A 57,168-nucleotide genomic window follows, 5' to 3' on the forward strand; every position below is an offset into this window, starting at 1 on the left:
AAAGAGTTTTCAAGGTGAAGGTTAATGGCCTTTTCTCTCTTAGCATAAAAAAGCAATCAGGACACCACCATGTATATTTTGCCTCTAGCTGCCAATGCAGGGGCAGCCATTTAATATGCATAATCTCTGGAAGGTACAAATCTGACTAAATTCATAACATACTAAGAACAACAGGAAACAAAGCTTACATGCACATGCATCTATTTGACTGATAAAGTTCCCTCGGACGTATAAAGGGAAATGGGGAGTGTGTGGTATCGATGGCTCCATCAGGGAGTGTAACACCCTGAGATACAGTTTACTTGGGGTGAACTTTTGAAACCTTGAATTTAGTTTGTGCACATCGTCTCTGGGAAATAAATTCACGCTGTAAGGTGACAAAAAGTGTAGAATGAGTGAAGACTCATACAAGGCCTGGCCTAGATGCAGAGATTGTGAGAGAGAACAGAAGACAGTGGACAGAGAAATTGACTCAAGAAAACAAATATATTAAGTAGAGAGGTGCACTAAAATGGAAATGTGACACAGCCGCTTGAGGTGAGATTTTAACAAATTAATGGTGAAAAACAAAGCAGCTTCTGTTTCAACTTAAAAATGTTTTTAAAAAATTCTATATAACAGCATCAGCTGATCAGGTTGTTCAATTTTTATTCTACCTTTTTGTAAAAACAGTAAGCAAGTCCACCCCAATAACCAGCCATTATGACTCAATTAAATTCTGTTCTCTACACACACAACATGGCATAAAAAACAAAAAGAACAAAAAAATGATCTCTCCATCTGTTGATGCTATTAAGTGTAATTTCCTCTTGTACCTAATGATCCATTGTGCTGCCTGTGTGTGCGCGCATGTGCATGGGGAAGGGGGGTGGTTTGTGAGCAATGAATCTTGGTGCCAAGATCTTCACCTGTTTAACTCTGCACACTCTGAGCAGAGAGGAGGAGTGGGTGGGTTAATGGAGACTTTAATGTGAGGCACACCGGGCTGTAGAGGAACTGCTCTCTGCTTTCATTTCCCAGCGCCAAATGCAGCCTGCTATTCTTCTGTAAGGAGTGTGAGGCTCCATTCACACTCAGCCCTCCAGAGCTGCCAGTCATTACACAATGTACACACACAGTCCAGTAAAAATCTCACCTGATTGTTGATCATTTCAATGCCTATTGCTTAAATAGTCATATTCAAAAAGGTATATATACATGTGTAGGCTTGTATGTATTTATATAGAAAGTGATATACGTAACAACAACATAAATAATAATAGGGTACATTTAAGTATATATATTAACTTCTACTAAAATTACTGACGCAGTTAGTTTACAAACACCTAATAGCATATATAATACATATATTTCAGCCATAAAGGAAAAGAAGAAAAGTTTGCTATAAGTGCTTCTGTAGACGTGAACTACGTAAATACATAAGGAGAACCAGATTGCAGAAAGCAATCTGACTGACACGAGAGAGAAATCGTTGGGTTACACAAATGAAGTGAGAGGGGTATGAAAAGGGACAACAGTCAGGAAGGTGCAGGTCCCATACGGCCTCGCAACCCCGAGGGCAGGAGCATACGTTCGGGCAGCGCTGCCGTCCTCTCCTTGTAATCTCTCTTCTCCCCAAGGCCACAGATGGAGACAGCGCTGTTTGATGCCTCCCGCATCCAGACTGCGAACCGTTTAACCCAGTAATTAACACCACCAATGCTACAATTACTGCCTTGGCCCGAGACCTCAGGGTGCTGGGTGGCCAAGTGCGCGTTGGTGTAAATAAAATGCGAAAACGTAGTGCACAACGATTCCCTCGTAATTAGTTTACGCACAGATATCTATTGGATAAAAACTCTGTAATTAACGCGTGATAGATAATCAAAGGCTACTTTGTAAGCGTTTGAAAAAGTAATACCGCCCGCCTGGGGTTGTGGTTATAACCATGTGAACTCGTCGCGTGTACACAAGGTTTTTTGTGGGGGGTGGTAAATGTACTGCTGGAAGGTCGTCTTTTAGTTTTTCAAAATAACATTCAGTATTTGGAGTAAATGAGCATAATAAATCTGAATGTGACGCTCAACGTATGACTGCCCAAAGCTGACATCGCGCCTATCGACGTGCACATACTGCTATTCCAAAGCGCTAAAGGCTTTAATTACGTGGACTCTCCCATTATTTACATGCGCTGTGCAAGTAAATCCGCACCAATTAACATAGCATTGTTACAAGCATTACAGGTATCGGCCCCTGATATGAACTCAGACGGATACTGTCTGTTTTTATTTATTTATTTGACAAGTGAGATTTACCAATGGCAAAATTCAATATAACGCAGTTCACAAGTAAAACAAGAAGGAAGGCACTGGCACACAGTACCAAGTCACCAATGATTGATGAAGTGTCAGACTGAGAGAGGGTGCTGAGATATAAATATACAACTGCAACCCTTTTGGTATGTATGTTTGTATGTATGTATGTATGTCTTAAAATGATCATAAAGACATTGCCTTAAACTTTACTCAGTGTGGACAATCAGAAGCTAAGGACAGGATACTCCTTGTTTCTGAAGTTCTTCCCCGGTGTGTGTGTGTGTGTGTGTGTGTGTATATCTGGGTTGGGTGGTGGCATGATCAGGTGACCCCATTCCACTCGTCAGTTCACCTGCCTGGGATACCTCCGGTGCAAGAGGGAATATACGGTAAGCTGACTTCGCCTGGGTCAGATTGTTACCGCTGCCAGGTGTGTGAGAGATGCATTATTCGTATGGAGGAGTAGAGGACATGTGTTGGACATGGGACAGGGACATGGCTAACAGCAGCCCGGGGAGGTAACCTGTGCTGCTCTGGACTCGCAGGTAGCCGACTGGAGCCTCCACATATTTAGCGTGTTGACATAGGGCCCTCTGGGAATAAAACGAATTACTTCACATCTGTATTTATTTGATCCAGTTGGAGCTCTCCTTCTGTCAGTCCTGGGGGACGCCGCCAGCTTGGGCCCATGGCGATCCGTCTCTGAGACATTTCTGGCGTAGTTTAGCATCAAAGCGGCTGGAAAATCGATGGGGGAAATGAAGACAGAGGGCTCATACCTGCGCTGTCAGCTCTGTGTAAAACACAGGGCCGTAAACAGAACTCTTTCTCTCTCCTCACCTCTCCCCTCTCTCTCTCTGCCTCGCTCTTTTTCTCTCTTCGTCTCAGTTTTTCTCTCTCCGGTTTGCTGTCTCAGCCAGGACTGGCCCCATGGTAAAGCCCATGCGCTAATACATCAGTGACATTGAGGACATGCCTTTACAACCTCCAGCCTGGTCCCTGGGGGTCTCATTTTTGCAAAGAAAGGCATACAGTGTCAACCTTATAGTATTCCCATATTGAATTAGGCATTAACTAGAATTAAATGTATTTCAAGTTATTGGTTGGTGACCATTAGCAAAGACAATCCACAAGGATTATGCCCAGAGTGACATTTGAAATGAATGTGTTATTAATTTAGAGTTACAACTCAAAAAGTAATTTTTGCTCCCAGTACAGAAAATGGGCAAAAAAAAACACCTACACTGAAATCCCCATGAGGAGGAAAATGTAATGTCACAACCTCAGCACAGGCTGAATGTTGGTGTCGGCTACAGTAAAATCAAGCTCCTCCGATGCCCCCTACAGAACATTGGGTGAACTACAGAGGTGCATGAAATGCTACTGATGAATGACAGTCTGTTATCCTCCAGGGGCATAAAAAATATCAAACCACATTGTGCAATTATTATCTCCAATAATTACGTAGTATAACAATCAATATGTCAATGGCAGCCATGTAGTTGTGAAAAATACATTTACTCACATCCTTGTCATTAGTATTTTGTAAAACCTCTTCTGACATGACTTTGAAATGTATGCCACAAATATATGTATTATGTATATGTATTAACATGATAATAAATGAACCAAATTAAAGAGACTATTCAGTACTGTTTGTGATTTTTTGTGACTACAAGGAATGGGTCTCTCTACAAAATTATGAAATTATGAAATTATGAAAGTGCTTTGCTTTGCTGTCCCCTGTCTGTCATAAATACAGAGTGGTTTGAGGCATGGACACACACACATGACCAAAGGACTGGCGTTATGAGCAGCTCATCCTGCCCCCATATGGCAATATATCACAAAGTTACGTTTCTGTAAACCAATGCGGTCTCCCAATGTACAAATTATTCAGTTCCATAGCTCTATATCACGATCAATAGCCAGTCCATTTTCAGTCAGAGAACTGCCAATTACAGGGGCTGTCCTTCCTTGAAAGTTACATACAGTACAATTATCACTGTTCAGGGCGACTGCACCCCTGATTAAAACGGTCAACGGTCTACTACCACAGACGACATACGATGGTATTTTTTAATCATTTATACATATATTGAATCATGTTTCATTAAGCACACAGCGTGTCAAAACTACTCCACGAGAACAGATTTGAAAAGTAATGTTTGCAGATGAAAAAAAAAAGATTTGTCGTACAATAAGAAGCGAGCGGAGCACGACAGGATGCGTCTGTGCATGTTCTCACGTGAACAGACAGGCGGCTGGCGGAGCGCCCACCTCGCACCCGGCCCATCCGGCCATCTGTGCGCTCTGCCGCAGATCCAGGCCCCGAAGGCTGGGGTGCCGAGGCTGGAGGTATCCTACTGTCACACAACGTTGGGTGAGCCCAGGCAGACCCTCACACCACGCCAAATCCACCGCACACGTAAACTTCATACATGGTGGCGTGCGGCGTCGTCTGCTTGTGCGCGCATGTAAATATACAGTACAAGTTACAGTGTATTTTGTAATGCCTTACGCCTTGCTTATTTATATTGTGATTGTATACTGGAAAATTGTGACAGATATCTTGTGATAATGTATTTTGGCCGCAATACGTGTTTACATATCTCAATCCGTCTCTGCATGGGTAACCTGCCTTAACAGTGCTTGCCCCATGCAGGCTTCTCTTTCCGAAGCGTTCCCATCGACGACCACAAGGCCAGACCCGTTGCACTTGGGCTGTAACGGGCTGTTCTGTATCAAATGGAATTTAAATCTACCCACAAAGCTTCACATTTTTGTCTTTGACGCAGCCAAAATGATCAACATGCACAGGGGTGATGAGTGATTGTCGGTCTAAATGAGTTAGCCCGCGAGAACAGCCCAGGGTGACCGAAAAATCGCTGCGAGTTAACGCGCGCCAAGGGCATTGACGCGTGGCGTAGTAACACGAGCAAAGACGGGAAAAAGAATAATGAACCTGATTCGATTCTGACTCTCTGACCTTAGAAAAGACACGCTGCTTGAAATGCCATATATACATATTAAAATAATTAAAGTATCACTCATTAGCATTAAAGTGTTGATTATTTAAACTCAAAAATAGGCCGATTAAACTTCTTAATTATTCTTGTTCACACAGCATTTCCTTTTTGCTCAGTCGCCCTAAATGCAAATAAAGCAGCCCATCTGCTCGTAATTAGGACTAAATAATTTCAGACAGGGCATCATTGTGACTGCACATTTCATTAAATTGCCGGGGCTTTGAGACTTTTTTCGTAGAAGATTCGAGGTTACTGAATCCACGAAAAGGGCCAAAAAGAAAATATATGAGCAGAAAGTTGACAGAAAATACAAAACATTGGTAAAATAGAAATGGGAAACAGAAAAAGCGGGTGTCTGGAGTCCCAGTCTTTCATTGCTCATTTTCAGAAAATGAAATGGAATTACACAAGATCACCTCTGCCAGCAACCGAGACGGCCCACCCACCTATAATAGCTGTTTATTTGCCTAAGATCCAAATTAAATGACGTTTGAAGCGAAAGGCTCTTTCAGGCGGTATTATTACTCTCATCATCTCGAGATCATTCTCCTGGCGCGACCAATCTCAACAAGACAAGAGAAGCGTTTCCAACCTCAATACAGGAGTTTACGCGTCGGGTAATTGTACCATCTGAAGCAGAAAGAGATGGGGAAATATGCAAAGTGAGAGAGCGGGGGAGGTGCAGAGACCTAATGATGGAGATATTGGTGCAGTCTTCGTGTTTCCAGTTGGATGCCAGATGCAGGAAATCAAGACACACGTTGATCGGTAGCAGGATCGCGCGCATTATCTTCAGCATGACCTGAACCAAGCTTGTTATTCTCTTGCCTGTTACAGGAACGAACCAAGCATGAATTACATTAATTAAATCAATTACATATTAAGAAGCATCCTCCCCCATGTATTCAAATACTCAGCTACACGATGCTACTGGCAATGGAATATTAGGGGGCTTCACGAAACATGGAAACACGCGAGCTGATCGAGCTTGAAAGCAAACGTTAATGAGGTAAACCTACTAGTACTGAAAGACCGTGTCCTTAAAAACTTACCCAAGAGATGTAATCTCTGATAAGGGCCTTTCTGTAATTTTCAAACCAATGAATGCTGACTCGGAAAGAGCAATTTTCCTGAATGCATTATTGTAATATGGCTATGATGCGCACATTTATGGGGGGGGGGGGGGGTGCTTTGGGGTGACAGCTGGCTAGCAGCAATGCTCATCTTGGTCCTGCTTCAGAAGCTCTCCAGATGTCTGAAACACAATGCCTAAAGGGTCCTCCAGCTGTGAGCCATCTGAGTGTGCATGAGCCAGGAGGTGCTGGTGGTCTGGAATACCGACCAACAACAACACCCAACACCTTTACTAGAAACCCACTGGTTCGAAGTCCAGTCCCACGACCAGCACACCACTGTTCATACATACGTGTCTCCACGTGTGTATTCATGTGGGATTGTGTGTATGTGTGTGTGTGTGTGTGGTTACCAGCAGGATTATTTTTGCATTTTTATGAACTTGGGAGGTACAACTTGGCTGCTTACAAATAACATTGTAAACTGGCCAATGCGATTCTTCCCTGCAGATATCAATCAAAAGTTGGCTCTGTTCTGATCAGTTAAGCCTGTGGGGGACCCCTCATTTTTTGTTTGATTTATTTTTTCAATGGGCTTCTCCAGGTGGAGTCCTGGAATATTTCAAGTATGAAAGAATATCATTCATTGTTCACTTAAACATGTTCACTTATAACTGAAGTAACTGGCCATCACTCTCTCATTGTTTTGATGCAGACAAAATGTACTTGGAATCTATAAGGCCCCCTGTGTTTGTATACATCTTGAAGAACCCAGATCAACTCTGCAGGACACTTTATTAACAGCAGTTAATAACAGTTGATTTTGAAGTTATAAAAAATATCTCAGAGGTTTGACAACAAAATATAGACATTCTTACCAAGACATGTGCTGTGCTTCCTGTCAGACACATTTATTCTTTTCTGATAAGGTTTGGAGAAGACGACTTCAAGGATTAAAATCAACACCCTATCAGGGATGTTGCAGATCAAGAGTAAACACAACGCATTACTCAGGGAGCCTACTAACAAACCACTGTATGATACAAACATATTCAAGATCACTTAGAACCATGAGAGGACGAAGAATGCATTATTTGGCAGTTTCACCCCTGGAACCCAAAAAATAACCCAGAACAAACTTCTCTAATAAAGATTCCCTTAGTGTGCGGTGTAGAAGTCATTACATTGAGTGAGACACAAATGTGGTTCCCGTTTCAGCCATGTGAAGGTTTGCACCAGCGTCTCCAGGGATTTATGAGTACAGTGGGCGTACGTCATTCATACCCCTGATACAATTCTGCGTCTACATATTCCTCTGTCTTTTTTGCTCGCTCATTTATTTTCGGACTATTGAAGCTCTCCGGCGGAACAAAATCGTTGGTCCGGTGCTTGGAATCCTTTTCTGAAAGACGCACATCTGTTTGAGGAGGATGCTGGGGAAAAAAAAACCATGACAGATCTTGGATGTTACTTTCCGCGAGACGCGCCGGTTGGCACCAAGGAAGCGGTGGGCAGAGGGCCAGTAGATGCCAGCTGGGAAAGTGTGCACCCATGTTATGGGAATGAGGTGCCAGGCTGCCACTGCTGGCCTGGGACAGCTGTAAACCAGCAGCCCGTGGCACAGCAATCAGGAGCGCGTTTCCCTCCGAAGAGCTGAGGCGCGCTAGTCGCCTAGTGGCACGGAAGGGCAGACTCGGCAGACTTCTTTTACGACAAGTACAGGGTCCGGAGGAAAAGAAGCGAGATCACGGGCGACAGCGGGAAAAGGAGGGCCTGAATGAATGGCGACATTTGTACGGATTCATTTACCAACAAATGTTCTGGCTGTCATCGCATGACGGGGGTAACCTTCAGGTATCCATTTTTAGAATTGCGAAGAAGCTGCTTGTCACGGCCTGCAGTAATATTTCTCTCCTGAATATGACAGCGAGTCCTGGATTAATTTTCAGGGGTTCAGGCGATAAATGGAGATGGAAATCTTTCTCTCCGTCGTCTTAGAGCAACATCAAGTTAGTCTCAGTTCAGTGTAATAATGTATAATAATTCCCAGTCATATTTGCACAGGAGGAAGAACAAACCTGTATCGATGTGCTGCGCTCAGCGAAATGAAAGGTGCAGGAAGTCGATATCCTGCGATTGAAAAATTAATAAAAGCCGTAAATTTACGCGGTGGAAATGTCGTTCCAGTAACTTGACCACGGGCTTCCAAACCCAGTAATCCATCATGTGTGGCATATAACCATCACATTTAGTACACAGATCATTTCACTTCGTAGTGCTTTATCTTCTCTGTCCCGGCCCATTGAAATAAATGGTTTATAACATATAGTTTAACAATTAGGATAGACAGCGAGCAAGGTGCCCTTGCTGTAAACGTATTTTGAATATTTGTTTAATTTATTGTTTGATTAATATCCCGGATACTGTTTTACGATTAGTGGTGGGACTTAGAAAGTCTGTTCAATGGCTTCAAAAGTTCGTTCGCACATTTTGACAAATAATTTTCCATAACGCAACCAAATTTAGAAGCGCAAGAGTTCGCGCAGAAGGCGACACTGAATGAAACTCCAATTTGACATCGGAACGTAAGCTTATATTTTTGAACGCAAACTGATTGTGTGCGCGCCAATATTTTTGAATATATCGATGTAAGACGTGACTAATGGGACTTATAAAATAAAGACTAGACATAGTCAACCAAATAAGTGCCCTGCTCCTAAGACCACATTTTAGGCCTCCAGGCGGGGACTACTACAGTCTACTGCGCATACAAACGCACCCGTACCGAAAATTTGCAATATTGCAATATATACATATATAGACATGTTGACCCACAGGAAGTCGCTTTCTGTGATAAGCAAAAAAAAATAGCCTGATATGCATTGTATGTGTCTTGTCAAAGAGCTCCCAGAATGAAACAGAAAATAAGATGAATGCTCTCAGCCCAATTTATGAGCTATGCTGAGTCAAATGTCCAGCAGATGGCAGTGTTTGACAGAAGTTCCTTTGCACTGGGAATGGAATGATTTAGTACCCTGAGCACCAGCATTTTTCACATTTAAAAGAGCCCATAATTTTGGCGTGCTGGTACCGATCAAAGCTAGATTAAAAGTGAGATAGATCGGGGTTTTGTAATAAATTTCGCTATTGCCATCTTTGGTAGTTTGCTAGTCTTTTCAGTATCCTTAAGATCTTTACACTCAAAAAGGTTCTATCTATAATTTCGTCTTTACCTTAAATAACCAAAAATCCATTGCGTTCGTAGTTCCAGCTTCAAAATGAAGAAATCACACAGAATTTGTGAAGATTCGGTATAATTTTTCTTCCCACTTTTGTCTACAAAGGTCGTAAATTAATGGCTCCCTGTAGCTGCCCGCATCATGTTCAAGGCCTCGATGCTCGCGTACAGAGTGACCAACAAAACTGCACCTAAGTACTCGAACTCACACCTGCAACCCTATGTTCCCTCCCGACTGCCACGCTGTGCCACCGGACGGCGCCTGGTGGTCCCGTCGCATCGTTAAATCCAGGACTTTCTCCGCCGTTGTCCCCCGTTGGTGGAATGAACGTCCACACCTCATCCGTTCTGCTGAGTCCCTCTCTGTCTTCGAGAGACATCTGAAGACACAGCTCTTCTGCTCTCACCTGAGCACCTGAAACACCTCCCCCCATCTCCTATTAAACTATATTTTTAAAAATGTGTAATGGTTTGGATGTAACAGTCTAACGTATTGATTTGGTGTAATGGTTTGGCTGTAATGGTTTAAACGCAAAGGTTTGGTTGTATTGTGTTGGTTGCAATGGCTTAACGCACTCGCTAGCTTTACCTGCTATTTGGTACCTCGTCTGGCCAACCTTTGGAACTTTTTTCTCATGCAGTACTAATAATGTTGTTGACTCTGTATGGGTTTTCGCTTGTGTTGTATTGCACCTAACTTGTAAGTCGCTTTGGATAAAAGCGTCTACCAAATGAATGTAAATGTAATGTAGAGGACAATGTGGTGAATTTCAGCACAGGCCAGGAATAGGAGAGCCGCAGAACAATTCGGTGGATTCAGAGTTAAACAACAACACAGCCAGTGACGTCAAGGCAGTGTGGCTATGTTTGCGCAGATGTTTATAGTAGGCCGTGGTTTGGGTTTGCGTAAAATATCAAACCGTTGAATAAAAAATAACATCTTGAAAGAAAAAATAACAGCTACTTGACCAAAAAATAGAAAAAAATGACTCAGACGTCTCTTTTTAACTGTACAGGGTCAAAAGCGGAGGAGAGGGGAATTTTTTTTATGGTCAGAGGGGCCAAGTTTACGGTTACAATAACGCTCTCCTTTCCTCGAGCTGAGAGCAGGCACAGTAAACTGTCAGTCAACCACTGAGCAACCACACCCTGACTCCCCAACATGTCAAATTGAGATGAGTTTTCGCTAAACTGTGTGAAGTGTGATTCATTTTGGAGGAACTTATTCCAAATTTTTGGATCGAAAATTCAGCTTCATTAATTCTATAATAATTGATTTATCCTGTCCTGTCAGTGACAGCCCTCCCGCCCGCCTTTAGAGGGCGCACATACAGACCTTACAGTAGTAGTAAGGCTACTGTTTCTAATAATATATTGTAAACGTAGCTGTTAATAATACGCAACCGAGTTTATTATCTAGCTATTAATAGCAATACCCAACTGGTGCCATTAAGAATGTATAAAAGCATGAATATAGCATGCGAGGACAAGATGCGTTTCCGTAGTGTAGTGGTTATCACGTTCGCCTCACACGCGAAAGGTCCCCGGTTCGAAACCGGGCGGGAACATCTGCTTTTTTTTCCTTCCCAGATGTCTGCGACCGGGTATCCTACAGCGGTCAGGACAGTGGAATATCAGGCAATCATCCATTCCATTCCATTACACTCTTCTCCACAGCGATTTACAATGTTTTACAATACGTGCATTTTTTAAAGCATGAGTTTTAAACTTGGTGTGTAAGGCTGGGTATTGGCACAGGTGTCCCGATTCGATTCGATTCCGATTCACAAGCTAACACTTCGATTCCGATTTGATAGGAATGAGCTATGAAATACTATATAGCAGCTTTCCATATTTGGAGACATGTTTAAAAAGCTCTAAAGGGAACACAAACTTACAAATGCAGAGTCACTGGAATTGTGAAAACCACTAAAGGCCAGTACAAGGCCAAAATCTTGTATACCAAAATCTTTTTATTTGAGGAACACATGGGTATAGTTCCTTAAAAACAAAACCAACCTGCATCATTGCCTTAGTAATGACACGAAGCAGCAATGCGTTTGCATTAATTAGCTCAGGGAAAGCTGGTTTGTAAGGTAGCCACAATGACTGACAAAACGTAGCTGACTGCCAGTAGCAACTTTGCAATTGTGAACAAAGTTTTCTTGCTAGCCCAATATAAACTAGCTAGCTAGTACCTAGCCTATAGCAAACGAGCATGAACAACTACGTTTCTCTTGAATTGCGCTAAATTACATTGCATTCTTGAGCAAGTGTTGCTGTTCAGTTTAGCCAGCTAGCTAGCTAGTTAGGTAGCGGTTGTGCACTGTATTAAAGTTAAAGCTAAAAAGCTCCCAGCTAACACGCAACGTCGCCATTAAGTGCTCATTGATTGTAATTGTGCTTGTATTGTTGTATTGTGCTTACCTTGTTCGCTAAGGATGTCCAGCTGTTTTCTTAGACTAAAATTAACGTAGCCTTAGCGTAGTTTGATTGGCATAACTAAAATCTACAAGTAATGTCAACTACAAAGATTTTTGTGCTAAATTCCATTAGAATTTCCTTTTTCTGTGAAGTAGCACTGAGTTCATGTTGATGGACAGGCTATGGGGTCATAACCTCCGAGTTGTGTGCAGAGACAGTACTCCAGAACAGGCCACTTAACCCAGATAGATCCCGCAGAGACACGCTACACAAACGGGCCTGGAATTATTTAACGTCCTCTTAAAAGAGTGTGCCGACCAAGGGAATGAATTATTCAGCAGCGCAGACCTGCTTACAGTACAGAAAGACTGCAGAGGAGAAGAAGGAGGTCACGCATTTCCACTTTACCCCTCCTTCCTCCTCACTGATTAAAAACATCATCTAAACTCACGCAGGGGGAAAACTCCAGTTGAACAGAGAGCAGAGAAACACTCTTCTGTCTTTTGCAGGGAAAGCTCAGGCAGAGACTCAAATAGCTGCAAACCTGTCCCAGGCAAAGGCCTTACTACGAGTTCAGTCTGAATCAGAGCACCGCAGCTCTGCTGTCAGGCAGCATTACAACTAAAAACAGGATTGTTAATGAATTAGTAAGTGTTTGGGTGGGGAAGGAGGGCTTGATTACATGGCTGGGGGGTGTGGAGTGGGGCATGCAGGTCGAATGGCTGTTGTCTAGTAAAGTGAAAAATTTGTTTTTGGAGAGGGTTTGTATTCCTAGTATTTCCTCCAGGAGTTTCGTCATTACAGTGTTGCTTATTTTCAGATCTTCCACCCGGCACAGAACAGGATACATCTGACAAAAAAGAGGCACTGCACTTATTTATTTCAATACATATTTTTATTAAAAGACTGACAATAACAAAAATAATACAATGCAATATTTTTTTAACAAACATTTCATACACCAGGGAAAAACAAGATATATTTATACAAAAAAACATCTAAAATATTTAGACAGAAGCACAAAACACAAAACTAGGCATGGACTTAAGAAAGGAGAAAAAGAAGCACAGAAGAGCTGAGAGTCAGAGAGAGGAAAAGCGCATTGTTATAAAAGAGGACTTCAGCCCACAGAACACTGTCCCCTCACACGGGCCAGGTACCGTCTTGTAAAGGATTTTCTGTGTAGTCATTTTGGGTAGGGGCTTCACTCGGCTATCGGTGCTAGGCTGGCTTAATAAACTGCCATCTCTTCCTGGCTCTGTATCGTTAACCCATCCTCATAGGAGCAATGGTGTCGACACAAACCCGAAGGCCTCGGGACGGGAACGGTGACACCACGTCAGGTACCAGATGTGACGAGATTCGCCACATGGCTCCTGCCCTTTCCCATGCTGCATGCTGCTCCGCATCCTCCTATAGGATGCGCGATCACTATGACACAAAGCCGAGGAAACTGCTCTATAAATGGAGCTACAGCAAGAAAAAGGAGGAAACAAAAGGGGCCCTGACTGCGGATTCAAGGCCATGGAGGTGGGCAAGGGGGCCACGGCCAAACATGCGCAAAGCCAATCACGACAGCAACAAGCGTTTCCCTTTTTACGACTGCATCCACTACAGTACCTATCTGGTACAAAAATACAGGAACATCTCAGCAGTAACCCCCCCAATTTCTCTCACTGTTAAAGAATCTTCATTATTTGCCGTAAAACTTGGTAATATAAGACTTCCCCCTTTTTTTAAAAAAAGAAAGTGGTAGCAAAATAGAATCTACAGTACAAAGAGTGGGAATCTCAGAAAAAAATAAGCATGCATTTAAAAATCTTCATAGATGTATATACAGATTTCACTCTTGCTTTTGCAAAAAATAAAAACACAGGATGGTCTTGAGTACTTTACACCTCTGCAAAGCTGTCAGATACAATGATGAGCTGGAAAATTAATGCAGAGGTACACGCAGACAAATACACACCCACAAACACACAAACATAAAGAAGCACATGCACATTCACTCCTGCCTATGCACATTCATACACACATGCACACTCTCTATCACACACGCATATGCACAGACACGCATGCATACATACACTGACACACAAACACATATGCACATTCTCCCTCTCTCTCACACACACACACACACACACGCACGCGCACGCTGCCTGAGTGCACTGGTGCATTCTACAGTCTTCTATGTTTGAGACAGCTGGAACCCAGAAGTCAGAACCACATCTTCTGAAGACAAGTGGTTACCTCCAGTCATGCCAATGATGTGTGTATGTGTGTGGGTGTGTGTGTGTACTCTTGTGCAGTGTGTGTGTGTCTGAGTGTATGAACACTCAGCCTGGTGCAACTATCACTCTAACCATGAACCAGAAGAGACTGTTCACTTTACTGTAGTGTTTCGGACACAGACAGCTTTGCACATCACTACATACCGTTTTGTATAACATGTTCTTGCGTTTCCCAAACAGGAAATTATCATTATGCAAAAAATAATGACAAAATAACCTTAACTGGTACACTGACTCTCCCTTAGAGAGCAAAGATCTATTCACAAGTTAAACGTGTACTGAGAAGTACTTCCAGAATACAATGGCACTAAACTCTATTTGAAACTACTTCATCGTTATCATCACCATGCCTCTTTCTAAAGGGACTCAAACACACTGCTCTGACTGAGAAGAGCTGAAAACTAATTCATAATCCAATCATTTCAGAATCTCAGAACACCTAAAAAGGGCCCTTGCAGCAGAGAGAAGATGGTTCACAGCCGAGTCAGCTGATCCCAGTTCAGGTCACAAAAACGGACAGCGCAGGCTTCCTGCGTGTCAACGTCACTGGCTGGGTCACTGCACGCCTGTTTCTAGGGACACATTTATCGTCACAGAAACAAATCCAACAAAAATCAGAACAAGGAGGAGCCTGAGAAAGACATGGTACTGATGCGTAAAAGCGTCTGACCGCGTTTCCCGGGTTTCAACACCTCCACAAGTTCTGAAGGGTTAAGATGCACCTCAGGGGCTGCTTAATTCATCTGCTCTATCAAAAAATTACAATACCAATAAAAAAGCAACAACATCAACAAAAAAAACAAAACAAAGTAATATTTGAAATTTGTAAAATGCAACCATTGTTGCTCAGAAATACAAAAAACCCTCCCAATACATTTCATGTTTCTTAAAATCCCCTAATCAGGACTGCAACTCTTTCTATGTACAATAAATTCATGATTATAGCTGTAAAGTCACAGAGAGAACACCTTTCTTTTTTTTTTGTTTCAATAAAACTATTGCTCACATGCTACAGCTGTTTGGCAACCGAATGCCAAAATACTACATTAAAAAAAAAAAAAAGAGAAATGAAATGGACCGTGTGAAGACTACAAACCACTCTGTTTGTAATGCACTCGTCCCCTCTCACGCAAACATGTCAAATAAAAGTGCTAAGAACAGGGTGCAAAGCCACGCTGCTGGAACCTGTCGACAGCCAGCCTTATCCAATCAGGCCCCACCTGTCTCCCGCTGCCTTCCGGGAGGAGACGAGGGCCCTTTTCGCCTGTTTGTTTTTTCTGCTTTTCTTTTTTTTTTCCTGGTTTTGGTCTGTGCGTTCTCTGGGAGGTGACGGGGAAGGGTTTTCCTACGACACGCTGGAGCAGCGGATGCTGGGGGAGCCCATTTGCGTGAGCACCTTGTCCAGCCACTGCAGGGGGCCGTTGAGGTGCAGCTCGATCCAGCAGGGGGTGCTGGTGACGGTCTGTCGCCTGCAAGGCCGGGGAAGGGCGGGGCCGGGGGGGGAGAGACAGCGAGAAGCAGTGGTTAGCCAACAGGATGACCTCAGTGCCTCGATCCAGTTAAAATGGCAATTGCATTTTCAACAACAAACAAAAAACAGGGACTTTTTGATTTGTTCCACTTTCTTCCATTGCACACAAAGCTAAATTACACTACTAATAAATATTTTCAGACACAAACTTCAAACACCATACAACACCATTTCTACAATGTGAACAACTTAAGTCAAACTGTAAGACTCCTTTCCACTGCAGAGGTGGAATTATACTGACTCTCAATGTTCAGTTTCTGGGTGATTTCACCCTTTTGTCACAAAGGATTTGATTTTATAACCTTCTGGTGTTAAAAAAGACCACCTTTCAGTGCACAGTAGGCCGGGGAGTCGTCATTCAGTGGAACCCCTCTAGCCATTTGTCCCTCACTCTGAGTGGTGAATTTAAGCGCTTTCTGTGCTTTCTTACTGGCAGTAGTGGGGAAAGTGCCACAGAAGCCAGGCTGAATGTGTAGCCTCATTCTCAAAGAGAGGGAGACTACCCCACCCCGGTGGTGTTTGTCTGCTCCTCCAGCTCCTCCAAAACAGAGGAATTCTCTCCTTTGTTCGGCCCTCTTCCCCGCCGTGGGTCTCCGGATCATTAGAGCCCTCTAAACAAACACTTCAAGAAAGAGCCAGCCTCCTTCTGCAGGGCCAGTGCTATCGGCATTCACACCCCCGTCTGCAGGGGCTATTAAACACCCCTACCCTACACAAAGAGAGCCTGACCACACTGCAACCCACACTGCTCACGGAGAGGCGGGGGGGGCGACTAACCACTGCACTAATGGCATATAAACGGTCTTAAAGATATTGATTCTATATGCTTTAAATAATAAAATACTTAACCTTTTAGGTTCAACTATCTACCATTTCAGAGACTGAGGAGATGTGAGCAAGAAAATGATAGGGTGAGAGAGAGGGGGAGAGAGAGAGAGAAAGAGGGAGAGAATAAGGAGGAAAGAGAGAGAGAGAGACAGAAAGATTGTGTGTGGGTGTGTGCTGTAATGTGACCTGGTTCCTGAGTGTCTCCACATGTGCTGTGGTCTCTGCAGAACTCAGCGCCCCCCGCTTCCCACTCAAACCCCCCCCTCCCCTAATAGTGAAATCCCACCACTGGCTCTAGTTACCCCCTCCACAATGAAATTACACACCAAAACACAGGAGGGGGGGGGGGGTCATGTGAAAGCCTGTGTTTATCCTAGTGCTGCTGAGGTAGAACTCCATCTCTAAGGGGAAAAGGAGGGGCCAGACTGCTGGGAAATTACACATGTATGTGGGGGGGGGGGGGCACAGACCCACTGCTCTGCCCTCCTCTCCTCTTGACAATGTGGCACTCCTTAGACAGCTGGGTTTATAACCAATCTTGAGAAAAAGGAGTTTAACCTGAGTCGCTTCACCGCCACATCTAGCAGGTTACAGTAAGACACAAGCTGCTCATGCCACCATTGAGAACAGCTGCAAACTATACCGTGACGTAATACCATACAATGTGGCTTTGTTACTATTGTTACTGTGAAAGGAAGTGGGGAAATGTTAAGTCCCTGGGCGAGGGTGTGGTCACCTGTACTCCGCCCCCCAGCCCTTGACGAAGCTCATGCGGATGGTGCACATGCGGGTCAGCTGGTACACGGCCTCGAAGCCCTGGTTCACTGACTGGGCCAACAGCGCCGCAAACTCCTGGTTGTTGAAGATCTTCAGGTTACAGCCTGGGGGGGAGGGACACACACACGCACACACACAAAAACACACAGACACACACACACGGATGGGCGTGTCAGCTCATGACTCATTCAGGGTTTTTCTGTTTGTTTAAAACAGAGCAGCTTCCAACGAAAAAAATGGCTCATTCAATCGAACAATTTCAAAGGTAGAAGGAAAAACCACGACTGAGAAGAACTGACTTAAGCCAGCTAAAGACAATGAAAGTGTTTTATGAAACTGACTTGGATGGATATGGAGCAATAGAGGCGATTTATACAAATGTACATTATTAGCAATTTCCTGTTCACTCAACAGATAACCGTGGAGAAAGCTACAGCTGTTGTGCTATAAAATATACAAATGGTGTGATTGAAAAAGAACTGTGGTTGTGTGTGTGTGTCACGTGACTCCGCCTCTTCTTGGTGTGTCCTCACCTGGCGGAATCTTGCACACAGTCGCTGGATGCCAGCCGTACCGCTGGTTGCAGTTTGGGCTTTGGACAAAGATGGCGCTGTCGCTGAGACACTCCGCGAATACCTCTCCACCAATGTAATAGAGACGCACACCTCTACCTGTAGAGGGACAAAAACACAAACACTCACACAGCCACTTGTACACACTGATCAGTTCCAAGTTTTCTTTAGTTAAGCTCCACTAATGTGCAGCTGGAGGCAGTCGGACATAGTGACTAACTGATCATGTGACAGCATGTCTTTCTCTGTTTGTACTTTGCATGTGAGGTACTTTCAGCATGTGGGTGCTTTTATGTGAGCTTCAAAGTGCTTTTATGTGTAGCAAAAACTGGAAAAAGCGTGAATTCAATTACTGACTGACTGTAAGACTGGAAAACTGCATTACGGATGTACTGAGTGACTGTTTGACTGATTAATTGTCTGTCTGGCAGACAGATTGATGTATTGATTGACAGAGTGAGCAGCAGACACGTGTCATTGGGAGCAGCCCGCAGGCCGTGGCTGGGGTACCGATGTGGCGGCGGGTCAGCTCCACCGCGGCATTGCGGTTGACGTTGGACAGCAGGCCCAGGCAGAAACGCTCCGAGTTGGAGGGGTCTGTGAAGCCGTCCACGGTCAGGGAGGGCTGGGAGGCGTGGAAGGTCTCGCCCACGCGCTGGTTCAGCTCGTAGTAGGATATGGAGCACCAGAAGGCAGGCTCGCAGTATGTCACTGGCTGCAAGTCTGAGGAGGGACAGACACAGAGGAAAACATAAGGAAAGCTGGGTGGAGGAAGGCATGCAGTAAAAAGAGGACCGCACCTCCTACAGCACAGGGTTCCCATCCCTGCACTCGGGTATTCAGTTTCTCCTTAGTCTAAAGAAACACTGCCCCCTGCTAGCACACCCCTTTCCTCAGTAACTCGCATTTCCCAGAGGACTTCTGCTCAATTCAGTCCAAGTCCCATTTAACTTAGCTTAACTTAATTTAGCTAGTTAGCAGGAAACTATAGGGTGAGGCCACTGCACACATAAAGAGAGTTTGGCATTTAAGCCACTCTGATTCTGGTCTTATTTTTGGAGCGCCATACATAGCTGTGTGACGTTCAGCTGGCAAAAGGCAAATGATCCACACGTGCAGTCAAAGGCTGCTCCCCCGCATCACTGTTTCTGACTGGCTGCCTCACTTATCTGAGCAGGCTATGCTCTGTGAGTTTTGACCAATCCTGGGCATTTGAAATTAAATTGAGGAAAAACAGGTGTTGTTTTACAAAAAAAAAACTGATGATGGCCTGAAAGCTAAAACAAATTCATAATATCATGAGCTAGCCCATTCAAAGAAAGCATAATGCTGAAATTAAGGGAGAACAGTATTGCACAGATTATTTTCATTTTCTTCAAGCACCGGGACTCCCTACCCCAAAGTATGTCTCTTTCCTGCGATGGAGATCTGACCAAAACAAAACGGCTTCGATACTGAATTAGAACAGTCGTGGTTTATGGATCCACAGAAAGGTTGGAAAGCATGACCAGAAAATGACAAATGGCCACTGAAATGGCAGAAAGGAGACTAGCTGTATGACTGGCCATCCCTCCTTACCCATGTTGCTGTGAGCAGGAGAAACAGGGTTCGGTGACAAGTTTGGAGAACCTGCAGGCACACAGAGAAACAAAGACAAGCCCAGTTAATGCTGGTCACCACCTAATGGTTCCATTTAGAGTGTGCTTTAAGGCACACAGCGGGTGTGGACATGTCCGCAGGTGCGCGTGTGGGGCGTCTCTCACCTGCATCCATGCTGTGGTTCATCTGGTGGTCGCTGGTCTCCCCATCCTCGCTGAGGTACCCAGGCGGGGGCGTCTCTGAAACACACACAAACAGAGCGCGCTCAGTAAGCACATGGTGCCTGTCCTTTATTGATGATATTTCCTTATTGACCATCAACACAGACTCCCGACCCAGCAACACGAGCAGGCTAAACAGGTCATAACATGGGACAGTACTGAATAAAGTAGAAAACATCTACAAGCTAGCCTTGTTCTACCTCTACAGTGGAGAGGAGGGGTATTAGTCTGTACATGTCTGTCTGTCCCACTCACCGGGGATGTAGTTGCTCTGGGGCTCAACGCCAGCGGGGAAGTTGGTGTTCTCAGGGATGGAAGTACTGTAGTCGTCCAGCGGCGGGAACTCGCTGGGGATCTCTGTGTGACGCGGCACGAGGACCGGGGGCAGCACTGCACAGAGACAGACAGAATGTAACTGCTGTGATCCTTCACACAAGAAGCATATCCATAGCTCCAGGAATAGGCCATGTTATCACAAAGAATAAAGAAGGCATCTGCAAATAATGACTCAGAGACCAAGCCTGGAGTATCACACATTTTCTGATATAATGTCTGATATAGAGTGTTTACCTGGCAGCCTACTAGAAGGGGGAGTGCCTGCCTGCCTTCTGCCGTCAGGTATCCTGCTTACTTGGCCTCTCCCCTCAGGTAGGTAGGTTTACCTGCTGTCTCCCCTCAGGTAGGTAGGTTTACCTGCTGTCTCTCCTCAGGTAGGGAGTTTACCTGGCGCCTCTGCTCAGGTAGGAAGTTTACCTGCTGTCTCTCCTCAGGTAGGGAGTTTACCTGCTGTCTCTCCTCAGGTAGGGAGTTTACCTGGCGTCTCTCCTCAGGTAGGGAGTTTACCTGGTGCCTCTCCTCAGGTAGGGAGTTTACCTGCTGTCTCTCCTCAGGTAGGGAGTTTACCTGGCGCCTCTGCTCAGGTAGGAAGTTTACCTGCTGTCTCTCCTCAGGTAGGGAGTTTACCTGCTGTCTCTCCTCAGGTAGGGAGTTTACCTGCTGTCTCCCCTTAGGTAGGGAGTTTACCTGCTGTCTCTCCTCAGGTAGGGAGTTTACCTGGCGCCTCTGCTCAGGTAGGGAGTTTACCTGTTGTCTCTCCTCAGGTAGGGAGTTTACCTGCTGTCTCTCCTCAGGTAGGGAGTTTACCTGGCGCCTCTCCTCAGGTGGAGTGCTTTGCCTGGCGTTTCCTCTCAGGCGGGGTGCTTACCCGGTGTCTCCACGCGCTGGTAGTGGTAGGGGTTGACGCACACCTCGTCCTTCTTCATGTGGAAGGCGAACTCGCAGAGCTCTGCGGCCCGCAGCTCGTGGTGACTCTGCAGGTCCGGCCAGCGCCACAGCCGGCAGTAAATCACATGAGGCAGCCCCTTCCTGTGGGACACCTGCAGCCGTCCGTCCAGAGACCTGCACACACACACACACACACACACACACACACACACACAGCCTCAGCACCTTGGGAATGGCTGGAAACTCACCTACCTGGACCACAGAGAGTGCCAATCCTGGCCTAGATCTGTCTCCTTTTTGTGTGCTTTTCTGTGTGTGTCTCTATGTGTGTATGTTTATGTGTTACATGCGTGTTTCTGTGTATATGTTTGCATGTTTTGTGTGTTTGCGTGTGTGTGCCACTTTCTCTCATTCTCTGCTGCTGATATCAAACCCACGCTCTCCAAGGAATGTCAAACTCCAGGCCTCAGCTGAATGAAGAATAATCTCCAAAGCCAGACGGCAGCACAGCCTCTGGGCTCTGAGAAAAGCAGGCAGCCGCAGAGCCTTCAGGTCTGGGAAAGCAGACTGTGGGCGTTCAGGACAAACAGCCCATTACACACCTGAAAGGGGCGGCCTTTTGAAAAGGGGCACTTCCAGACATGCCTTTGTCCCCAACTGCAATGAAAGTACCTATTCTACACAATCTGTGTCGTGTCATACCAGGTAACCAACAGGGAAAGTTTATAACTGTGTGCAACACCACCATACAGAACATTATCACACTATAGACCAAAAACCCTGACCCCTGTCTGTGTTTAACCCACCCACATGCAGGCTGTCTCGCACAGTCTCACAAATGTATGGAAACACTGCACAGCGCCATGGCAACTCTCAGAGGACAGGCCAAAAGCTGACCGAGGGGGCGTGGAACTAGGCCACGCCACCTGTGAGCCTCTCCACTCCGCCCCTCCCACTGTTCTGCCCCTCCTGGGCTGTTAGAGGGAACATTTCACACTGGCCTTTCATCTCCTGCAAGAACAAGAGGGAAACAGGCTGAAGACACACAGCAGGGCCCAGACACACAGAAACATACTGAGCCACACAGAGACAGGAACACACACACACACACACACATGCAAAATAAGTGACAATGTCACCGCAGAGGGGGGTGTGAATTTGACTCAGTGGCCCAGTAACCTTCATTCTTGGTCTCACTGTTTATAGTGGGGGAAGTGGTTGTGTTTACAGACATGGACAGCACTTCCTCCTTCAGCCCCTGGTGCTAATTATGGGGAGGTGGGGCTCCCTAAAACAGCTTCAGCAGCTCAGAGGATGGCTTTATAAAAGGCAGACACTGCTGGCCTCTGTCTCTACCTACACAACAAAACGCTCTTTCAGGGGAAGCTGCCAGCTACACAACCACATATACTCATATGAATTCATGTGCTTACATACTCTCACACACACATACCACAACACATAACACATAAACTCACACACCCTAACACACATGCATCCACACAAACACCATCACACACATCACATAAACTCACACCCTCACAGACACACAGACTCAGGACGTTGCAGTCTGTGTGATCAGTTTTGTGACCTCCCAAGTATTGTGTGCGTGTGTGTGTGTGTGTGTGTGTGTGTGTGTGTGTGTGAGAGAGAGAGAGAGAGAGAGAGAAACACACTGTCTGTTTGAACATCCCTCTGGAAACTGGAGAGGCAGGAGAAACTCCACAGCCCACTGGCTGCTTTGAAGATGAACTGCGAGGGGAAATGCTTTCTGACACATACAATAATTTGTCAGAACAGGAAGGGGGAAAGCAGGGATTATTTCTGTATTGATGCAACAATGAAAGCCCTGTGAAATCGAGAAGACATTTTTTTCAGACACTTTAATGGTCTTGTAAGTGAGCACCAGTGACTTTTGGCAGCGGGCTTAGTGCGAAAGCAACAGCAGTACCCCAGCTGGACAGGAAGTGACATCATGCAAGTGAATCAGCATGAAAGATAAAAAAATGAACTCCTCAAGGACAGCGGGTTATTTGGCCACTGTCCACTGCCTTTCCACAGCCTTGCAGGATGAAACTCTTTCTGAAGAGAAGGCACCCTGATGCAAGTTAAGCAGGTTTCAAGAACCACGGTGGGCTGTATAGGGAAACCACGGACAGAAAGGCTTCAGAAACTGAGGGCGAGTCCTCCTCTACAACAGTGTTCAGGACAGGTGGCCTGCCGCTTCTGCTAATCTGAATATTTCCACTATGTATTATAGTCTTAGCCCGGGTGACTAATATATTATCCTTTTACACAACTGGATCTTGGAGGTCATTTCAGGTTAAGCACCCTGATTAAGGCCCAATGGCAGCGCTCCACATGGGAGTCAAACCTACAACCTGCTGGTTACCAGCCCAGTTCTCTAAGTGTTGCTATGGTAATGATATGGTATGGTTGCTGTTTTCACCCTGTGCTGCATGTGAGGCCGTTAGCTCAGGCCAACAGTGGGAAGAGAGCTGCAAACAAATCACAGGCAAAAAGCTCTGCACAATGACACCTTTTGATAAATGGAGGCACAGCTCGTCCTCAGGGTTGCCTCCACAATTCCACACAGCACAGCTCATCTTCAGGGCTGTGTTCACAAGTCCACACAGACCAGCTCAGCACAAAGCAGACAAGGAGAGATGACCCTTACAAGCTTGCTGCACAGATACGATGCAGATATAAAATAATATAAACCACACTTCAGCGAACACCCAACACCAGGACAGCCCTGTTACAGCTGAGACATTTACACATTTGCCACCAAACCGGCAGGGGCAGCGGCAGCAGCAGCGGTACTGCAGAAGCAGGATTAGCACTGTGCTAAGTGCAGTAATAATAGCTCTACCAGTGTGGCAGCCCTGTGGTCTCCAAACAGACTTCCCACAATCCCCTGCAGCTACGGAGGCTGCCGAGGCTTTCCAAGCCTCCCACCCCAGCAGGAGCCACAAACCAAACAGTCACCCACGCCCTCCCTGGAGCCCGGCTACGCATTCCTGAGAGCTGAACACCATCGCAGTGCAAACAGACTGCGACTGCGCAAGTTTCCCTGGCTGCGCACACAGAAGGCAACCGGGTGAGTCTTCCTTTCTGTGCAAACATACTGTGACTGCGCAAAAACACTCTCACTGTGTGAGCTGACTGCAACTGGACACCTCTCTTTCTAACGCTCTTCAGGTCACCCTGCCCCCCCCACGCCTGCTGCAATTCAACAACACTGTCGCCCTGTCACCTCTGTCACCGTGCCATTTGCCACATGTGCAGTGACTGAGCGCTGCTGCTTTGCACACAGGTTCAGTCGGCTGGAAACATACACGTGGGTCTACCCTTACTGCCGAAATTTCTAATTACTTCCGAGTTCTACGATTCAGTTTTTAAATTTTTTCCAACAACTGTCTGGAAATGCTGACTATAATTATAAATGGTCTCTTCTGTATTTGCTTTGAGAGAGTGCACCGTGGCGTGAGCTGAACTAACTTTAACTAGACAGTTACAGTCACTGATTAACCACACAGCTCTGGTGATTGATAGTCGTTTTGTTGCTCCAGTTCAGGGTAAGGTGAAAGGTAGGCTGTGTTGCGTGTCTGTGGTAATGTTCTTTCCCTTCGGTCTTCCAGTAAGAAGCGTACTGTAGACGCAGTAGCTGTCTGAAGGGCTGGCTCTGTAAGTCATGCTGGTAAACAGCATCTGCCTTGTCCTTAATTAACGTCATGTAATGTCTTTGAAGTCGCTGCGCTTCTGATGTCATTGTTTAGCAAAGATAAACTGGCTTCCTGCCAGCTGCGTCTCCCCAGACGGGGGACCGGATGTCCGGGCGAGTGGCTGGGTGTGTGGCGCACACACCCACAAACCCACTTGCGCACACACACACACACACACACACACACACACGTGCACATAGTTGCAGGCCCACAGACACACTCACACGCACACAGAGGTCAGAGGTCGGAGCTGTTTATTTTATGAGAACATCTCCCCTGACAGAGCCTTTTCCTTAAATCACCTTCTTTCACAAACAAAACTTTGACATCACTTCTGAGAACACTGGTGCTCTTTAACCATGACCTCCTGATAGAAATTTGTTGAACGTACAGAGAGAGAGAGGGACTCAGCAGAATGTCCCCTCCCTGCACCGAGCAGCCTGCAGTGCTGTTTCACAATCAATTCATACTGCGTACCCAGACATCTTAATAAACCATCACCCGACTGCAAAACAAAGACACACTTTAATTATTTACACATCAACAAATATTAATCCCGCCACAGAAGACACCCTCAACTACACTTTCTAAATTAATCCTTCCCCTTTCAGTTTTTGTCCTATTTATTATACAAATCTCCTTATAAACACGAGAGCAATAGAACTGCCCTGAAAGAGGATTGTGTGGACACCCAGATGGCAGGGTGTAGGGGCAGAGAGGGGAAGGCTTTTTGGGGAGGAGGGTGGGAGAGGTGGAGAGCGGGTGTCCAGTGTCACTCCCCCTGCACTGCTGTTTCTGCTGGGAGAAATCACACCCTTACAACATGCTGTGTGCTCACATATACAACACGTGCTGAGGCTGGGAGAGGATACAGAGGCAGGGAGGGAGGTAATACAGGAGGGAAGAGAGAAAAGGAGAGAGAGAATTAAAGACAGAGGAGGAGGGGAGAGAAAGTCAGGTAAAGACGGTCCCCACTCAGCATGAAAGAGTACAGAACCCTCCCCTCTCCAGGCGCCTGAGTCACAAAAAACATAAATCCACTTCAAAAACAGCGCACAGGGGATTGAACAGCGAACAAAGGCGAGGTGTATTTCTGACATCTAAGTGACGAGGTGCAGAGTGACGAGGGCGGTGTGACAAGGAGACACCGACTGACAAAACACATGCCAACCCGGTGGAACAGGGCCAGCCGTGCTCCGCCCCGTGGACTCCCACTCACTGCTTGTGAGTGACACCGCTCAGGCTTGAACCCGGGGTCTGAGCCGCAAGACAAGTCTGCATGAAAGCGAAAGCACAGGCTGAACCTTTCTGAGATTAACTCAGGAGACCCGTACTCATTGTTATTCAGCGTTTCTCCCATCTTCTGCGCTCAGCGCTGCAGAATGATTAAGATAGCTGGAAGAGGGGTCATACGAGGTGAAGGGGCCTCACTTCACCCCCCCCCCCCAGCTTCCCCCATGGAAGCTGAGCTGTCCTGACACGGCCCTGGAGAAACGCAGAAGTGACGTAAGTGACTTCAAAGCAAAGGCTCAGAATCTACCGCAGCTCACACTGAGGGGCTTCTGAGGAGGAAGTCTGAGGCACAGCAGCACAGCAATTAGGGTATTTATTAGCATGGCAACTTCCCTTTATGCAGTATTTAGGGTATTTATCAGCATAGTACGCTCCCTTTGGATATTGTTTAGGGTATTTATTTTGCAGCAAGCTCCCATTAAGGTATTTATAAGCATATCAAGCTCGCCTTATGTAGTGTTTGGAGTATTTATCAGTGTAGTGAGCTCCCTTTATGGTATTTATCAGTATAGCGAACTCACTTTATGCAGCGTTTAGGGTATTTATCAGTGTAGCAAGCTGCCTCTAGGCTACCCTTTAGGGTAATTACTGTTCCCGTTAGGGAGGGTTTAGGGTATTCATTAGTGCAGCGAGCTGCCTTTATGCAGTGTTTAGGGTATTCATTAGCATAGCACACTCCCTTCATGCAGAAGGTATTCATTAGTGTAGTGAGCTCCCTTTATGCTGGTTAACTCAGACAGCTTTGGCAGCCTCTGAGGGCGAAGCAGAAGCCAGCCTGGGACTCAAACCTGCAACCTTCTCTTTACACATCTACACACACACTCACACACACACACACACACACACACACACACACACACACACACACACACACACACACACACATTCACACACACACACACACACATTCACACACATTCACACACACATTCACACACACACACACACACACACACATTCACACACATTCACACACATTCACACACACACACACACACACACACACACATTACACACAAGCATGCAAGCACACACTCTTATTCTTTACAGTGGTGAAACAGCACCATCCTGCAACAGCCTGAGCAGCATGATTCAAAAGAGCGTTGCATTTGCTTCTGCTGCAGGTACACCAGCCTGCCTGCACACTTCAGCTGCACAGCAGAGACGCACCGGCACGCAGGCGCCGGGTGTGAAACTGCCTGGTAGTTTCCGAATGACTCTGGGGCCCAGAAACCCCCTCTGTCAGAGACGTGTATGTGCACACCGCACTGCTTTGTCTTGCAGTGTACCAGACATTTATTTGATGGGTGTACATTTTTTTTTTTGCGGATGTAGCCTCTACACCTCAAAAAAGAAGTGATTAGAATCTGAATATCAAAAAGGTTCACAAACACCAAGACCTGAAACGTCCCGACATTTTTCTCTCTACAATCAGGACCGGAGTACATGAAAGGTATATATATTCAAACATAATCACACACAAATATGACTACATATTTCCCACTGGAGAAAAGGAAATGTCCCTTCTCTCATTTAAGCATCAATCTTTTCCTTTACCTCATACCTTTCTCTGTCCCTCACTTTCATTTTATCTCACTGCCTGCTGAATCCTGAATCAGCACGCACACACACGTACACAAACACACACACACACACAAGCACCTAGCCTAACCTTTGCAACAAGTAAGGACAAGACTGAACAACAGCTCTGGCTTAGGCTCCGAAGAATTCCCCACCATAAACTAGCTGTGAGGAATCCATCTCCCCTGGCAACCGTCTACGGGGAGGGGGGGGGGGGGGGGGGGGGGTGTACCCATCTGCACCTCTCAGATGACATCACAATACCTCTAACCTCTGTGACCCAGAGAGGCTGGAACAGCACAGAGTCCAGGGGCATCGAGGCCAGCATCAGACAGAGAGGAAAGTCATGGGAAAGTGAGCACTTCTGTGTGGGAACGCTGACGTTCATTCAGAAGGTTCCCTGGAACTGTATGACGCACTTCACAACTTTCTGTTGTTGTTTTTTTTTTTTTCTTTTGGTGGACAGAGGTCTGTTGAGGTGTAATTTTGGACAGAGAATTTTTTAAAAAGCTTCCACCGCCACAAAGCTCCATCCGAGAGGCGTGAGGGTACCGCGTGCGGAAACGACCGCAAGCGCGTCTCAGGATGACTAAGCGTCATCTCTGCTCCACAGCCCGGCTTTCACAGAGCTGCGCCTCCTGACTAAAGATAAACAGCAAAACCAGAGCCTCGCAGAGCAGGGCCTCAACGCACACAATAACAGCCACTGCCCCACCTTCAGCCAAGCCTTTTCCTTTCTTTTTTTTTTGTTTTAAACAGTTGTACCACGGGGAGGGTCTGAGCCAGGCATGGTGCACCCTGGCACCACTCTCTCCCATTCATGGTCCATTCCCCAGGCCAGCATAACAGGGCGCTTTCACACTGAAATCCCATCTCTGGCAAGGTGCCCTGCTTGGAGTCCGCAGGTGACAAACTGGTACGCTCTGCTCTCAGAGCTGAAAATCCCACCACGCCAATCCCACCCTGATACAGATCATGTGGTACTAGATGTGAGCTCTTTTTTTCTCTGTTTTTTTTTGGGGGGGGGGGGGCTCTTTTGCTGTGGTTTGAAGGGCACCTCTACCCCTTTTTTTAAACACTTGAGCTGTGGTCCACTCAGCCCATGTTTTGGCTCAGCTCAGTGGGGGCTTGGGGCTTTTTTCTGGTGTGTGTGTTGGGGGGGGGGGGGGGGTGGGCTCTACGACAGTTGATGTTGGAAAACTACAGCACAATAAGCAGCCATGCCATCAGCAGAAAGAGCAGTGAGAAGGCAGAAACCGTGCAGAGAGAGAGAGGGAAAGGGGAGGCATGTTTAGCTTGTGAGCTGGCTAACACACTGCATGCTGAAGACACACAGCAGGCAAAGAGATGTCAGATGAAAGAGGAGCAGGGCGTTTCGCAGGGAAACAGAGTGTAAGATGGAGAGGGGGAGCCGGCAGCGTTTCAGTCCTGTGCTTCCAGCAGGGGCTCTGCTGCACTCACACCAGTCACACACAGCTGTGCTCTGAGGGCATTCTGGTGCCTGCAACGTTTTGATGGCATCATTTAGTTAGAGCCATACGGACTCTGTCTGTGTGCTCACGTTTATAACATAGTGTCTACATATATAGGCATGTCAGCTTGAATGTGACAATGGACATGATCCTTTTCTACACCTGCACTAATCTTAACTGCCTTGCTGTATGGCACAACGGCACTGCCTCACTGGAGATCCCAACCTCCAGCTCAACCACTACATTACACCTGCCCTTAGCAGACTTCACTTGCTGTAGCCAGCACTGAAGATCGGTATTGAAGCCAGACAGGTGAATCTTCCCTTCCCTGGTGACAGGAGAGTCATGATGGTGATGAAAAATTGATGTGAAAATCTGCCAAGCGGTACCGGCCCGTTCCTGCCTCATGCGCCCCCATCACAGGCCCTCTTCTCCTGGGTGAATGAAGCCGCCTCCCCACCTACAGCGGGGAGCGTGACGGAGCTCCCACACCAAGGCGCAATTTTCTCCGGGTTAGGAAAACAACAAAAGCGGCACATTCCGTTTATATAATCAATGGTGTTTTCCGCACGGCGTCCTGTCCCTGCACGACCCCACTACGCCATGGCGCAGGTCGGTTTCACTCACCTCGCTTCGATGGGCAATTTCTACCCGAGAAGCGTAGGAATCCATCGGCACTCTGTGATAAACCCATTGACCCGTCCAAAAATGGCTTGTTTCACGCCAGCTCTGTACGGATGCACGATACAACAATCGCTGCTATTACGAGATGTGCACTCACAGGCCAACTCCTGCTAGACAGCCAGTCCAGCAAGCATGTTTCTATGTGCCCACTGTGGGCTGTCTATAGTATACTCATAACCCATGCTGGGTTCTAACACAGGTAATACCACTGTGGATATGTGGTGGGCTGCCTGAAGCAAGTGTGAGTTTGATGTGGGCTGCTTGAGGTAGGTGTGGGCTAGGTTTGGATTTGGTGTAGGCCGCTAGCAAGAAGTGTGCATTTCCCACTTGGGTACCTCAATTTGGGGCCTTATCTGGTCTCAATGAGCAAACCCCTCATGGGCTCACTGTGGGAAGCCCACTCAGGGCCCAATCTGCAGACCACATGGGCCCCACACTGGGCCAAATCAGGCCTGTTTTCCTGGACAAAACAAGACAGATATTATCCACCCTGCGTGCTACAAATAATATCCTCTCCTGTCAAAACCCAGAAGCATCACTTACTGAAAGCAATAAAAATACAAAGAGTGCCAGGAGTGAGTGGTACTTTTGTCATACTGAACAAAGCCCTAGTACTGGAAAAACCCTCTACAGCCAATTATGGTTTCATAAATCCCCCTTGACAGTTGATCTGGACATTTTCCACACACGGTATTTTTCAATAGTGGAAAAACAACTCGCTGTATATAAATGATAAACAGTGAGACGTGTCACAATAATTCAAAATGTTCCTAAATGGAACTGCGAAATTGGTTTTTGCTCTTCCGTAGTGAACTGCAAAAATATTTACATGGTAAATGCAACTTGACTTAAATATTGGAAAAAAAATCTACCATTAAAAATTCACTGCCTTCAGACGCTCTACGTAATATGTTGAATATCCACTGCGAAATTCAGCACCGTAAACTTCTGAGCAACGATTAGGAAACTGAGACCTAAGAGGCCACTGTGTGAAATTCCAGGCAAGGTTCAAATGTCAAAGTTAGCAAACAAGGGTGAAACTGTAAGAAAATTCACTTAGGCCATAGAAGAGGTGAAATCATGTCAAGTCCATACGACCTGGCTCATGCTGTCGTAGCTTTGATAACAGCTCCTTAATTCATTTTGTCTTAAAGGGCATCTCGCCATGTGGCAAGCTAGCGAGGCAATTTAAGTCTACGAAACAAACAGCTAGCTAGTTAGCTAACTAGCCAATACTCATCAGCTAGGTAGTCTATTGCATAGCTAGTTAGCCAGCTACATAACGCGTCACGTGTTATTCGTTTAAAGTCAAGCTAAAGTACCCTGACCTGACCTCATCTAATCCACCTTCATTCAAGTGATTCGCTTAGCTAGGGTTCACCAACACAAAAAAACACATCAACAAAACAAGTGGCCTCTTCACCTAGCCTGATACATGTACGATTTTACAGAAGCCAAAGGGCTCTGAATTTGTTCAAAACGCTACTGTGCCATTTAAAAACGTTCACCACACAGTAATGCTAACGTTAAATTCGTTCGTTCTTAAACGGGGATTGTGAAGGGATGCACACACTATCAACGTTCATAGATTACGGGACACGGCTATAAAATTAAAATGCACTTTCGCAGTAAGCCGCGACTTGACATCAAAGATGCGGGAATTGCATTACTATTTAATCACACGGGCTGGAGAAAGACGAAAACAAACTGATCACACTCCGATATTCGCCTACGCAGCTCGCCAGCAAATGCCCCAGATCGGGGACACGTTATGTAACATATCGCCAGCATTAGTTCGCTAGTGTGGATTGTATTTTATGTGCACTGACATGCCATTTCAAACCGAAACGCAGATGAGATTTTGCTACTAAATTACACATATTTGCTTTAGCAATCAGCCCTGAGAACTCGCGTAATCGCCATTGTGTGCACCGTACGGCAATGCAATGTAGTCTCAACACCGTAGTAAACCACATAGCTGGTTTAGCTTCACTACTAGTTAAGTATATTTAATACCTTTACGATATCTTTCCTGCTAAAAACTACAGAAATCTAGCGAGCAATTGAATAGTTGGCTCTACGGCTAGCCAGAAACTATATCAGCTAAACATAAAGTTCACGCTACCTAGTACAGTTATTATCATATTCAATGTCAAACTGTCAACATAACACGTCCAGCCAGCTAGTGTTCGTTGGTTGGTTTAAATACCCAGCTTGCGAGGTAGGTAATGTTAACCACAAAGTAAAACGGCATGATTGACCTGTTTCAAATTAGACCGCTAACCACTTGGAAATGTATGAGTAGATACCCAGCTAAACACAACAGAGTCTAACGTTACATATTTAGTTTGGTAGTAAGATATTCAGCTCGAGCAACATAAGCAGTCATTCAATCAAGTTCAACTCCAAGCGGCTAACTATACATCTAGCTCATGCTTTTAGAGCTTCCCCCTTGCCAGCCGGCCAATATCTAACCAGCCCCACACAGCACAAATATTTTTTTCTTTTCTTAATCGAAGTCTGTCGACAGTTTCCGTCTTAGAGAGACAGACATCGACATCGGCGGCTACCTAGCGATCTGTGTTAGCTAGCTGGCTAGCTAGCGAGCTGTGGGCAAGCCTTTCTGGCGCTGTCAAAACTATCAGTGTGTCAATAAATACAGCTAGCTGGGCTGGCTAGCTCCAGCACGCACGGATCGTGGATGTGGCGGCCGATCGCAGGCGAGCCTCACCTCGGTATTGTGATGCATTTCGTGTTGATATTCTGGGTGGTAATGGCTTTTTCCAGCTCATCTAGTTGCCCGGTCTTTTTCAACTTCTTCACCAGGCTTTTTACAGCCTTCTCGCACCATTTCTCCTCCTGTCCGTTCTGCTCGCCCTTCTTCCAGCCCAGAAGTCTTTTCACAATCGGGGGTGTAAATGGCAAAATTGACATCTTGAGGCTCAAAAGTCCCGATTCTGTATATGTTTTTACCTAACAAGCGGACAGCCCTCTCCTTGGTTTAACAATAATCCGAAAATAAAAATAAAAAGCGGATAAAAACATAAATCAGACACACACACGCTCGGACACTGCGAAACTTTGATTGCTCCAATTTTCTCCGCACACAGACAGCTCAGTCCGCATCACTACGCTGTTGCACTCTCAGCTCGCTGGTAACAATCCGCAACGAAACGTAGTTCTTCGCCACTGGCTCTGTCCTTTCATCTGCTTTGAAACATTCACAAAATGAAGACAAGCGGCATATGTTTTCGCTTTTAATTAATTTCTCGGAAAATCACAAGAAGAACGACAGTGAAGGCTGCCGTCTTCTCGAGCGCCGGACTGTAGTTGACAAAGTTTGGCTTTGTGTGCACACTTTGCTTTGAAGAGTCATCCGCCCTCGGTGGCAGTGTGGCTAAGTACACCAAAGTCTCTAAAGCAGTCTGCTTCCAATGCAAATTTTGGACGAGCTCGGCGCGGTCCTCAGCCCAACAGACAACGAACTGAGAAAGAAAGTCTCGGTCTGCTACTGTAGACCAATTCCGCTGCGACCAAAGTGTCCCACAGGTAGTGGCATGACGGGTCTAACCAGGTTAGGTCACAGTACCGCCATTCCTAGAGTTATTTTCACAAAACCCTTGATTGGCTTTTGTTTTTAAGTTGAATGACAATAAATGTGTGACAAGTTGTGACTTTTTATAAATGTTTCCTTATCAAACTATAACCGTTCCCACCGTCCATGTCATTCGTGCAAGCTATCCTACTTGATACTTGAGTCTGCGGATTGGTGGTCGTTGAAACTTATATATTACGAAACATTTCTACATGCACTCTCCTACTTCCTATAGCCAAGGCTGAAATACGTTCGTTAATTTTAAATTATTTTGCAAGAAAGGACGTTGTTGCTAATATTATGGTCGTCTGCGACGAGTCCCAGCGATTTGTTAATCATAAAAAGATACAGAATTTCGTTTCAGGAGTTCTAAACTAGCAACCATCTAAACAAGGTCAGCACGTTCACTTGAAGAGAAACACATCGTACATTCGAAATTTTGGTTTCTATTGGATTGGTTTATTTGCACAAGAAATACAAGTACAGACATACATAGAATGTACAATGGAAAGCGAAGGGAGAGTTTGTTAAAAAGATGATGGTTTAGAGTGGACCTCTTTGAAAAATTCACTGGGAAACAGGCGCACAGGAACGGGGTGTCACAAAAGCATCTGATGGAGCCTTTCATTACAGTTATCCGAGATATCCTCTCCATAACATTACGAAATGAGAACTACCGTTTTCGTTTTTCTTAAGTAGAAATGTTATTTTTTAATTAACCCTGGGCATGTCCTTTTTTGTTCAAATGCCGTTTTAGTGTTAAAATGTAAATCCATATCTTCTTCAGACCCAGAGATATCTGTGAAACATTACTGTATAAAGATCTAGCACGTAGAACGTGAGCAGTTTAAAGTGTGAAACTGTTGAAATGGACTTTAATGCCAGACTATTGTAGCAAAGATGAGAGAGTGCTCACAGATCTTTTCACTGGAGGATGATTCACTGACAGAGCCAGAGTGAGCCTTGCTTTTCACTCGGCTTTTTAAACTGTGAAAAAATCACCAGACTTAACCGCATACTTTTACAGACACAAGAGGGTTTCTAAATGATTCTTTGGGAGTCTTTGAGCGGCACCCTTTTCATAAAGGTTGAGTATTTCTCTGTTCACTCTGATAAAGAGGTCTGGCTGGCAGTAAAGTCAGCATACACCATGACTGAAGGAGGAGGGGTGGGGGCTCTTTGTAGGACAGGCATGGATTGCTCAGTTGTACTTGTACGTACTTCATGCATATCATAACACACATCAGATTTGCACATTTCACTGGTAGTCCCATTTTGATGTTTGTGAAAAAACACCAACAAATGTTTCTTTTCATTTACGAAAAAACAAGGAGGTAATAAAAAAATCAACTTTTTGAAGGTCGGTGTTATAATATGTGATTGTGTGTGGCTGTTTTTGTCTGTGCGTGGTTGGCTGTGTGTGTGCGTGTGTGTGTGCGTGTGCGTGTGTGTGCGTGTGTGTGCGTGTGTGTGCGTGTGTGTGTGTGTGTGTGTGTGTGCGTGTGCGTGTGTGTGCGTGTGTGTGCGTGTGTTTATGCCTATGTCTGTGTGTCTGTGGAGAGATTTGGCTTTACTCTAAAGTGTATATTTCTCTGGATGGAGTTTCCAGTCTATAATCTGTGTGATGTTATCCAGACTCAAGCTACAGGGGCGCCTGGACTGGGGGGGGGGGGGTGGTTAGGCAGGCACGCATTCAGGCCTGTCCTAGCTTGTCCTGGCTCTTTGCTTGGGGAATATCCCAAATCCGTGGGCGACTCTCAGCAGTGTCTCTCTCAGCCCCCAGCCTGTTATGAGAGAGCTGGGGAGAGGGGGGGTGTCAGTCTCCCCACCATACCTCCCAGATGTCATCCTCTGGGCATGTGACACTGTAGAACTGAATGTGTATGTCTAAAACATAGCTTTCCGTGCTGTAAATGTAGTTTTCAAAAACCTTTGTGACTGTTGTGAGTGGTGTGTGTACGTGTATATGTGTATAAACCCACCCCTGAAACAATTTCCCAAAGTGTTATGTCTTTTTTAGGATTACGTGTCCTTATTTATTAAAACCAGGGAGTATTCGTGTGTGTAGGAACATCAGTTTCTCCTCAAAGAAACGTTGTGAAAGCACCCTGGTGAGGCTGAGAAAATGGCAGGATGCAAATACTGTCTCAAAAAAAAAAAAAAAAACACAGAAGAAAATACCTTCCTGTCAGAAATTTTGTTCAACGTCCTTTCAAAGTTAACCCCTTTGGTCAGTTGTTACCAAAACTTAAAGGGTCAATGGAATTTGTTATCCACATGTAACCATGTTGGCCCTCAGACATGTGGTCTATTTGTACAGTTATGTTGATAAGTGCTCACTGCTCCTGCTCTCAGTAAACTGCACACTGCCTGTGCTATAAATAGGCATGCCCAGAAGCAGAGCTTGGCAGCCTGTTGTCCTTTTATCTATTTTAGACCACCATCAGTGTGTATTTTTAAATCTTGGCAGGGCTGCACACTTCCTCCCTTGAATAAGGGTTAGGGTCAACAGTTACACAAAGACATTTCAAAAATTGAATTTAATTTTAACTTCAAGAGTGTCATTTAATTCACTCTCGCCTAAATTACCAGTGTGGAAGCGAGTCAATGTCAATAAGGTTTAAATATCCTTTCAGCTGATCTACTTTTACCTCACACTGTTAATTACATATTTTGTAATGCGATTAATTAAATTAACGTCAGCGGTAACTGCATAAGCTGTCGTATTACCACAAGAATTAAAAGACACATGTCTCTTACAAATAAATAGCAAACCACACTATTTTAAAATCCAAAGGGTTTGCAGTGTGAGGTTCATAGTGGAATGAACAACAGTTCTTGTGTTTTGTATGACACATTTTAGACAGGCATGTGGTGTTTTGGGTGTATAACTGCACAGCCATATCTGCATAAGGTCATTCCTGTACAATTATTTTAATGTTTGCACACCTTATGTAAGTAGTATGGCATCCAGATCTCCAACAAGCACTGTGCACTCACTGAGTGAAAATGCTACCACAACCTCAACTACAACCATGACAAATGCCAAAACTACAAATAGAGTTCCACTAGTTAGAGTACACATGTCCACCACCCTTAAAAGTTGTCATAGCAGCTGTGAAAACATATCATTTCTTCTTTGTTGCACAGGAAATAATTTTGCCAGCTTTCTTCAAAACCAATCTCCACTGTCATCCTGTTCAGTGAAAGATGGACAGATACACAGAGGCAATCTCTGGTCCAGTGTTGCAGGTAGCAAAAACCACAGTCACAACAAACATGCTGGCTCAGTTTTAATTCCCTTAGCAGGGGTTTAAATCTTCAGATTAACGCACTAGACCACTGAACTCTATTAGAGCTGGACAGGTGGTTTGTGATCTGTGAGATTAGGAAGAGCCATTCCAGTTCTAATAGAGGTTAGTGGCATAGTGGTCTCAGCTCAAGGTTTAAAGGTTGCTGCACTTGATTTAACAACAACAGCAACCATTACCTTAAAAATCATAATGAACAACAACAACCACAACCAAACCATGACCATAGCAATGAACAAAAACAACCATAACCAAAACTAAAATGACAAAACAACCATAACCAAAACTAAAATGACATCAGCAACAAAGAACCAACAACTAAAAACATAAAAATAACAACTACAACCATACCAAACGCAACCACAAGCACAACCTTGTCACAACTATGAACAAAAACTAACACAATGAAATCACAACAGCAACAAAGAGCCAAAAACAATACTGAGAACAACTACAATCACATCAAACCCAGACTCCCTCCCGTGAGTCCTGGGGGCAGGTTGGAGCAGCAGTGTGTGTAGCCATGTGCTGTCTGCAGAAGCCCAGCACCTGTTTACACCCGTAGGGATTGGATGGCAGGCCAGCTGGTGTGGAGGGTGTGTGAGAGTGTGTACGTGTGTGTGTGGAGTTGGGGGGGGGGGGGGGGTGGATTTCGGGCAGATGGACTGCGGCAGGCAGGGGTGGGACAGGCGCAGGTCTGAGGAATTGCTCTGGACAATTGGGGTGACGGCAGACTGAATGGGCAACGACCCCCAACAATCCGATGGACGATAGTGGCATTGTGGTGGTCTGAGTGCAGGGACACGGGGGGGGGGGTCTCAGCTGGGAGCACAATAGAGACAGAAGGGCGGGGGTGTGTACCGGGGCTTTGTGTGTCTGTGACTAATTCAGAGAGCATCACACTGCCCCAAACCTGATAAGGAGCTTATGCATCATTACATCAAGGATTGGGTCTGACTCAGCCCAGGACACTCAAACAATATTTGACCATAAATGTGTAAATATGCACACATGGATAATATATTGCAATACTGCAATATAGCCTAAGCAAGGCACCCAGGGTAAGTACAAATGGTAAGCAGATAAACTGCACTATTCTACAGACCTACACTCCTGAGTGAGGGTTTTATGTGATCCCTGTCGCTGAACAGTCAGTCTCTTCAGTACTAGCCCTGGTTCAGATCTGAGCCTGAACTTGGGATACCCCCCCCACCCCACCCCCCAACTTCCCAGGCTGCTTGTTTATCCTCCCACATGCTCCCCCATGACACCCCCTCCAACCCCTCTGGGGTCACCATGTGCCCCGCTCTCCATTCCCCTAGGGAGGTAGAAACGGGGGCCCAGAGCTGCAGACGGAGGTGATAGGGAGCAGGTGTGTCTCATATTATTTTTTACTGCAGTCTCTCTTGCAGTGGCCTTAGGGGGAAGATATAGTTTCCAGGCTGACAAATCTGTGGAAACGTTCAGACCACTTTGGTTTTCTGGTTTCCAGTGCCATTAGAATAGCATGGAGAAAGTGTTTTTGTTCCCTGAATCCAACTGACCAGACAGCTGACTTATTCTTAGGCATTCTGAGATACAGTGCTGAAAAGTATAGGAAGGACATGTGTTTTCAAACAATTGTGATGTAATCATTAAAACGGGACCTGGTGTAGTTCTTTAAAAGAAAAAAAATAAAGATTGAGAATGATCACCTATATCAAGTTTTTTCAGCCTTGTAGGTGCGATCCGCATCCACGTTGGGTGAAGGTAAACTGTTTTTTTTTTCCCCCTGGTTTTTATGTAAAGATAAACCGGCTTCGCCTATAGAATTACTAACGAATCCAATGCTCTAATTCTTTCAATCCTTACATTCCCTTCACTATACTTAATTCAAGATTCATGATAAAAATAGCGGTTTATGGGCATTACCTTACTTACAATGCGCAAAACTTCCGAACAATTTTTTAAACAGAATGAAACATTAAAATGCGGATAAAATATGCATAAAACATAAAATAGTAATAACAATAAATACAATCGTACTAGAGTAAACAGAGAATAAGGGACAGACAAACCCAAGCATTGAAATGACGGTAGTGTTGTTTTGGGATGCGTATTAAACGGCTGTGTTCTCCGTTTGTTCTTGTTCCACAAGACTGCGTTCTCAGAAGAGATCGAGCAAGGTTAATCTCTGAATGTATTGCGTTATTTGTCTCCCCCTGCTGGCCATAATCCATCAATGCATTCACTGCATGGGTACAAGATGTACCAGGGCTGTAAACACCCTGCACATGTTATCGTACTGTGTTCCCATAGCAATGCATGCTGGGATATAAGCATGTTTTACTGGCCAGTACCAGTTTCTTATCAGTTTACACTGTGTTTCATGCACCGGTTTCAGAGCATCTGAATTACATCCCACACCTGAAATTTCAGCACATTCAATCATAGCAAAGGAGGACAGTGGCAGCGTGTTTCCTTCAGCCTAAAGATCGAACACCTCTGACCAGATTTATGATCACATTTTGAATACTTAATGTGTACAATGGGCCATGACTGCATTTGTTGATATAATAGCTCTGAATCCCAGATAATATCACATGCATTTCAAATTCTGCTATTTCCCATGGTTCATTAAACCCCCCTCAGGACAAAAATAATTCTATATTCAATTCTTTGCTTCAGCTATTTTCCCATTATATACATAAAAGGTCCCTTGTCCCACAATGTGTTTTCCATGTTAATCATGAGGGATGATTATGGCTCTATCACTGTCACTGAGCTCTGACCAATGATGGATACTATAACTTAAATTAGTGGACTGTTGGTGCAGCTGAAACATTCTGTGAGTACTGTGACACCATAGTGGCCAATTAGTACAGAGTCAGTCATTGGCAGATAAAATCCAAGAGAAACGACAAAAGGCATTGTGGTATGCATGTTAACCACTCCCCTTCTTGTCCACAAAGCTCCTGAATCCTCCCTTTTAATTGCAGGTGTCATCCTTATTAAGGTTGGGTATTGGCACAGATGCCCCGATTCGATTCGATCCCAATTCACAAGCTAAGGAATAGGAATGAGATATGAAATATTATATAGCATATATTCCGTATATGGAGAGATGTTTAAAAAGCTCTAAGGGAACACAAATTTACAAATGCAGAGTCACTGGAAACAAATTGTGAAAACCACTAAAGAAAAAGCTAAAGGCTTGTATACATCCTTTCTGTCAATGAAGCACAAAAAAATAGGTGAGTGTCATTTCCTATCAACATCAGTGGGCTCAACTGCTTACACATTATCGTTCAATAACAAGAAACAGAAATTCCAACTGTCCTGGATGTTTGCCGTGGTGACAATAAAAAACACCTGCCCCTATTGTCACACAGCTGAACAGGCAAGTTTTTTTTTTTTTTATAACATGCTATTGTTATAATTGTGACAACTTCTCCCTCTGTCTGGGAAGATCAGACAGTACCTTTCCACATACACAGCCCAATTCATGATCTAGGCTCTCACCCTGTCACATCGGGACTACAGCAACTTGCTGCTTGCTGGCCTCCCAGCATATACCATCCAACCGCTGCAACTTTACCAGAATGTAGTGGCTCGACTGATGTTCAGCCTGCCCAAGCAGGCCCATGTGACACCTCTCTTTGGGTCCCTCCTATTGGTTGCAGCAAGGATCAAGTTCAAGATCTTGTTGCTAACCTTTAACGGACTCAATGGATCAGCCCCCGTTACAAGCCAGTAAGAGCGCTGTGCTCTGCTACCTCGGGTCGCCTCTGTGTCCCAAAATACAAGGACAGCATCACTCAGACCCGCCTCTTCTTAGTACTTGCTCCACATTGGTGGAATGAGCTTCCTGCTGAGATTCGTAGAACAGACTCCCTGTTTGCCTTCAAGGGAAAACTGAAAACTCATCTCTTCAAGCTTTATCTCTAGTCTACCTTCCTCTCTATCTATGCTATCTCTTTTTTTCTATTTAAAAAAGCACTCCACTAGTTTAGCACTTAACTCAGTATTTTTATAAATGTAGTACTTTTCAATAACTGCTCTTAGCATTGTGATATACTTATTTTGAAATCACTCTGGGAAAGAGTGTCTGCCAAATGATGTAATGTAATGTAATGTCTGTTTTTCCAAGAAAGCACTTAGTTTTAAGTGTTCCGAAGAAAGTTCCTTAGAAGTTCCTTAGAAAGAACTTATTGAAGAAGTTCAATAACAACCTTGTTTTCTTTCTCCAGATACAGAAACTGAAACTTTCAAGGTTACCCTGGACTGCTAATGATGTCAGTGAATCTCAGGCAGCTCTGAGCTGCTGCTGTTAGTCAGTATGACATTGTCAGCTCAACTGCTTTCTTAGCATAAAGATCTCTAATTAATGACAGTCACCAAATAAGCTGGAGGTACATTTTGTCTGAATGCACTGATGTGGACCACTCACTTTGTGAGTGGTACACATTTTCTTGTTCTGAAAGTTTTCTTTCTGCTAAATATGAGGTCAAAAGGGGACAGAGTTACCAGAGAAGAACAAGAGAGCAGCTTTGAGGTCACACAGATGAACATTTATTTAGTACAAGAAAACTGTGGACAAAAAGTTTGCATCTCAGGGTGTTTTTTTCTGGAAGAATGAATGGCTTGGAATTGGAGAGAGGAGGGATGCATTTTAACTACAAACCCAGAGAGAATATGCATCTCCTCTCAGGATGTAGCAGTGAGTTGGGCATGCAGATTCTTTTTGTACAACATCTGAAGAATCCATCTATAACTCACTATGTATTCTACACAGCTCCTACTTCAGGCTCTAGCCCTCTCAAGCCTGGACTACTGTAACTCCCTCTTTGCTGGACTTCCTGTTTGTTCAATCAAACCCCTACAACTAATTCAGAATACAGTAGCATGACTTGTCTACAATTGCCCTAAATGTAGTCAAGTTACGCCCCTCCTCACCTCATTTCATTGGCTTCCTGTTATCACTCACATCAAGTTTAAAACATTGGTGCTGGCATACAGGACAGTGAATGGGTCAGGCCCCCCATACTTTTGATCTTCAAACCATGTGTTCTGCTAAGATCACTACGCTCTGCAACCATTGGGCAACTGACTGTCCCAACCTGACAGGGCAGTCCACTCAGACACGATCGCTGTCTACACTGGTCCCTCAGTGGTGGAATGAACACCCCATGGAGGTTAGGGAAGCGGAATCACTGCCCATGTTCCACCGCAGACTGAAGACCCACCTCGTCAGACCACATCTCAGTTCCACCTCAATCCCCACCTCTAACACCTGCTACTTGCATTACTTGCTGGTTGTTTCATGTGTAATAGCACGATGTGTTGAATTCTGTTACCTACTAACTGTGATGTAAGGTAGTGTGTGTGCTTGGCTTCCCATAGTTTCGAGGCTGTCTAGTCAGATTGCAAAAGTTAACTTGTGGTAGGGCTTGAATGGTGTTATGCTCACACTCACTGGTCTGGGAGTGTTGTTAGCCTGGTCTAACACTGTTGCTCATTCAACTTGAATGGATATACTTCTGTTCTTTCATGTCATTCTGCTAAATGAATCTAATATAATGTAAAGTGGCCAAGGAAACTGAAGTTGCAGGTATCAGGCTGTTAGGTAGGGACTAGTGTGGAGCCTCCTCTCCTTAATCTTTGTTTTGGAAATCTCCAATGAATGATTGCACTCATTTTCCAATTTTCCAAATCTCTCCTCTTAATCCAAAGAATAAAGGCCCTGAATGCCAGTGCCTGTCTCTCCTCCCCAGCTACTCTTATAATTAAAGGGTGTCTGGATACCATATTTGTATCTGCAGACAACTCCTGATAATTGCATATGCTCACAACTGGTGTGATGCTGTTCAGTCAACCAGAGTATACACATAACAGGAGTAAAATCAAAGGGCTTAAAATGGGTGCAGCTGCATGCTATGCCATAAAACGGACTATGCAATTAAAAAATACACCGTGACAGGGTGCAAACTGAACTAAATCTGATTCTTCATTTTAATGTCTCCATTCGTCCTGTTTCCTTTTCCGTGCCCATCTTCCTAACGTCACTGTCCAAGCCACCCCTGCAGTTTTCTCCTCCAGATGCTCAAGGGACTCTTCTCCTTCCTCTCTCTCCTCTCTTCCCACTCCCTCAGTCTCGCAGCCCTCCTCTCAATATATTCTCTCTCCATTTGCCTCAATCTCTCTCTCTGCTTCTCCCCTCTCTCCTCTTCCCTCTTTTTCTGCTCCTCCCTCTCTCTCTGGTGTTGTCTCTCCTTCCTTTTCATCTTTCTCATCTCCCACACTCTCTGCTCCTCTCTTTCCCACCATTCTCTTTCTTTCTCCCTCTCTTTTATTTCCCTGGCCTCCTCTCTCTGTCTGCGTCTGTCCTCCTCCCTCTCTCTTTCCTGTGCCATCATCCCCTTGAGCTCACTCCTTCTTTCCTTCCTCCCTGTTTCCCTCTCCTGCTCTCTCACTTTCTCCATTTGCCTCTGTCTTTCCCCCCTCGCTCTCTCCTTCCCTCTGTCCCTGGCGGTCATCTTCCTCTCCTGTTTCCCCATCTCTTCTTCAGCCTCTGGCCCCACCCTCCCTTGGCCCCTCCACCCCTGAAAGTTCATCGCCATCCTCTGCTCCACCTCCATCAAGATGGGTTCTCTTGCCCTTGCTATCCTCCTCTCAACCCTCTCTATCCTCCCCTCCATCCCTTCTCTCTCAGGGAACAGGTCTTGCTGAAAGGCAAAATGTGTTGCACACTCCCATTTGATATTCCTGATCGCCTGCTCCTCCACCTTCTCCTGCAGCCCCCTGTTCCTGTACCACCTCCTCATTCTCTGCTTCTAGGAGACGGGCAGGTTGAGCATGGCTTTTAGACTCTTTTAGCTTGGCAGTACAACACACTGAAAGAGCAGGCTTGTAGAGCTGTCAACACAGTGTGTGGCTAATTGTGAACTGTAAAAAATATTAAAGACTAATTACAATCCTATCAAAACTTAAGATGCATTTAAAACAATTGCACCAAATGAAATGACATGTTAAAACTATGCATTCTTCCTGGTTCAAAAGCACCCCATTGATTAGTATTTCTGCACTGAGGTATAGCTAAAAAAACAGTGGTTATCACATATGAAACACCACCCTGTTAACGTTTCCAGTGTCTCATGTGAGTAAAGGTACATGCACGCACATGCACACACTTGGCAAGTTACGTAGCCAGTTCGTGTGTTGTAAAATTAGAATGCCACCTATATTTTCTCCCACACCTTTACATTGACAGAGTCAATGCTTCCAAGAGGTAACCTACCCAGGTACATTATACACGTATATTTCTCAGTGGTTTTGTATATAGTCTAACTATCGAGACGTGTGAGGGAATCGTACGTTAATTACACCACTAAAACGGATTTTATAAAATCAGTTCTCTCGCCATGATTATGCACTGTATACATCTGGTTGTCCTATTGCCGTTTTATCGCATATCTTGTTTTAAGTATAAGGTAATTGTTCTGTCGCACACGATCCAGATGTTGTTTATATGAAAATAACACGGGCTACTTGCAGTATTCTCCAGCTACGTGCTATGCAGCGACTTTGGGCGGCGCAGTGACATACAACGTCGAAAATGCAATTATTTTGGGCTCAGAAATTGGTCTCAATCATACTTACCAATAAAATCAACTTCGAAGAGCGCTTTGGTGATTTGTCTTTCTTCGCATCTCTATGGGTTCTGTTCAGTGAAAGAATTCAATTCATTTTGCTTGTTCATTCTATTGTGACGCATGTCCTTAAGAAATGGTAAAAGTAAGTGATACAATATGAATCACAGATATTCTATAGGGATTTTCTGACGTCACAACGTCATCGTAGCCGGACACTTTGACGGCCGAGAATCAGAGGTACACTGTCTTCTGTAACAAATTCCAAACAAGAACGGAAAAAAGTGAACATTTTGAAATGTATCACTAATTATTTTGAGAAATTAAAAGCTCAAGAGAAGTTACATATTCTTATGGGACAGAGAAACGCTGCTCCTTTAGTAGCACGCTATGTATCCATGTCATAAATTGAAAGACAGCAAGAAGCATCTGCCCAGTCACTGAAATGTAAATTATATATATAGACAGCATTCATGTGTATGTACATATATACATTGTTGTGTATATAGGTAATTTCACCACCAAACCTTATCACATGCTCACAGATGGAAAAACTGGAAAGTTATGTCTTAATACAGGACACAAAACATAATAGGAACTGGAATATGGGTGTTTTGTCAATTCACCTGTGGGATGATGGCTATGGATGGGACTGTCCAAGCTATTTCTGAATAGTGTGTGGGTGAAAAATTACAGTAAGCACGATTTCCTTGCCCGTGCCTCTACAATTAAAAAAGGCATTTTTTATTTATAATTATTACATAATTATGAAAGACACCTAATGCCGAAACGTCCTTCTCATAAATGGAGAATGAGAGCAGCCTATCAAGTGACTACACGGATCAGAGATATATGCCTTATTGCCCGAGGAACCAGTGCTGCTCTACACTCTTAAGAAAAAAACAACAACAACAAAAAAAAAAACGGATAAGCATGTTACTGGCTCCCCTTCGTGGCCACAATCTAACACTGCAAGTTATTGAGAGTTTGGTAAATCTGTGCACACGAACGACAGCGTTTTGTGCATGGACTCTGGCAGAAGCAGTCACACACTCTGACAGTGTGCGTAAGAAGTGCTAGTAACTAAAATCGTCTAACATGTAATATTGGGGTGTGCGCTGTATGGTAGGGAATGTAAAGAACAGTATTGCTGCCTGGATGACGCTGTGATCACTTACTCTCTGCAAACATTACTGCGGCCTAGCTAATTGTGGTCAAGTGTACAGATTAGTGATAAACCTCCTTTTCCCCACGGGCTTGCATTCCGAGATATAACATGCGTCTGCCCTTCTTCGTGTTGTGAGACAGTCTGACCTGTGGGCGGCAGCAATATGCGTAACGACGTTTCAACTTGTAACCTCAAAAAAAGTATTAGAAGAAGAAATGCGTGCGCTATCCAGATGGGCTGGAATGTAATGAAACGATCGCGAATGTGTAGGTCTGACTGCAGTAACGCGTTTGGAGAGATGTCATCGTAATTGACTGGCTCGTTAAAGGGTCTTTTGGTTCGTTTCGATATCGCATGCCACGTCTGAAAAGAAGAAAACCGAACTGGCTATCTCATTAGAGTAACCTGATTTGAGACACAATCTAAAATGACAGCACCGGTGTTTTTCGGTTGTGCTTTAATTTCGTTTGGACCCGCTCTGGCATTATTCCTTCTCATAATTGCTCGGGACCCGCTGAGGGTCATCTTCCTTGTCGCTGGGTAAGTGCATGTATACGAATCTGTGCCGTTGCATTTAACTGAGCGCGCATGTGATGGTGTTTTGGAAGGGCTAGCTAACTTGCTAACCCAACCACTCCTACTGCTAGTATCGTACAGACTGTTCCAGTTCAACTGGAGGGACGGCTGTCCTTGTGTTGCTAGCCCTTTGCATGGCTAGTTATTACTTGTAAGTCGATCATTATGGACAGTTGGGAGGAAAACATCACTGCAGTATCCAGCCGTAGAAACAAGCGTGGTTTGTAATAACTTAAATGTTACAGCGAACAAACCCACTTGGCATGAAAGAGCCTAGTGTGCTGGCAGTATGGGTACCTGTTCCAATCCAAGTAATTTGGCCTCGCACGCTGGCCAAATTCTCGAGCCTTTTCCATGCACAATAGTCTCTATAGCGCGTGACTGGAGAATGCTTTTGAAAGCATTGTGGAGACTGTTGCAATCCGACCAGGGGAGAAAGTCGTCAGATGGTCTTCTGAAAGTCAATTCTTATGGGAAAACCCGCAAAGTTTAGGGCTGGGGTGTTTTCCAGAGATTTAGGCTGTTTCCTTTTTTATCTAAGCACTAACGTGAGATAAAACGCACAAACCGTAAAATTGGACAGGTGGCAACAGCAACTAGTGGGCGTGGGGGTGAACGCGTGTCCTGTGTGTTTGTCCTAGCGCCTTCGTCTGGCTGGTGTCGCTACTGCTCTCTTCGCTGGTGTGGTTCATCGTGGTGCGAATCAGCGATAGAGACAGCTCGTCCCAACAGAAAAGCCTACTCATATTCGGTGTGGTGCTCTCCGTGTTCCTCCAGGAGGCCTTCCGCCTCGGGTTCTACAAGCTGCTCAAGTAAGGCTGTCCCACGGTGTGTCATGTTGCCTCACAAAGGCCTTTGTGACTCGATATAATAGGGATTCTGGATGTCACAATGGATTTAGAACTCTGCCTTCAGGAGCTAAAAGTACTCCCTCATCCTGAATCACAGAGCATGAAAGACATTCAGAGGCTGAGTTTAATGTTTTAATGTTCATGTTTTATACTGCAGTGGGATATTTGCACAGATATTAAGTGTGTTAGTCACAAAGGACTTACCTTGGTACCTGGTTTCCAGCTGCCATGGATAGTGACACATGAGTCTCTGCCAGACATCACCAAGGAAGATGGGTTCAGTTTTTATTGTTTGACATTAAGAAATTCATAGTTTCAAAGTAATTTGATATTACAGTGCTTATATATCTGAAGGTAGGAGCCATTGTTTCACATCAGAACAGTATCAGTGGATATTTTTGAATATCCTCTCAGTTCAACCCTGGTTTTAAAAGGGTGTTAATCTATTTATATTCCATGATGATGTGACCTTTCTTATTTAAATTAATTTTTTTAATCTACAGAAAAGCAAATGATGGCTTATTGGCTCTCAGTCAAGAGGAGACCACACCCATCTCCATGGGTCAGCTGGCCTACGGTACGAGATGCCAGTGTGGTGAGCGGTCCACTATGAGCTCAACGCTATGAGTGCCAGGCGTTTCACAGTTTATGCTAGACCCCAAAGAAAAAACACATTACAAGCAACAAACAAGTAAACACTTCCTTATGTTAAATAACTTAAAAGCAAAATGGCTAATTCAGGCCACAGCAATATTGTGTTAGAAGTTGTTTAGACACAGGTGTGTGTATCTGTGTGTATCTGTGTATGTTTGCATGTGTGTTTGTATGCGTGTGTGTGTTTGAGTATGTGTAAAAGTGTTGCTCATAACGTTTGTGTCTCTCAGTATCGGGCCTGGGGTTCGGGTTCATGAGTGGAGCGTTCTCCGTCATCAACATCCTGGCAGGTTCCTTTGGCCCTGGTACAGTTGGTATCCATGGTGACTCCCAGCACTACTTCATATCCTCAGGTAAAATCCCAGGTCACATGCACCTGTCATGCCTCTGATCTGTTTCCGTGGTGCCTGCCTGCACCATCACAGCCATCCGTATCAAATTACTGGTCAAAGCCAGATGCAGAGCACCTCTGCATAACCCTGTCTGCAATCACAGAATACACTAAAGGCACTCTGAGAGTAGGGTAAGTCAGACGATTAGTGAATTCATATTGAGTTAGTCTTGTTGATAAGTATTAAAGCAGTAACACAAATGCTTGTTGTGTGATAATCAGTGCACATACTTATTTACAGGTAATAGAAATATCACTGTTTAGTTTAATTTTTGTTAATCTTTAGGTTTGAAAGCATATTATCTAAATATTTCAGGTAGAGTTTCTAGCACCTTGTCAATGTTTCACCTTGCCCTCTAGAGGTAGCTGTAAATTTTGCAATGCATACATCTGTCGATTTCATATTATATACATTTGGAATTGTTGTTTTATGTAAGTACATGTTTAATTAATAAATGTTTTGATGTCATTTATTAATATTGTAGATGTTGCATTTTATAAATGTGTAGAATTTGCAGGTTCATAGTAGGCCACTAACTGGATTGATCAGACCATGCTTTGGAGGGGATTGACCAGGTGGCGTTATGTTCACAGCCTTCATGACGATGGCCATCACCCTGCTCCACATGTTCTGGGGGGTGGTGTTCTTCGAGGCCTGTGAGAGGAGGAGGTGGAGCGGCGTGGCTGCGGTGGTCATTAGCCACCTGCTGGTGTCCTGCCTGGTAAGACCACACCAGTCATCATTCCAGTAGGAAGGCATGAGCCCTTTTCCCTGGAACCTGAATCTGATCATTCCATTCAGTCCTGCTTTCATTTGGATGGACGGCTACAGATTAGAGTCTATAGTTTTCACTCTGCACAATTGAAAAGAATCGGAAGTTGGCTTAAGGATTCTGTGAAGTTTTTGTTGGTGCCCTGTTCACACCAATGGAAAGAAGGACTGTGAATAGACAACTCTGCTGCATTTTTGTACGTGTCTTAAAGCATTTCCACTGTGTATCTTTAGGGTTTTTTGTCTTTGTGATGTATGGTGTTGTACAACGGTGTAACTAAACATCACCTGGCTCTCTGTCTTTCAGACTTTCTTGAATCCTCAGTATGAGGGGAGCCTGATGCCAGCTTTCATTATGATGTTCCTCATGGGTGTGTGGGCTTTCTCCTCTGCTGGGGGCTCCCTGCAGAGCCTTAAACTGTGCCTCACCTGCAAACACAGGAGATTCCCCCGGGCCATTCCCAGGCTGAGATAACATGAAGCAGCCACACTCCCAGGGACAAAACAGGAAAACGGCAACAAGACAAAAATTATTCAAGAAACAAGGACTTACTTGCTTGGAAAAAATAATCACCTGTTTGGAAATGGCTTCACTAATGAAAATATTTTGATGATGATGCAGGGTGCGGGAAGCTCACGTGATAAATTGTGTCCTTGGGGGCCTCCACTCAGGTGTGCAGCACAGGTGAGGCCTGTGACTGACCCTTTCTCTCTGCACCTCTCACTTTGGAACAACTGCTGGTGTGCGGCACTGTCCTTTCTCCCCACATAGGCGCCCTTTAGAGGAGAACCTGGCTGTGCCGAATCGGATGATAGGAGGGTTACTGGCCATTTGACCCTCCGCAAGTGGCCTAAACCTGGTGATTCTGAGGTTCTCGGATGCTGCAGGTGCTATGAGCTGGTGGACTGAAGTTGTCAGTGTCAAAATAATGCCCCATAGCAGCTGTCTCTGTCGAGTTTCAGCTTCTTGGCCATGACTGGAAGAAGCACCTCTTCAAGTGAGCCTTTTACTTTCACTCATTTACTGACTAACTGAGCAAACAGCTCCCCCAGAGTAATAACAGTACCTTTGTTTCACCACTAGATGGCAAAAATACACTAATAAGAGGATCTAGCTCAGCAGCAGCAGCCTATGAAGAGTGCCTTTTTGTTAATGGTTTCTCTGTCATTAAATGTCTGGGACCATCTTTTCTGCTGTAGCTGTTTCTGTGGTGACTCCTCCTACTAGTCCAGGCAGTGACTGCACCACTCCCTACATTATTAAAGGGGGCACATTAAAGTAATGTTTGAACAGTGACTGAATTGATGTTCTTTTTGTTGCTTGAGGTTGCTTTAATTCTTTGCTGGATTGCAGTTGTTTTTGTTTTGTTTTTCCTGAAGATCCTGCTCAAGTTCAGGAATTAAAATGCAGGATAACCTGTAGTTATGATTATACATCATATTTTAGAGGCTTCAGTTTTTTGGAAGTATATTATAGAAGGTGGTGCATTATAATTAAGTTTCACAAACTGTCACTGATTCTTAAAATTAATTTTTGAGGAGTGAAGAATTCAGTGATTATACTGTAGTTAAATCTTATGTATGTATGATTTTCTGTATAGAGTAGGGGAGCAAACCTTTGATGTAGCAAACTTAAACATGATGTAGCAAACTTAAACTTGCATTACCTCAAGAGTTATCATTTGGATTGTGCAGCTGCTATGATTTTGTAAAGTCTTGCACTTGTAGGCAGTGATGTGAGCTTGTTCATTTATTTGTGATCTGTTTTGTAAAGGTGTAACTGTATAGTGGATGGGGAGCTAAGAGTTCCACTTTTATGCTCAGCATGTTTCACCATATTTCCCACTTGGCTTAACTGAAACTCATGATTCCTCTAGATGAAACTCAGATATTTTCATTTTTAACTTATTTCATGGAAAAATTTAGCAAATGTACAGACTGAAAATGCTGGGACTTCGGGTAAATTCAGTCATGCATTGAATGTATCTCAGTGCTGCAAACCAGTCTTAGAGTTCTGTCATATTACAGGAGTGTTTCTTCATTGTTGAAAGACTTATTATAAGTGTGAATTATCTTGTTCATTTTCAATTGATACAATCACAAGTATTTTGGACTGAGTATTGGTGGTATCCAGTACGATTTCTGACTAGATTACCAGCAAGAGTAGGCAATTGTTTTAAGTAAAACCTCATTTTTATTAACATAAACTATTTACAGAATGCACATGGGGGATAAGGATAAGGATAAATTACATGAATAAAATTCAATAAAACTGTAAACATTCCCTATGTTAAAACAGTAAAACATGCACTTTTGATACTTTTGATACTCAGAAGTATTGGTATTCTGGTATTGATATCCACACAACTACTTTTAGTCTGAGCAGTGTTTTTGGTGAAGATCAAAACCAAATTTTTGTCCATTAAAGATCAGCTGTTATTTGCACTTTCTGTAAGGGTACTTTATTTTTGTAAACTTGGGGGTGTGTGCTGACCACTGGGAATAAAAGATGATTAAAAACATTTAACTTGACTTTGTGTACCTATTTTTGTGGAAACTGACTTTTTTCCTGCAGTCTTTGTTTGGTCATGTGACTGAGTGCAGCAGGCAGTGCACTTTAATCAGTTTAATTGCTGTCTCAGAGTGTTTCCATGGAAACCGCACAGGCCATGTCAGTGAAAGTAGAATATTGGTTAAAGACGCAGGCTGGTAATCTGATGATTACAGGTTCAGTTCCCAGGTTGGGCCCTGCTGTTGTACTTTACAGTACAGTTGAACTGCTTCAAAAAATAGCCAGTGCTACACATGAATAGTTTGTAAAATATATGGGCCCTGGATAAAGGTGTCTATTAAGGAAATAATGTAAGGAGCACACTGCTCAATCAGTTTAAGAAACCTGATGACTATGATTAAAGAGAGTCAAATAATGGTTATGTTAGGTACTGCATGCTCATTTTTAGTCTATAGTTAGTCTGTGAACTCCATTATGGGTGTAACTAGCATGTCAATCGCAGATTGATTCAGTAATGATACAGTAAAAACTTTGTCCTCGTACATTTAACAGAGTCTCTTATCCTTGGTGAAATTTGTGATTGGTCCAAATCTGTGAGTCATCAAGCTCATCTGTCAGTTTCCCTGAACTTGATCTTTCATTCTCAGAAGACAAGCACATCCCCAACTCTGCCACAGACAAGGTTTGTCCCTTTAAAAAATATTCAGTGATAGAGTGAAACATGATGGCAACTTTTACCGTGCAAGCTAGGATGAACACGAAGATTTCACTATATGTACCTACTGGAGGAGTGCATTCTGAGAGAAACAACAGCATTTGCCCGTAATACATATGTGCTTTAATGAGACCGCAGCTATGAGTCAGCAGGAATGGATCCCACAGACTGCTCTCTGAGATGATCCCTTAAAAGCCTCTTCCCAGACTGCAGTCTGGGGAGAAATTCACTAAGTGCTGGCAAAGGATTGCAAATACTGTCAGTCCCCCCTGCTTTAAGAATAGCCTTCAATTATCACCAAAACAGACATCATGTGTTTTAGTACAAAATGATAGATGCTGGAGCTCTCCCATTCCCCTCATTGTAAATGTGACCTTATTTTATTCAGTTACATACCTTTGCTTTTTAAGTTACTTTTTATAAGAAAATTTTCAAATGTCTAGACATAAATGTACCAACATAGTTTTTGCACTGCCAGTTCCACAGCATTGGAAATGCAAGGTCTGAGCAAACCCTCTATCAGCACTTCATATATAAGGCAGTGGGTACACAGTCATCATATGCAGGCCAGAAGACCACACAGGGGCTCTGTGCTAACCGAGGACATTGTGTCAACTGTAGCTCAGGCGTAGTGTGCCGCGACAAAGCCGAGAGACTCATCAGAGACGTATCAAGGCTTTGTGTAAAACTCCCTCTGTAAGTTTAGTTTTCAAGAAAGTAAGAGACAAGCTAGACAAGCTATGTCGAAAGGCTCCTCATTGAGCCTGGACTCAGTGACAGCAAGTCTTGCTTTTCGCTCTTTTTCAAATAGAACACCACACACAGACTGCACATTACTGATTAAGAGGTCAGTGCAGCTCTTTGTAGGGTTGTGTTTTCGTCTGTTCTGTCTGGTTGTGCATAAGGACAGCTTACATCATGAAGTAGAGGAGGAGGGTTTCTAGGCTTTCAGGACATGGGTCACAATGCAAGTCATGCTTTCGAAACAACATACAGTACATCAAATTAAAATTTCTGACTGGAGTTCCCCTTGACAGCATGAGTGGTCATCAAACCAACACAGTGACAGTGATTTAGGCCTTCCCGTTACTGGGTCACATATCTATGGAAAGACCCTTGCATCCTACATCAGGCAGTCAGTGTTTGTGTGCTGCTCTGTTGCAGTCTTCAGGGCAAAGGAAACAAACACTGGAAATATCCCCCCCCCCCCCTTCCTTTCAAACCCACTGTATTCCCAAATTCTGCCTGCCTCTGTCATTAACACCTAACGGGAAGGAACGCCTAACAAGTGCAGCTGGTATGCGGAGCACAGAAATAGAGACCCTGCCTCCATGCTTCCAAAGTGTAAGAAATTCATTCTTCCATCTAAATATACTCATACACAGAGTAGGATGTTAAAGAGCAGCCATAAGTCTAGTTCAAAGGACAAACCAGGATGATGTATGTGGTGCAGCTGGGGTGGGGCTGGACAGTCTGACTTCTGGGCGTTGTTTATTGCTTGACTTGGTTTTTACAGTTGACAGTTTTACACTTGAGTTGGTGAAGAGGTATGCTTGCGAAAGGCCTTCTTTCTATCCTGGCTTCAACTCAACAGCCGTTTTCCTCTGTTGGTTTCTCTCAGCTCTGAAGACAGAAAAAGAGGTTAAACTGACAAGAAGACTAAATGGTGTTGTCATTTGTTTATGATAGGTTATGTATACACAACCTTTAAGTTGCCCTAATGGCAGCTTTCCTCAAATGAACAAAGGTTGTCAACAGAGAAGCCAACACCAAGAATTTTTCATCACATTATTATTTTGAACAAGCAGGAAGTGTGTAATTGTCTAATGCAGCTCCACCAATGAATTACCTTTATTGATTATTTTATTCCATGAGTTACTTTTATTGATGAGTATATTTGATGCATTACCTTTATTCATAAGTTACTTTTTTCTGCTCAACAAATACAGGATGAGCACCACCACAAGAGCAGACCCCACCAGGGCAGCTGCCACAATGGACACCAACACACCTGCAAGGCCAAGAACAGTGAGGCAGAAACACAACAGCACCACCCTGCTGGACACAACCAACAGCTCCAGGTCTGCATCTTTTCTGTCAATGCCAGGAGTGTGTCTTTGAGGTTCCAAAAGTATTAGGTTTGTAATTCCTGTTGCATCCTGATAAGAGTTTTTGCTCAAAATCACTATTTAAAATGAACTGCCTTCCTTTCAGGTTTCCATGTTTGCTTTATAATCCTGGTGTGACTCATGTTTCCAAACACATGGATATTCTGAGCTAGAGGTTTTAATTCTTGCTTGATTGAATTCAGAAACTGTAATTGTAATATCAAACATGTACTTCAAGCTTAAACTTAAAGTTTAAAAAGCTTAAGTTTGTTTGCAGTATATTTGCTTCCAAAAAATAAGATTTTGCGACACACAATTTAGTTACCCTAACACGTTCATTGATCATATATGTACGCACACATGTACATACATACCTGTGAATAATGCCCTCTGTCGTATGGTGTTCTGCGAGATTAAATCAGCATAGGTCCCTCAGGCACTTACATTGTGTAGTTTTCCAGTGCAATTTACATTGCAACTTCAGTTTGCAACTTCATACCACCCTTTTTAAGAGATGTATGTATAGGGATGTATGGGGATGTATGTCTGAATAAAAAAAAAACTAAAAAATGCCTTAGCAACCTTACATCTGAATCAGCCCCACAGACTGCAGGTCATCACCCTGACTACTACTTGACCAATGGTGCCTAAGAGGTGAGATTAAACATAACCTGAGATCTCCAGACTTTGGCATATCTCATTACCCCAAGAAGAAGAAAATCTGATAATTTTCATTTCATTTTCAATTGTGTAGGCAATTTAGAGACAATGTACCTCTGTGTCAAGATCTTTAAGGATCTTAGGACCTCTGTCACCTGTGCATCCCAACTGAATTATCCCATGCAGACTCTGTGTTATAATACTTTCTAGTATTAATATAAAATGTACACATCAGCAGATGCAGCTTAAAACATGTCTCATGGTCCACCTTATGAGTTCAAGAGTTTAAAGACTTAAGTCAAATTCCCCTGAGTCTTATTTTATTAAAACTGAACAGATTTAGTGTTTTAAATCTCTCTTCAAAAGTCAGCTGGAATCAGTCTTGTTGCCCTTTTCTACACTTTTTCTAGTGCTTCTATATTTTTTTATTTTGCAGTCATGCTGTTGTGGAGATGTCAGTGTGATTTAGGGGACTGGTATTTTTATCTCTTTGAACATGGTGCTAAGTAGCTATTTTCTCACAAACATTTTATAAAAATGAAAATATGTATTGTGTGTTTTGAAAAAAAAAAGAATCTCTCTCTCTCTCACACACAATTTCATTACAAATGGCTGAAACTGAGTATGAGCTGATCCAAGTAATTTTTTTTTTTTTAATGTGATTTTTTTAAGTTCAAATGTGATGTTTGAGTTATTGAATCCACAGCAATGTTGTCACACATGGACAGTGATTCAGGCACATGCATGGTTCTGTGGCTCTTTCCTTTTCAAACAGGAGTTGTGGACTACACTGTGTATGGATATAGAATACAGTGTTAGAGTAATAAGATGTACAGTACCCCTGGATTCATTTAATAATTGTTATTTGACTTGCAAGTGGTACTTTCTCGATACAAATACAACTTTCATTTGTTTTGGTTATGGCTGAAATTACCAAACAGTGCTTGTGAATAATAAAAGAAACAAAACACTTGCATTTTATTGTGGGTCTGAGTTTAAGGGCAAATGCTGACTAAATCCAAGGGGTTGGTTTAGAAGAAAACATACACAGCATAAAGCATACACAGGTGCTAGCTAGCACACACATGCACACACACACACACACACACACACACACACACACACACACAGGAGTTGATGTCACAGATGACCACATACCCCAGCTCATTCCCACAGGGAGGTCTTGATCATGGAAAGAAACAGACAAGAGCACATCTGAGTCTCGGAAAAGCAAAGTGGACAGTCCCAACAAAAGGATTTAAGTAGAACACAGATGTAAAAGTGTCCATTTTGTCATGTTTTTACATTGACAGTATTGAATAAACACTACTGATTTTGCTGTGTAGCTCCAATGATCATGAGGGATTATGACACCTCTTATTGCTACTGGACAGTGCTGCTGATGAGTGAAGATCAGAAAGAAGGAAAGGTCCTTTACCAAGGGAAAGTCTTTATGTCAACTGTGTCTCAAAATGGCTAAATGATCAATAATCAAAAATAAAAGCCTTCAGGGTTAGTGCTTGTGCAGCATGAGTTAGACTGATTTGAACATTTGTTATATCCAATAAAAAACATTCATATTTTGGTCTTTTCAGGGACCAATACCACGTGACCCTGTACAGTTACACAAAGCACTCTGCCAGCAAGCACTTGCTTCATATTATTTTATTCATAAAAATTCTTGACAATCGTTGACAGTCATGTGGTTTCTTTTTCTTTTCAGATTACACCCCAAAAAGGCATGCATACTGTTGGAATGTTAAACATGTAGTCATGTACTTAAAGTACTTACAGTGCTTAAAATGCATTGTGCTTTTCTGTTAGACTGCCTGTCTCAACTCAAACCACTTCAGTTTATAACTGCTATAAGGAGCAACATTGTTCCCCATCAAATTCAATCACATTTTTCTCCTGCTGACATTTATGTCTTGACATTCATGACACAGAATAGAGAAACATTCCACACTTCCCATGCCAGGCACACCCAGGCACAGCAAAGATCATGCCCATCACAACGTGTCAAGATTCATAGGAATGCACAGCGCTAAGACAGATCATGTGCACATAGAGAACCAGCCCATTGTTTGACAGTGTTCTTCATGTCCATTAAGACAGGAGTGACCACAGAGATGGTTCAGCATATGGTCCAGGCTCCTGGCATGCACACTGCTGTATTTAAATCAGTCTATGGCCCACTTTCGCTAAAATAAACTTTTATAAAGTCATATGTACATTTAACTGATCAGGTAAAAATCCCATTCTCAAAGTAAGCAGTGGGAATGTCTTCAGTCATTTTCCCACAGAAGAGTTGCCCTGTCTTGGCCCTCTCAGACCCAAGGGTGTGAGGGCTGTATTTCACTTCAGCATG

General features: G+C 44.2%; 2 protein-coding genes and 1 non-coding gene across 4 annotated transcripts; 2 read left to right on the top strand and 1 right to left on the bottom strand.

The window, feature by feature from the left end:
* Nucleotides 1-11,129: 11,129 nt before the first annotated feature.
* On the top strand, nucleotides 11,130-11,202 carry trnav-cac. Its single transcript has one exon. It is a non-coding gene; the product is annotated as a tRNA-Val (tRNA).
* A 2,982-nt stretch (nucleotides 11,203-14,184) lies between these two features.
* On the bottom strand, nucleotides 14,185-32,975 carry LOC118787766 (mothers against decapentaplegic homolog 3-like). The gene is made up of 9 exons (XM_036543424.1): nucleotides 32,591-32,975; nucleotides 21,085-21,278; nucleotides 20,136-20,270; nucleotides 19,824-19,898; nucleotides 19,639-19,689; nucleotides 18,571-18,783; nucleotides 18,022-18,159; nucleotides 17,448-17,592; nucleotides 14,185-15,821 (listed from the first exon to the last, which is right to left on the bottom strand). The coding sequence occupies exons 1-9, from the start codon at nucleotides 32,791-32,793 to the stop codon at nucleotides 15,698-15,700; spliced, it is 1,278 nt and encodes a 425-aa protein (XP_036399317.1). The 5' UTR covers nucleotides 32,794-32,975; the 3' UTR covers nucleotides 14,185-15,697.
* A 12,809-nt stretch (nucleotides 32,976-45,784) lies between these two features.
* Nucleotides 45,785-54,075, top strand: LOC118788490 (gamma-secretase subunit Aph-1b-like). 2 transcript variants are annotated; one of them, XR_005005403.1, is made up of 7 exons: nucleotides 45,785-46,101; nucleotides 46,779-46,949; nucleotides 47,492-47,565; nucleotides 47,873-47,995; nucleotides 48,628-48,755; nucleotides 49,113-49,803; nucleotides 53,982-54,075. XR_005005403.1 is itself a non-coding variant. In XM_036544507.1 (6 exons), the coding sequence occupies exons 1-6, from the start codon at nucleotides 45,989-45,991 to the stop codon at nucleotides 49,278-49,280; spliced, it is 777 nt and encodes a 258-aa protein (XP_036400400.1). In that variant the 5' UTR covers nucleotides 45,785-45,988; the 3' UTR covers nucleotides 49,281-50,070. The 2 variants fall into 2 exon arrangements, 1 of the variants encoding a protein (XP_036400400.1); XM_036544507.1 differs by lacking the exon at nucleotides 53,982-54,075 and having other exon boundaries at nucleotides 49,113-50,070.
* Nucleotides 54,076-57,168: the final 3,093 nt, after the last annotated feature.

The sequence above is a fragment of the Megalops cyprinoides genome, chromosome 13, assembly GCF_013368585.1.
Source record: "Megalops cyprinoides isolate fMegCyp1 chromosome 13, fMegCyp1.pri, whole genome shotgun sequence".
In the NCBI taxonomy this organism is placed as follows: Eukaryota; Metazoa; Chordata; class Actinopteri; order Elopiformes; family Megalopidae; genus Megalops; species Megalops cyprinoides.

Bases quoted from the DNA above. Each gene is read 5' to 3' on its own strand.
- LOC118788490 (XM_036544507.1), top strand. From the start codon at position 45,989: ATGACAGCACCGGTGTTTTTCGGTTGTGCTTTAATTTCGTTTGGACCC. The intron at 46,102-46,778 runs GTAAGTGCATGT...TGTTTGTCCTAG, and splicing joins GTCATCTTCCTTGTCGCTGG to CGCCTTCGTCTGGCTGGTGT. The intron at 48,756-49,112 runs GTAAGACCACAC...TCTGTCTTTCAG, and splicing joins ACCTGCTGGTGTCCTGCCTG to ACTTTCTTGAATCCTCAGTA.
- LOC118787766 (XM_036543424.1), bottom strand. From the start codon at position 32,793: ATGTCAATTTTGCCATTTACACCCCCGATTGTGAAAAGACTTCTGGGC. The intron at 19,899-20,135 runs GTGAGTGGGACA...TGTGTGTTTCAG, and splicing joins CCAGAGCAACTACATCCCCG to AGACGCCCCCGCCTGGGTAC. The intron at 17,593-18,021 runs GTGAGGACACAC...CCTCCCCCCCAG, and splicing joins TGTGTGCAAGATTCCGCCAG to GCTGTAACCTGAAGATCTTC.